The sequence below is a fragment of the Magnolia sinica genome, chromosome 10 (assembly GCF_029962835.1).
Source record: "Magnolia sinica isolate HGM2019 chromosome 10, MsV1, whole genome shotgun sequence".
NCBI lineage: Eukaryota > Viridiplantae > Streptophyta > Magnoliopsida > Magnoliales > Magnoliaceae > Magnolia > Magnolia sinica.
This window is the reverse complement of record NC_080582.1, coordinates 24166895-24238983: the sequence shown is the minus strand read 5'-3', so window position 1 is coordinate 24238983 and position 72089 is coordinate 24166895. Positions and strand designations below refer to the sequence as shown.

Sequence of the window (72089 nt, the reverse complement as noted above, 5' to 3'; positions counted from 1 at the left end):
AGGAGGGCTTAAACTAGTCGAGAATCATGTAAATTCACTTCAAATCTTTGATTTTCTTCATTCCTCACTTAGTTTTCTTAGATCTTTGGCATGTGAATTCTTCATTTTTGGTCTTCTAAGATTCAACTTTTGGCTTGGTGATTCTTGAGCATTAAATCTATGCTTTTGGCATTCTTTTCAATCCAAGCTCTCAGATTCACCTTACAACACAAACATGTATAAAATATACCATTAAGTAGTATCATGTTCATAAAATCAAGATATAAATAGGGGAGAATATGCAATATTTGACACTTAGCATCCCCACTTAAGATTGGTTCAGTTCAACTGAAAGTGCACAAAACGATCCAATAAGAAACTGTGATTTTCAGACTTAATTCGTTTGCAACCAAAATTATTTTAGTTCAAAGGTTCGGTGCGACTGAGAGAGGTTTTGGTCCAACTTGAAGAAGATAGAGACTTTAGAAGAATTTTAAGGAAATTCAACTGCAACCAAGAGACAAATTTGGTGTGACTGAAGTGATGTTCGGTGCAACCAAAGGCTATAGTTGGTGTGACCAAAGAATAACAAACATTCAAAAATCTGAAGTTAGTGTGAAGTCGTTGTAGGCTTTTCTTGTTTAAAGGGACGATTTAAGCTCTTCTAATATGATTTAGGGTTTGAGAGAGAGAAAAAGGAGTTATGGAGAGTCTACAGAGTTGTTCTTCTTTACTAATCTTTCGGTTCTAAGTTTTGTTTTTATTTTATTTTTACTTTTTATGTTTTTGTTTGAGTTTAACTCAACTATGATAATGGTTGGCTAAATCTCTTACTTAGAGCTAAGAGGTGAAGCTTTTAATGATTTTTAATATTCTAATATACTTTAATTCAAGTATTGCTTTGAATGTTGAACAATTTATTGGATTTGGTTTGAATAAAGCTTTAGTTTTAGTTTACTTTATCCATTGTTGACTCCGGACACTTTAGATGCTCAAGAAGGCGAAGATTGTGGGCTTATCTATTTTATAAGAAATTAATTTGTAAAATTCATTTATCTATTGTAAATTACGGCACAACAGATACTTTGAATTCCCTGCGATCAATACCTTAGTGCTTCATGTGAGAACTGAGTCAATTGAAGTTCAAAATCTATTTTGGTTTGGGAATGAAGAATTAACCTCTCTATTATCCGGTAGGATATGATAAGACTTCGATTCCAGTTGAGTTATCTAATTGAATCAAGTGAATTAGGCATTGAGAATGGCTAGAAGTGGATCATTGGTGTTCTAGTGTTTTCTCCTATTAATTTTCCTTTTTTACGTTACCCAATTTACATGATTACTTCTTCTACTCTAATTCTTTAGTTAGTTTAATTTTGTTCTAAAGTGTTTTAGAGAAGACAAAATATAAGTCCCTGGGGATTCAATCTTGGTCTCGCTGAGTTAAAATTACATTGTAGCCCTACACTTGGGGTTGTCATCCTTTTGGATCAATTAATAATCTTGAATCCAATAACAAGGTCATGGATATTTATACTATAAGTATATTGTACCATGCATTGGACAGTAACAAAAACTAAGATAAGAAGCTAAACTAAGGATTTTGTGCCTACTGCATTATGGTGCTGGACAGGGGTGGAGGAAAAAAAGCTAAGAAACTAATAAGCACCCATGGAGGGTGGAAGAAATAAGCAAAATGGAGCTGAAAGATTGTGTTTGTTGTGGCCCCAAGCTCACCTTCGATTGCTGATTTTATAGGCTTTTAAAAGGTGATGGTCATGCGTAAGATCTAATTACTTGCGCATGAGTCTTCTGATTCCATAGTAGTCATATCCTACTTGGATATGGAGTCCTTATGTTATGCCATTGTAGCAATTTGCTTTTATTTTCATGTGATCTTCCATTGTTCGCTCCGACTATCTTGCGACTTCTAAAAATAAGTCAGACGTTCTTTAGAAGAGTTTCCTTTAAATTAAAATCTTGGGATGGTCATGCCATGCAATTGTTAGATACAAAGAATTCAGCAATGATAGGTCTTTCTAGAAGCATTTTCTATATGCTAAGGATTGCGCGAGCCTTGTATCCGTTAGTTACATGTCATATGAGAGTTGACCGCCTTTTGGGTTATGACCATGTGTATGATTTTGAGCGCCTGGCTCTTTTGCTAGGATACATGTCTTCAGTAAATAGGCATATACAGTCCCTCCTCTTACGAGTATGTTTCTCTCTTATTTTTCGTTTGAGTGTGCCAACACGTGGTGGCTTCTTGAATATTGATCTAGGCTATGTTAGGCCATGTATAAACAATCTCATTTGGACACCACATGACCTTTCAAAAGTAGGCCCAAATTCCATCTTGCATTTGATTTTGTTTCCAAAAGTGTAGTTTTGCCATTCTATCCATTTCTTGACAAAAGACTCATCTAAGCTAAATCTTTTCATTATAAAAAAGGGGTGTTTAGAGGTATTTCTTCTCTTTTGTCTTTCTAAACAAGCTTGGAGTCTGATTTTTGAGGTGATACTCACAATGCAAGGCTTAGTGTGCCACAGTTAACTAGGATTGTATTATATATATATATATATATATATATATATATATATATATATATATATATATATATATATATATATAGATATATATATATATATATGGAACAAATTTAATCATTCCTAAACAAAAAATATAGCTATTTCAAATTTGTGATTTTGATGCAGTGAATGGTAAAAAAGATTTAACTAGAAAGTAGTAATAAAAAATAATCTAGGTATGAAAAAATAAGATAAACCAGGTTTTATTGGTAAAGGCTAAATGCATGGCATTCTTGTCCAATAAAAATTCAAAACATTGTCGAACATGTACGAAATAATGATTCCAAAAGGAGTTTTTTCCTACTATACTCCTCACTTTTAAGCCACATACCTTATTAAGCCATTCCAAACTTACCTTCCAAGACTACTCTCCTGCTGTACGAACGCACATTTACTGGACCAAAATGCCCCTGCTTTATCAAACATGTCATTTCTGAAAGCTGGGGTTCCCTATGGCTATGGATTATAACTGTAGCCATTGAAATTGACCGCAAAGTTAATGAAAATGACCACGAAGTGAAGGAAATTCACCATGAAGTTAATGGAATTGGCTACGAAGTGAAGGAAATTCACCGCGAAGTGAATGAAATTGACCGCGAAGTGAATAAAGTGAAGGAAATTCACCGCGAAGTGAAGGAAATTCACCACGAAGTAGATGAATTGAATGAAATTCACTGTGAAGTGAAGGAAAATCACTGCGAATTGAAGGGAATTGACTGCAAAGTGTAGTAAATTCACCATGAAGTAGATGAATTGAATGGAATTCATCGCGAAATGAGTGAAATTCACCGCGAAGTGAAAGAAATTCACCGCAAATTGAAGGGAATTGACAGTGAAGTGAAGGGAATTTACCGCGAAGTGAATGAAATTAACCGCGAAGTGAATAAAATTGACCGCGAAGTTTATTAGCCATCCAACATGTTGATAGGGTCACACAGACATGGATGAAGGCAAAGCACAACTATCAGCTTGACCCAAAACTTTTGTGGCCCATAAAAAGTTTTCAATGGCCATTAATCATTGTTTCCTATGGTGTGGTCCACCTAGAATTTCATTCACCTCGCGGTGAATTTCATTCACTTCGCAATGAAGTTCACTCACTTTTGGTGAATTTCATTCACTTTGTGATGAAGTTCACTCACTTCATGGTGAATTTCAGTCACTTCGTAGGAATATTGATGGACCTTAATGAGTTACATGATTAACTAGGAGCGATGTTGATATTTCATAACCAGAATCCTTCCCCTTACCTATATGTAATCTATCCCACCCTGATAAGGCCAGTGAAGGCCAATGATGGAAAGCACTACCCTGTAGCGGAATTCACCACGTAGTGAACGGAATTCACCGTGAAGTGAACGAAATTGACAGCGAAGTGAGTGAAATTAACCACGAAGTGAATGAAATTGACCACAAAGTGAATGAGTGAATGAAATTCACCACAAACTGATTGAAATTGACCGCGAAGTGATGAAATTGACCACGAATTTAATGAAATTGACCGCGAACTGATTGAAATTTACCGTGAAGTGAATGAAATTCACCACAAACTGATTGAAATTGACCGCGAAGTTAATGAAAATGACCTCAAACTGATTGAAATTGACCTCTAAGTGAATAAAATGAATGAAATTGACCGCAAACTGATTGAAATTGACCGCGAAGTGAATGAAACGGATTTTTGACCATCGACCTTATGGAATCTTAAAAAGTAACTAGGTTGGTTGGCTAAAGTAGCTTCTTCTACCCCAAAATCATATATAGTACATCAAGTAACTCATTCTAGTTTAGGAGATATGCTTGTTAAATGAATAAAAAGAAAGAAAAGTATTTTTATATGCTTATGTATACATATTTATGTAAATATGTATTAGAGAAAAATGTCTGGGGAAAAAGTTCTCCTTAAAAAAAAAATTACATAAACTGTCACGGCTGTGCATTATTTTTTTTTCTTTTTGGCTGGTGCAATCTCCCACTACTTTTGTGGGTCCCATCATGAGGTATTTATTATATCCAAACTGTCCATCTATTTAGCAAGCTCGTATTAAGGCTTGAGACGAAAAATAAGATAGATCTAACTATTAAGTGGACCACACTGTAAAAGGCGATGGGGGATTGAATGTCTACCATTGAAACCCTTTTAGGAGTCATAGAAGTTTTGGATCAATATGAAATTTGTTTTTCCTCTTCATCCCGGTCTTTGTGACCTTATAAATAGATTGGATGGAAAATAAATGTCATGGTGAGCCCTACGAAATTTTTAACGATGAAAATCAATTTTCTCGCTGCTATTTGTGGTCTGGTCCAGTTGATCTTTGGCTATGATTCTTTTTTTATATTATATATAATTCTGAAATGATCTCCAAATATGGATGAACGTTGTGGATATAATAAATACATAACTATAGGGCCTACGTAACTTTAATCTCTTTTGAACCGTTTGTACAACTTGGAGTTCAAGGAGCGTCAGCGCTCATCTTCTCACACCAGCCAATTCGCTTCCGGAAGGAACAACGGGGTATTTTGGTCCGGTGAAAAGTCACCCGTACACCAGGGTTGTAGTTCGGTACGGTAAGTTTGGTACAGTAGCAAAAATCTCTACCAAAAGCAATGCAATTTTGGCACTTACAGCAAACCTTGGTGTATCGGAGGTAAAATGCATGTCCAAAGAACAACCTATCTGAGGCTCAAACAATCCACAACGTCTTAAATTTAGAGGTTACAAGAGTAATATTACATGGCCCATTTGGACCATCAGAGCTTACCCGGTTGATCTTTGGAATGTATAGTGATTATAACGTTTATCACCTGATGGACGTAGTGGATTTCACGTATATGATTGTTGATGTAAAAAACTGGTGCGCCCTCCTCCTCCTATCACCTGCACAAGAAGGAGATAAAGGACTAAAGCTGGGCACCCTCCAATGCTAAAGTCAGGGACAGAGTCGTGTGAGAAGGCTATTTGGGATAGTTTTTGCGTACTTTACACCTTGGAGGTTTCTTGTATTTATAGGAATGGGAGGATCACGTCGTGCAAGGATTCTTCTCTTGATATCTTGGAGATTCGATATCAATCCGTTTTTAGTCTCCATTCGATCCTGAGATCTCCGGATCAAGGATCCTTTTACTAAATTTTCGGGACAATGTTCTTACTTACACCGTATTTTCCTTGCTTGGCTTGGTCCCAACCGACTCTAATGATGAGTGAGTCTCGGCCAGCTACAAGGATAAACTTGGTTGCCCTCTGTCGGATGAAATAATCGGTATCCTATCTTGATCCGATAGCCGACTCTGTAACCAACCTAAATATGGGTCGGTTTTATGGTCAGTCGGATGACTTCTTGACTTCGGGCCTTAATCGGCCTCTTTGGATGCTGCTGCCTTGTTTACCGAGTCAACTTTATGCATCTTATATACTTTGTCTTGTGACTCATGACTTTGTAAGTCTTGGTCAGGATTCATTTCCTACAATCCGAACTAAGTCTCTCCTTTAGGCATTTAGTTTACTCGCCTCAGTCTGGCTTGTTACTTCGGATTCCTGGGTGGTATCAGTAGAGTTGGTCCATTCCATAGCCGAGTCTCTGAACTTGTTCTATTTTTTCCCCAACAGTAAGCCCCCTACTCCTTACATCAACGTTGTTTATGCTATGGAGTAGAGAGTCGTTGAGTCGGCTTAAGCCGGGACCGACTTTATGATGGATCATTTAATGCTCATAAGAGTCTTACATCGTCCAGAGCATGCAACGGTTTGTTGATCGAGGCCGCACGAGCAAGCAGCCATCAGAGCGCTCTTTCCCACTTATAGGCACCAGACACATGGTGAGAGTGACGCTTGTGTCGTCCGAAACGCGCCACGTGCTGGACGGGGGAGTCGAAGCGGCCGTCGATTCGACTCCTCCTTAAATGCCCTTGCAATGTGGTAGAGCTATAAAAGGAGGAGCGGGATGCTACTCTCCCATTTTCGCGTGCGGTTTTTTTTCTTCCCCAATTTCCCTATTCACAATTTTCACTTTTTCTGCTTCCTGTTCTAATTTCTACTTCTTCATTCGCCTCTTTTCCAGTCATCTTCGCTATCTCCGATGAGTTTTTAACTCTCTCCCTCCCTTTCATTTTCAGTTTTAATATAAATGCAAGGTTCTTCGAGCCCCCGGGAGGGAGTTGTTGGTGACGAAGGTGAAGCAAGGCGTCTCTGGGATGTCTCAGAATTACCTTCATTGCTAGCGGAGATGGCCGTAGGCGCCAATGTGGCTTTCCAGCACTCTGAATGAGTGGGTGGGTTCTCGACAGAGCGCCCTATTTCTGCGGGTCTCTCTCACGGAGGGGCGTCACTGTCGACTGCCCCTGGCAGACCTAATCCTTCTGAGAAGGAAGCGGAGGAAGAGGATGAGGAGATCGAATGGGCTAGTGAATTGGTCTCCACCTGAAGACCAGTAAAGGCTGTTGAGTCGGCGGCCGAGGGAGGGGAGGCCGAAGATGAGCAAAGGGTCCGGTTCTTTCGGTTTTAATCAAGGCTGATCTGGACAAGATTAGGGCCGGGTACCATGTCCTGGACTCGGTCACTATTTGCCTTCCTCTCTTGAATGAATTTCCTGACCGTCCTCCTGCTGGGATGGTTGCCATTTTCCAAGTTGCTTTGTAGTGCGGCTTACGTTTACCCCTTCAGGGGATAGCTCGGGATCTGCTTTCCCGACTTCGGATAGCACCTGGGTAGATAGTTCTGAATGGATAGAGGAACTTGTTCGGATGCTCAGTACTGTGGGCCGAGACAGAGCAGCCCCCACTGACTATCGATGAGTTTCTCCATCTGTTTTAAGTACGGCCGAACCCGCAGTAACCCAGCTGGTACTTTTTATATGCTTAGCGGAACAAGGGCGGACCTTTGATAACCGACCCTCCTACCTCCAACAAGCATTGGATGGATAGATGGTTTTGGGCATGTGGCCGCTGGAAGACTACCGAGTCAGGGCCCATCTAATGTCATGTTCCTCGGGTGTTCTCCTAAGCAGGTGACTCAACACGTACTTTTTTCTTTATCTCTTTGCATTGTTGTGTCTTTGAGTCTAACTAAATGCATTTTGCAGATATCCCCAAGCGAAGGCCGAAACTCGGAGCCTGCACTTTAACTCGGATTAAGGATCTAAAGGCGCTGAGTATGGAGCGGTGGTCTTGGAAGAGACTTCTCCAGCTGGAGCGCCTTCTCGACTTAGGTTTGGACTCGGCCTTTACAAGTACTTTCTAGTTGTCTCATTGCATTCTCTTTAAATTTTGTCTAACTCGTCATGCTTTTGACATAGAGATGGCTGAGGCAAGGCCCTTTCTTCGTCCGCCTTCTAAGATGAAGGCCCCTTCGAGGTCAAAGCCTCAGCCTCCGAAGAGGCTGAAGATGGTTTCGAAGGCTATGGGGCAAGCCGCCCCGGCCATTCCGACCATGATAATCCTCGACCCGAAAGAAGGGGCGGAAGTGGTAGATGCGATGGCTCCCGAGCCTCAGGTGGCTCTTGAGCCAAGACCTATTACTGAACAAGTTCCAGAGCAGACGGGGGAGCAGAGGAGAGGGGAGCCCTCATGAGGGGAGATGACTCAACAGGAGACGTCGTTCTTCCAATGGGTTGTGTCGGACATGGTCCCCTGGGCAATTTCCCATGGGAGCGAAAAGGAGTTCGCTCCCTCTTCGAAGCTCCCCAGAAGTGGACTCTCTCTCTCATGCGGCGAAGATACTTCTTAAGGTAAGACTTAAACTTCGTGCTTGTCTTACCGATCCTTTCGAGCTTAATCTAACTTTACTTTTTCCCTTCGCAGTTCACTCCTTATTTACTCAGGGCTATCTCAGATCTGGCTGAAGCTAGCTCAGAAACGGGTAGCGGAAGCGGAAGCACAACTAACTGCTGCCGTGACTCGGCTTAACATAATGACTGGTGACTTAGGGCTCTCTAGGAAGGCCATCAACGAATCCAGAGCTGAGGGTGCTCGTTTGGCCTCACAATTGCAAGAGGCCTGGGAGGAGAATCGACTGAATTGTCAGGCTCTATCTTCTTTGGAAGAGAAGTTGTCTTTGCTGAAGACCGAGACTAAGGCCGTCATTGAACAGGCCAAGGTCCAGGCCGTAAAAGCCTTTCTTGAGTCCCGAGAGTATTTGGAGGAGCGGAATTCCTTGTATTAGGATGGTTACATTAAGTGTATCGAATTAATGAAGCAATCCTTCCCCGATCTTGATCTTTCGGGATTCGATGAAGGTGGCTCTGGGTCTGAAGGTCCAGAGGCCGAGGCATCTGGGTCTACTGAGGTTACAGCTGATCTCGAGGTCTCTTCTGAGGCGACTCCTAAGGCAGCGCCAGAGATTGCTCTGAGTGGCGGTGGCAATTGAGTCCAAGCCACCTCCTGAGTTAGCTCCTAATGAGCCTTGAAGCTTGATTTTGGATCTAAAGCATGTCAAGCACTTCAAGCACACCAAGCTTCAGGCACTTCAAGCACACTAAGCTTCAAGGCGGGCTCAAGAACATCTGCAATCGAGATGGTACATCTCACGTCACAGCCGACTATTTTTGTCTTTATTTTAGTTATTCCATCAATATGATTCCAAAGTAAAAACTAATGTGATGTAACACTCATACTGATGAATGAATATACTTAGTTTTCTTATTCATTTGACTCATCTTACATGTTCCTTATTCTTTACTTGAAAAAAATTTTCCAATTGCTCAACGGCCAACTTAGGGATAATATATTTTTAGATGCTCGGCATTCCAAGGATGGGGAAGTAATTGCTCGGTTAGATCCTCCAACCAATACGTTCCGGGTTGGATGGTGCTTGAGACTGCACAGGGTCCTTCCTAATTGGGTCCCAGTGTGCCCGCACCAACTTCCTTGGTATTTATGAACATTTTTTGGAAGACCATGTCTCCTACTCGGAAACATCTAACTTTGATTCGGGCATTGTAGAACCAAGTTACCTATCGTTACTGAGCCATCATCCGCAACCGAGCTCTTTCCCTCTGTTCTTCCAAGAGATCGAATCCGAGGGTTAGGAGTTCTTCATTGTCACGCTCATTAAACAAACTGACCCGAACTGAAGGTAGTCCGATCTCAATCGGAGTGACGGCTTCCGATCCATATGCAAGGGAGAAAAGAGTTTCTCCCGTGGCGGTTCGAGCGCTGGTTCGGTATGCCCATAATATTTTAGGAAGCTCTTTGGCCCATGCCCCTTTAGCTTGGTCAAGTTTGGTTCAGAGGTATTGTTTGATAATCTTGTTAACTGCTTCAACTTGTACGTTCATCTTAGGGTGATGGGGGGATGAGTAGACATTTCTTATTCTGAGATTATCGCACATCTCCTGATACTCCCTGTTGTCGAACTGTTTCCCATTGTCGGTAACGGTTATGCGAGGTATCCTGAATCAACAGACAATATTTTTCCAAACAAAGTCCGTAACCTTTTGTTCAGTTATCCTAGCCAATGGCTCGGCTTCGGCCCACTTTGTGAAATAATCCATCGCAACAACGGCGAACTTAGTGTGGCCTTTCCCTAAAGGGAGCGGTCTAATGATATCGATTCCCCATTGTACGAAGGGCCAAGGACCGGCCATGGGGGTTAACACCCCAGGGGGTTATCTCGGAACGGCCACGAATCGTTAGCATTTGTCGCAAGTCTGGACGAGCTTGCGTGCGTCGTGCTGAACAGTCGGCCAATAATATCCTTGTCGTAAGACCTTGTATACGAGTGATCGACCTCGCTAGTGATTTCTACAAATCCCTTCATGGATCTCCCACAGTACATAATCAGCCTCAACACGATTTAGGCAACGTAGCAAAGGAGCGAAAAATCCTTTCTTATATAACACCCCGTTAAGTGTGGTATAACGAGAGGCTTAGATCTTCAATCGTTGGGCCTCGATCGATCCTCGGGCAACTTTCCACTGTCGAGATATTGGACGATCGGGTCAAGCCAAGTAGGTTCCGAGTTGATTGAATGTACGGCTGAGCTAAGCGGGTCATCAATATTTGACTTAGCGACATACTCAATCGGAACAGACCTTGATATATCGTCGGCAGAGGCAAGCTTTGCCAATAAGTCGGCCTTAGCGTTTTCTGTTTGAGGGATCCGAGTGACAATGCATAGTAAAAAACCATCGATTAACTCTTTGGCTTTCTTCATGTATGCTTTCAGTTGCTCTTTACGTGTTTGATATACACTAGTGACTTGATTGACGACTAACTGCGAGTCGCTGAATATGTTGAGATGAGTGACGCCCATACTGGCTGCGAGTCGGAGACCGATCAACAAGGCTTCATATTCTGCTGTATTGTTCGAGGCTTGAAATCTAAGTCTTAAGGCATATTTCATGTAGGTTTGGTCGGGAGTTTCTAAGACGACTCCTGCCTCGCTTGCCTTAGAGTTAGATGAGCCATCGACATAAAGCTTACAGGGAGTTGGGTCGGGTGATGACTCGGGAGAAGCAGTTAGTTGTTTGGTTGGCTCATCTGTAAGCTCGGTAGGTGAATTGACTTGTGGTGTAACTTCGGCTATGAAGTTGGTCACAGCCTGTCCTTTAATTGATACCCTTGGCTTATATTGGATGTTGAATTCACTGAGTTCGATCGCCCATTTCGTTAGTCAGCCGGATGCTTCTGATTTTTGAAGGATCTAACGGAGTGGGAGGTTGGTCATAACGACGATAGTATGAGCTTGAAAATATGGCCGAAGTCGTCGGGAGGAGACAACTAAAACTAGGGTCACCTTCTCCAAGGGCAGATATCTGGTTTTTGCCGGTAATAGTGTTTTGCTGACGTAATAGACCGGCTATTGCTTTCCTTTATGTTCGCGTATCAAAGCCGAGCTGACGGCTGTGTTAGAGACCGCCAAGTATAACAACAAAGCTTCCCCAGGCTCGGGTTTTGATAAGAGAGGCGAAGATCCGAGATACAACTTCAACTGTTGGAACGCTGCTTTGCACTTTTCCATCCAATCTACCATTTGTCGTCTCTTTAGTTGTTTGAAGAATGGGAGGCACTTATCGGTAGCTCGGGAGAGGAAACAGTTGAGTGCAGTTACTCGTCCAGTCAGTCTTTGCACATCTTTGATCATTTTCGGGGATTCCATGTTGAGTAATGCTTTAATTTTTTTCGAATTCGCTTTGATCCCTCGCTGGCTAACCAAGAATCTGAGGAATTTGCCCGACCTTACCCCAAATGTGCACTTTCTCGGGTTCATCTTCATCTGGTATTTGTGAATTATGAGAAACATCTCTTCTAAGTTGGCAATATGATCGGCCGCATGTATTCTTTTGACGAGCATGTCATCAATGTATACTTCCATGGTTCGGCCAATCTGTCGAGCAAACATTTTGTTTACCAATCGTTAGTAGGTTGCTCCTGCATTCTTTAGACCAAATGACATCACACGGTAACAATAAAGTCCTTTGTCAGTGATAAAGGTAGTCTTAGATTTATCTGATTAATGCATTACAATTTGATTGTATACAAAATAAGCATCCATAAAACCAAGAAGTTCATGTCCTGTCATGCTATCCACTAACTGATCGATCCTCGAAAGAGGGAAGCTGTCCTTCGGGTAAGCTTTGTTTAAGTCATTATAGTTAATACAGACTCGCCACTTCCCATTGGCTTTCTTAACGAATACGATATTAGCTATCCATTCCGGATAGTATATCTCCTCGATGAATTTAGCTTTGAGGAGCTTACTAACCTCTTCTTTAATGATGGCATACCTTTCGAGGCCGAGCAGTCGTCGCTTCTGTCGGATCGGTCGATAGGTCGAATCGATGTTGAGGCGATGAGTCATCACCGAGGGATTGATTCCAGGCATATCTCATGGCTCCATGCAAATATATCAGCATATCGTCGGAGTAGGGATATCAGCTTGTCTTTCAAGGGCGACTGTAGAGACGAGCCAATTCGAACTATTTTAGACTCGTCTGTGTCGACCAGAGGTACCGAGATAAGGTCTTCTACTAGTTGTCCTCGCTCATGAGTCCCGGCCCGAGGATCTAATGATTCAATCATGGTTACCTCGGCTGGAGCCTTTATGGCCATCGCATAGCAGCGCCTTGACTCCTGTTGGTCACCTTTGATGACTCCTACTCTCGACTCGGTCGAAAATTTCATGGAGAGGTGATACGTCGATACCACAGCTTAGAGAAGACATAGAGAAGGTCGGCCTAGAATAGCGTTGTAAACTGATGGTTGGTCGACTATTAGAAAGTCGACCATTACTGTTGCCTTGTGTGAAGAGTTACCAGCAGTGAGTGACAATGAGATGACTCCTTCGGGGAGTGTTTGTCTACCAGAGAATCCGATCAATGAGGTGTGAACCGGCCGTAACGCCGATCGTTCGACACCCATTTTGTCAAACGCTTGAGTGAACAATACGTCTGTAGACGACCCTGTGTCAATAAGAATACGGAATACCTTGCGGTTCGCTATCGTGAGGGTGACGACTAATGCGTCATCATGTGGATGATGGATGCCCCGATCGTCTTCATCAGTGAATGATATACAGTACTTTTCCCTTTTCTTTTCTTTCAAAGGTTGATCTAAAATCAGGATTTCGAACTCAAGGCAGCTGATGCTCCTGGCATGATTTTTTCGAGCATTGTTTGAGTCGCCCCCACCTCGGGGACCACCGATGGTCCGGATTTCCTCCGTGGGTCGGTTGTCACCCGAATGTTCTTCCATTGTCCCGGTTCTTTCAATGTGCTCTCTAAGACGGCCTTCTCGGATGAGTCTCTCGATTTCTTCTTTTAAGTGATAACAATCACTCGTATTATGCCTATGACCGCGATGGTAATGGCAGTACTTGTTCTTGCTCCGTCGGTTTGGATTGCTTTGGAGTCTATCTGGCCAATTGACAAACCCTTCGCCCGTAATTTCCATCAAAACCTACTCTTGTGGTTTATTTAACGGGGTATACGTCAAAAATTTGAGGTTAGGTCGCTTACTCGACCAGCGCTCATCATGTGCCCGATCATCTTTACGCTTCTTTCCACTAGCCAAGTCAACTTCTTTCTTTGCTCACTCTTTGGCCGGGACTTTTGAGTTCTGAGCGGCTTCGTGCATGATCTGGGTTTCTTCGACATCTCCATACTTATTTGACCGGTCCATGAATTCAACCAGAATAATAGGCGGGTTCTTGTCCAGGGATGCTAGAAACGGTTTGTCTCTGATGCCTTGCATGATCGAGTTGAGTGCTGTTTCGTTTGAATGTTTCCGGACTCGGAGTAACTCGAAGTTGAAGCATTTGATATAATCTTTTAGCAGCTCTCCCTCTTTTTGAACTATATTGTTCAGGTGCACATGTGGCTTCAACTTTTTCTTCCCACTAATGAAATTGGTGAGGAAGGCATCGCTGAGCTCTACGAACGAGCTAATAGACTTTAGTTTCAACTGTTTGAACCAAAGTCGAGCTACATCGGCTAAAGTGAGGGAGAAAGCTCGGCGCATTACAGCGTCCGAGGCATCGTGCAGCTCCATATACATCCAAAAGGATTCGACGTGCTCGATTGGATCGGTTTTACCGGTGAAGGGTGTAATCTGCGGAAGACGGAATCACTCGGATAGCTAAGCTTGCATTATCTCTTCAATGAATGGGGATGCTTTTGCCTTGGGCCTTGTCTGATGTACATCACCGCCTTGCTTCATGTCCGCGATCTCTTCCCACACTTCCCTTCTGAAGTCCTGGAGGTCGGCTTTCCAGGGCTCGTCACTATCTGCCATCCCTTCAACCAGAGGTCGGCTGCACCTTCTTCGATCTATTTCATGTCGAAGATCAGTGGCAGGCAACGGGACGGTCATGGAATGAGCGGGCATAGGCTCAGCCGGACCCTAATGCTCACCGTATTGAGGGACAGATCGCAGAGTGACAGGCTGAGGGTCAGCGAATTGTTGTGAGGCGTTCGTTGCCTAGCCATCGTCGCACTGAGGCAATTGAACTTGCTGACGATGAATCTATTCCAGCATTTGCTTCATGAAGTTTATATTGGTTCTAAGTTCCTTGACCTCCTTATCTAGCCAGCCATTCCCTCAGTTCCGCTGAGTATGTTTAGTTGAAACAAAGGTTGCCGGATGGGCCGTAGAACCTTGTCAGTTGTCAGGTAGATTTTAGGCTTCGTTCGTACCTGGCGGGCCTTCGGTTGCTGGTGGTCCAGTGACAACGATCTCATTAGGCTTGTTTTGAGCAGTTCTTCTAGTTCTCGCCATTGAACCTTTTCGATAGAGCTTAGAAAATGACCTTTCGTATCGTTTCCCTCAAACGGCGTTAATCTGATGCAAAAAACTGGTGCGTCCTCCTCCTCCTATCACCTGCACAAGAAGGAGACAAAGGAGACCCTGGCTAGAGCCGGGGACCCTCCGATGCTAAAGTCAGGGACAGAGTCGTGTGAGAAGGCTGTTTGGGATAGTTTTTGCGTACCTTACACCTTGGAGGTTTCCTATATTTATAGGAATAAGAGGATCCCGTCGTGCAGGGATTCCTCTCCTAATATCTCAGAGATTCGGTTTTTGGTCTCCATCTGATCCCAAGATCTCCAAGATCGAGGATCCTTTTATTAGATTTTTGGGAGAATGTTCTTACTTACACTGTCTTGTCCTTACTTGGCTCGATCTCAACTGACTCTAATGATGAGTGAGTCTCGGCTAGCTACAAGGATAAACTTGTTTGCCCTCTGCTGGATGAAATGGAACTGATTTGTAATCGGTATCCTCTCTTGATCCGATAGCCGATTCTGTAACCGACCTACATATGGGTCGGTTTTATGGTCGGTCGGATAGCTTCTTAGCTTCGGGCCTTAATCGGCCTCTTTAGATGTTGCTGCCTCATTTACCGAGTCAACTTTATACATCTTATATACTTTGCCTTGTGGCTCATGACTTTGTAAGTCTCGGTCGGGATTCATTTCCTACAATTTGAGCTAATTCACTCCTTTAGGCATTTAGTTTACTCGTCTCGGTCTGGCTTGTTGCCTTGGATTCCCGGGGCAGTATAGTATCAGTATAGTTGGTCCAATCCATAGTCGAGTCTCTAGACTTGTTTTTTTTTTTTTTTCCCTAACTATGACAATGACAAGTGGGTCCAAAACAGCTAAGGTGTTGTAGATGAGAGCGGATTAGGTGAGACCCTGGCCCCACGTAAGACGGTGCGGCCCTTACCGTGGGGCCCACCTTGATGTATGTGTTATGTATCCACTCTGTCCATCAGTTTTTTCAAATTATTTTAGTGTATTATTCCAAATATAAAGCAAATACAACTATCAGGTCGACTATACAATAAGAAACAGTGGTGATTGGCCATTAAGGGCTATGAGGTTTTGGATCAAGTTGATATTTGTTTTGTCCTTCATTGGAGCTTCGCTTATGTGACCTTATTAACAGATTGGATGGTAAATAAACATCATGTAAACATTAATGTGCGCCCTGAGAAGTTTTTAATGATAGGATGGTCAGTCACCACTGTTCTGTACGGTAAGGTCCACCTGATAATTGGATCTGCTTCATTTTTGGAAAGATATGCTAAAATGATCTTTAAAAAACGGATGGACGGAGTGGATTTCCTGCAAAAGCCTTTTGTAGGAAGTTCCCATGCTGGAATGCATGGTGGAGTCCACAATGATGTTTATGAGAAATCCAACCCGTCCATTCATTTTTCGAGCTCATTTCAGGACATGTGGCAAAAAATGAGGAGTATCCAAAACTCAAATGGGCCATACAAGATGAAACAGTGAGGAAAGGAATTCCTACCGTCGAAACCTTCCTAGGCTCCACCTTGATGCTTATATGCCATCCAAACCGTTTATAAGGTCATTTTCACTGGGATGAAGTGAAAGCACAAAAAACTTGGACGAATACAAAACTTCTGTGGCCATATAACTATTTCAACGGTGGTCACTAAATCACCACTGTTTCCTCTCGTGTGGCTCATTTGGGTTTTGGATCCACATTATCTTTGTCGCAAGTTATAAGATGAGCTCAAAAGCGGATGGGCGGTTTAGATTTCTCACAAACATCACATTTGGCCCCACCCAGAATCCTTGCACAGGAAATCCGCGTCCGGACCGCACCGTGTTGGGTGAGGCCGGGATCTCACCAAACCCGCTCTCGTTGTAGATGATTCCAGTGCAATAACTGCCACGATTCCAAATTTCCACACATGCATGCAAGCGTAGCCCGGCTAGGGTAGTTTCGTAATTTCTCGAGTGGAGAGGGGTATTCGTACTGACGGAAGGAAATGGAGATTATAAAAGCGAGACGGACATGCATTGGAACCGTTGGTCTTCTCATTTCTTACTGTGTTTCTTCTTCTGTAATCAGTTCCATACCATTCCCCAACTCTGATTGATATCTACACCCATCCTTTCTCCACTTTTGGTTCTACAATAGTATATAATTTTTCTATTGTCTTACCAATAGTGGAAAGCAAGGGTGTATATATCATCAGGGTGGGTGTCCATATCAAAATTGCATACGATCTCTATTTTTACAGATTCGCTATCAATTTGAACCCGTTCTTTTTTCTTTTCCTCCCTTATTTTTTTTCGTATTCTTCTTTAGAAGCGGAAGCGAAAATGGAGGAGTATTTGCAGAATATGAAGAACTTGCGGTCTCAGATGAACGGTCGAGATCCCTCAGTCTCTCCTTGTGAAGATTGCCGGAAGTTTCTAGAAATGGGAGATATTGAAGCGTTTTGTTTTGGGGGATTTTTGCAGATTTCGAGAACGAAGCAGCGAATGTCTCTGTTGAAGAAGAGAAGCTGAAAACGGAGATTCAAGCAATGGAAAATGACATCCTCTCTGGTTCTCTCTCTCTCTCTCTCTCTCTCTCTCTCTCTCTCTCGTTTGCTTTTTGGAGGGAATTCTATCGTGCGCCTGTTGAGTCAAGCTATACTTGCTTCCCCGTTTTTGTTTTTGGAGAAAAGTCTAACATGCGCCGGTAGCGTCCCGTTCTCTCTCCTTTTCGGCTTCCTCTTTTTTTAATTTCCAAACGTGCGCCGGTACTGTCAGGCGCTTTCTCTCTAACGCGCGCCGGTAGCGTCAGGCGCGAAATAGAGATGAGCACGTGAGCCCTGCCTATCCAAACGCAGGCACACGTGCTAACATTGAACACACATGCGAGATCTGAGATTTCCATTAAGGGACTCGTTCGTTTAAATCTTCTGGCCTAAAAACGAGGACATTTTGCGATTTAGGTGGGCCACATCGTATCGAAGTACAACAACAGACGGTTAAGAAGAATTTTTCTGGTCGTCCATTTGTTTTGTACACTGCGGCCCACTTAGACGTGATAAAATGGTCTGATTTTTAAGCCAGAAGATTTAAACAGTGTAACCTCAGCTGATGGAAAGCTCAGATCTTGCACTCTTGTCTCATGCTGATACATGCTGCCGTTTCCTGTTTTATGTGCACTCGGGCCCACCACTATTTTGTTGCATTGGAAGTTCGGATTCCTGACTGGTTTATCCGTCCAGGGCACTCGAATCGTCTGCAACATCTGTTTCACCCAAATATGTGGGGCCCACCACGTTGTATATGCACCTCTGGTTCGTGGGACACGTTTTGGCTAGTGACGCTGCCACCAGCCAGGTGGCTAGTGGTTGGTGCTTTGTGGACCCCACTATGATGTATGTGTTTTATCCAGGCCGTCCATCCATTTTGAAAGATAATTTTATGGCTTGATCCCCAAAATTAGGTAGATCTATACCTCCGGTGGATCACACCATGCGAAAACAGTAGTGATTGAATGTTCACCATTAAAAACCTTCTAGGGCCCACAGTAATGGTTATTTAGCATCTAACCTATTGATTAGATCCTAGAGACTCGGATGAAGGGGAAAAACATATATCAGCTTTATCCAAAACTTTTGTGGCCCCCAAGGGGTTTTTAATGGTGGGTGTTCAATCAACACTGTGTGGTCCACTTGAGATTTGGATCAACCTCATTTTTGGGTTCATACCATAAAATGATCTGGAAGAATGGGTGGACGGCATGGATGGAACACATACATTATGGTGGGGCCCCACAGAGCCCACTAGCCTTGGCTAGTGGCAGGTAAGTAGCCAATCCGTTTCCCGGTTGGTGGGCTTGTTTGTGAAAATAGGACCACTGGAAATTTTCATTTTTAACGGTCCAACCATCCCATAAATGTCCATTGATCTGTTGGCTAGATGATCAAATAAGATTTAATTTTGGTTCATGACACATGTACGTTGGATACCATAATTTGGATGGTTTAATTTGACTACCTGTATGCTACATGTGCAATTTCTATGTAATTTCTGAATTCTTGTGTATCATCCATCACACTTTGCTACAGTATCAAAGTTTTCCGTTATAAAAGAGTATACATATGGTATGTGGCCATTGAATATATGTGTACTCTCACAATCAAATATGCCTACATCCGAGATTATTTATTTGAAAACTTCCCCTCAAACTAGAACATGTATGTCATGCATGCCCAGCTTGTCAATGAGTCCAAGAGCTGTGGGAGAGGCTGACTGCACTTTCAATACTCTTAGAAAGAACTCGGCTTGTGTACCGAGTAAACTCCATGGGGCTGACATGTGATGTATGTGTCTTATCCACACCGTCCATCCATTTTTCCAGCTCATTTTAGGGCATAAGCCCAAAATTGGAGAATATCCAAAGCTCAAGGGGACCACACCACTTGAAGTTGAGGATAATGATATCCACCCTTGAAACCTTCCTAGGGCCCACAATGATGTTTATTTGTCATCCAACCTGTTCATAAGGTCACACAGACATGGATGAAGGCAAAACAAAAATATCAGCTTGATCCAAAACTTCCGTGGCCCCCAAGAAGTTTTCACGGGTAGGCATTCAATTCCCATGGTTTTCTGTAGTGTGGTCCACTTGAGCTTTGGAAATGCTTCAATTTTGAGCTGAAAAACGTATGAGCGGTGTGGATAAGAAAAAAAATATCATGGTGGGCCCCACATAGTTCACTTAGCCCTCTATAGCATGCTGAGTTACTCAGCACCCAATCTTAAAATGTGAAACATTGGCATGTCTGGTGGCTGCGAAAGATCTAAGAGCATTGCCAGTTGAATCTTTGGTTCTTCTGGTGGTGGAAACATGAATTGATGGCTCTTCTAGTGGTTCGATAATGATCCAACAGCAAATCAGTGATGACAGTAATGATGGTATTGATGTAATGATGAGTAGCAAACTACTAAAAGGACCCATCAATGACTGGTACCCAAATAGGGAAGACAACAGGAATCCAGCCTTGGAGAGCGGATTTGGAAATCTAGTCATAGACAGGAGAATGGATGGGCTTGGGGTGACAGGGAATCTGGATGTGTAAGAAGAGAGAGGGATGGACAATACACTCTAAAAATAGAAAAATAAAATCAGCCAAGAGGCTCTAATTCCATGTAGAACTAAGTAAAAGAAGAAAACTATTTTGTTCCTCCTCTGGAATCCTTTATTTATAATGATATTCAGCTACGAAGGTAACTCCTTATTTAATAAAATAAAATTAGAAAAGATACACTATTATCTCCAAGGATATGGTGAACTAGATGACCATTGAATATATTTGCACTCTCACACTCAAGTATCTTGCAACACATACATCAAAGATTGTATACTCTGACACTTACGAATTACAATGGTGAGACTTTTTGAAGGGCTCTCATCACATGCCCGTTTAGATTTGGATGAGTGGCAGGATTGGTTTGTCTATAAGATTTTCTAAGGGCTCCAGCCACACACCTATTGTATTTTGTTCAATGCTAAATTTTGCAAGGGCTCCTATCATATTGAAAGTTTGTAAAGGCTCCTTCCACATATACATTGATTGTGCTCAATGGTAAGATATGGGGATGTTTTGTGAGGACTCCTCCCATATACCCACTCAAAACATCAATTTGTATTGGATTTTGATTAGGGTTCCTGCTACATATCCACTCGAAATATCAGTTATGGTTGAACTTTCCATTGGGGCTCCTACCGCATACCCACTCAAAACATTCGTCTTGGTTGGACTTTGGATAGAGCTTCTCATAGATACTCGAAATATGGGTTTTGTTGGACTTTGGATGGGACTCTTCTCAGATACCCACTCTAAATATCAGTTTCAGTTGGATTCGTGATACAGTTCCTCTGAGATACCCACTTGAAATATTGGTTTGGTTGGACTTTACATAAGGCTCCTCCTAGATATCCACTTGAAATTTCAGTATTGGTTGGACTTTGGATAGGGCTCCTCCTAGATGTAACAGTTGAAATACTTAGATGAAAGAAAAAGAAAACTAGTCCTAGGAGAGAAGAAGACAAATGAGAAGAGACAAAGGGGGAGAGGAAGAATAAGTTGGAGCAAATAATGTGTTGTAGTTACTGTTCTTCTTGACTTTTGGCCAATCTGTCCTGAAATATAGTTGTAATTGGCTAGTGGGGAATACCGACTCCTAAAAACTGTCTCTACCCTTCAGTAGAGTTGCCATTCCGTTGACAACACTCATCGTGAGAACCAAAGATGTATGTTAAATTTGGACCTTGGTCCAGGGCTTTTTCACTATGTAGTATGTACATTCCCGGATTGCTTACATGTGTTCTCCCCAACCAAAAAAAAATTCTCTTGTTTACATGCACGTCATCCAACATTAGGAAATTGCTTACATGCAGGCCATCTTAGCTTGCATATTTTTGTTTTGAACTGGCCTTAAGTGTAGCGACAAAGTCCTGTGAATGTTTTTTGATTTTTTTTTTTTTTTGAATGAATCTAGGAAGTTCCTGGGGATGTCAAAGAGACTTCAATTTTTCTGTTAAAAGGATTGTCTCATGACTCATTTTGGTGCATACCCTCTGTTTTGCAACGTGCTTCCTATTGTAGAACAACAATTTGGGTGATAATGTGTCTGTTGTAATAGAAATTTAGCAACAATGTTATGTGACGCAACGAGTGCTGTGCGTCAGGCAGAGTACTGCTCCATAGAACCTAATTGGATGGATAACATGATTTTTGCATGACACTGTGTGCAGTAGGCATAGAGCTGTGCAGGCACATCTCTACAGCGGGACGAATCAAGTGCAGCAGGAAAGAGCCATGCTATATTATGCAGTGACTGGTAGTATTCTGGGTTGTTTTTTAGGCAAATTTCTAGGCCGTTTAGACCTCCTTTGTGGCCTTAAACTTCTTCAGGCCCTTTGCAATGACAAACTCTTCAAACTTCCATTGGTTTAATAGAACCACCGACTTCGTGGATGCAATTGCTGCATGACAGCATGTGATCTTGAGCCTGAACTGTGTTGCTAGAGAGGAGATTTAGCATAGACAGCGCTGGAAACATTTTTGCTTAAAATAGTCTCAGGGTTTTGATGTCCTCTGATTCCTTTCCTAACTTGATTGTAATACAAAATAAAAGAAGAAAGTAAATAGAGAAACCCCATTTTATACGTGGGTTACAATGATACTCAAGTAAGACATCTAGCTTTGATCAACAACTGGATTTGCTGTTTTGTACCATGAAGTCTCCTAGATGCTTTAAGTCTAAGCTGCTACTTACAATGAAAATTAAAGTGAAAAATTTTCACACTTTGTCACCCAAGTCTTGTCCCCTGAAGATTTGATCTTCGATTTGACAGAGTTTCAGCCTCTTTTTCAATTTTCTGATGATTTTCAATTTATTATTATTACCCCTATTTATAGGCTTATGAGTTGGATGTTGCAAGGGAAGTTAATTTTGCATGTTCCCAAGTTTTATAGTCTATTATAATTGTCCATGGCATGACACCAGCTATTGTTGCACAGACAATGTGCAAATGCACGGGGTGCTATGGCCGACAGTGAATTGCATGAAAACTTTCTACCACACCAATTATTTTATTGCTATAGTGTCTTGAAAGGCCTCTTTCTACTTCTTGGTCCTTTTTCACTCGTGCTCTTGTTGTGAGGATATCCTTGGTGTTCTTTTGAACCATTGGATTGAGCCATTTTGCAGCGAAGGATGGCTGGAAGGCCGATTTAGTACCGCAGAGATGGTTAATATCCAGAAGATGATCGGATGCACTTTTGATGCTTCAAACTCATGTTCAACTTATGCTCTATGCTGTTGTAGTCCTTGGTGTACTATCGAACTATCAGAGTGACCATCCAAGTGCCACAAAGTTTGGGGTAGCTTGTAGCAGTGCTGTAAATATCAATTTATATAAATTTTGTACCAGGAGGCAGCTTAATGTGTCTTGGACATTTGGAATGGTCCAGACCACTAATTTTGTAATTTTCCACCACCACCAACCACCATTTTTGAAATGGTGAACTATCATAGGAGTTTAGCCTTCTGATTGGTAGCATCCTCGGCATGATTTTAAATCTATGAAGTTCACTAGAGCATTAGGGTTGTATATTATGCAACATGCATTAATTAGAGTACTAATCTTGTTTTTGCAGCACAATCTGAAACAAAGCGTCTGAAACAGGAGACTGATGAGATGGTGAAAACAAAGGGCGAGATATGCTGTCGGATACTTGAAAAGCAAAAGAAAATTGCCAGTCTAGAAACAGAGTCATCTACCCTTTCTCAGGTAGCATTCTCGTATACCCTTTTGCCTATTCTTGGGCATGAATTTCAGTACTCAGTTATAGTTTTTATGCATGGAAATGAAACAGGTCATGAAATTTAGTTTTTTTTCCTCATAGTTGATGGCAAGAGCTATGCATTTGCATGCATATGAGAAATGCATAGTATATGAGGAATGATGAGTGAACTTGCGCAAGTGCACTTTGTGAGTCAACTTGCCCCATACATGGCAACAATGTTGGGAATTTTCAGAATCAGGCAGTTCTGAGGTTCTCTATTAAAAACAAGGGTGTCATTTTCAAATAAGCATAAAAGGCTTTGCTTTCTTTTAAACAAAAATTTAAAATTTCTTGCAAATCTTTCCAACTATGAGAATAAGAGTTTAGTCCCACGTCAGAAATGGAAGGGACAGAAATCACCCATATAAAGCCTTCAATTTTTCACGCCATGTTCTAAGCTCACCAACAACAAGATCTAGCATTTGGGTAGTGGTGGAGTTATGCCCTAGAAAAACCAATGTGAACCTTATCCACTGCTGATGTGGATGTGATATTGATGATCTTAGCTATAGAATCACATATCATGATGACTACGGGTCCTAGGTGGACACGTGACCATGACATAATTAATATGCGGGAGTATCTTAAAACATACATGAACATGCGTTAAAGGAGAGGCACTCCTCTGATTGTCCATGGAAACTTGAGATTGGACAAAATGGTCACTGACCAAGGGATAGTTGTGGTCCATGGATCTCAGAACCTTGTCATTCCATGATCACCTAGCAGGTTGTGGGGTAAACCCGTGGTTGTTGTCCTCATTATGATGATGGATGCGATCATCCCATGTGAGGGGGCTGATCATGGAAGGTCACTACCAACAGGCATAACGATGGGTAAGTGTGCCTTTGCCTTACTTCACATAGGAGTGTGAGTGCGCCGTGGATAAAGGCTCCTGTGTGGGCCTATTGGGCACTTGCATTGGTGGATCAAGGTCAAGTCTTTAGATCGGGAGGCCCATTGTGCCTAGATTATGATAAACTTGAAGATATACTAGATCTGATTAATCCTTAGACCTGAGGATGTGTGAGGGTTCAAGGTCTTAATTATATGTGCTTTGGCTCGATTTACGAGTTCATCATGTGGCCAATAAAAGTGGGTGAAGCTGAGCACATCCGACAACGTTCATTGGGGCTCACATGGGCCCAATGTTCAGAATATTGGTATCATTACATGTGTCAATGATCGAGGATACAAGAACATGTATCAGCATCACTGATACTCAAAAAAATGTTGTGCCTAAGGGAAACATTGAGGAAGCATTGGCCTTCAGGTCGAGCCACCATCCCTTCAATAATGTCGAAGGATCACAAGAGTTGTGATCCGCCTTTCTCCTAACATCATTCCCAAATAAAGTATGGATTGGGTGGGTTCATTCTATCTCCCGGAGGGAGGGGATAGTCAGTGTTGGAAAAGGTAGAATTATTTGGTGAAATTTCAAGAGATGTTAAAAGACACTTTTACACCTGTAGGAATCAAAATATTGTAATAAACAACTATATATAATAAATTTTCATTTTATAGGGGCCAACCATGTGTGGTCAAAAAATTACTATAAAATAAATATGTAAAATTTGTATCCAATCAATAGATCGACCAACACATTACTATATAAAAATTTCACATTAATTAACAGTGAAAAACACATTTCCCAATATAAAAATGGAAAAAATAGGATTTCACCGATTTTCCTACTTTTTACTTATATGTTAATTTTTTCACCACAAATCCATATCGGTACATGGGAATAATGTATAGACATGGATTTGCAATCCATGTTAACATTAAAAATAATAATAATAATAATAATAATAATAATAACTCAAGTTTCTATGAATTTTTCATCACCTCTGAGTCCTGGTCCGTCTTTGCTTCGATTCGAGATTTCTCCCAAAATCTAAACTTTGATTCAATAAAAAAAAAGATCAATCGAAATCACCTAAGGAACAAAATCCAAAAAAAAAAAAAAAAACACTCAAAATAGGAAATATTTTGGGTTTTTTGAATTTTCCTAAATTTCTGTTAATTTTGCCAATTTATGGATGTTTCCCTCATATCGGGGATATTATTGATGGTATCATCGATGCTAAGAAACTTTTATAAGGGATTCTTTTCAAAATATCATTAATATCGAGCTACAAAATATTGTTGATATTCTTGAAAATATCAACACCATTTAAAAACATGCTAGTAGTTTCGGTATCGCTGACCTGACAATACCAATAATATCGACGATATTATTGATAATATTGCCAATATTTGGAACACTGCATGGCCAACAAGGGATCCACTAGTTTCCTAAGACTTAAGGCTCATATCGGGGATATTATTGATGGTATCATCGATGCTAAGAAACTTTTATAAGGGATTCTTTTCAAAATATCATTAATATCGAGCTACAAAATATTGTTGATATTCTTGAAAATATCAACACCATTTAAAAACATGCTAGTAGTTTCGGTATCGCTGACCTGACAATACCAATAATATCGACGATATTATTGATAATATTGCCAATATTTGGAACACTGCATGGCCAACAAGGGATCCACTAGTTTCCGAAGACTTAAGGCTCAGATTTGGAAATCATATATTCATTAATTGGTTTTTGTACTGGCCTAGCACTACAAAGGTTTTGCAAATGTTTTCAACAGTTAAACTTTTGTTTTGTCCTTGGTGGATGGCCATGACATTGGAAGACTTGGATTAGATATAGCCTATATGTGCATGGGATAAGGCAGGATCACAAAGTTCCAAAGCAGTGGGCATATGGAAGACTATAGGGTTTTTGAGTACCATAATTGGTTCTTCCTGAAACCCTAGCTCCTGATAAATAGATCCCATCTCATGGGGAGAGGAATCTAAGAATAGAGAGAGCCTTGGACACCCCCCATCTTGGGCATCACTGAGAGAGAGAGAGAGAGAGAGAGAGAGAGAGAGAGAATCTCATCTCTCCTTGCCTCCTTCCTTTCCATCACACATTCTACACGTGTAGGTCCACCTATGTGGATGGCTCTTGCATCCACTTGGCCCTACTCCAAGGGCTGGCATGTTTGGCTCTCACCTCTCTTCATTTGGGATAGATGTGGGAGAGACTTCTTAGGTAGGATGATCGGCATTGTCAAAATGATGGGTTTTTTTCAGCAGCATTGATCAGGTAAATCCTAATTGTAGAATTTAAGTATTTCTTTTCTATAAACTTGGATATATTGAAACAGGGATCCCTAGGAGTTAATCACATGATCTGAGGTTTTGAAAACTTTTAAATTCCTCTGCATTTTGAAAAACCCAACAAGTCGATGGTTGACCAAGTTGACAATTGCATGACATGGTGCACTTGGGTGGCATGGACTGTTGGGTGATGAGGCGTTGCAAGGTGGAGCCGTGGAGGTTATGTGAACCTTGAGGTATGGAAGTGATAGGGAGATTAGATCATTTGACCAACAGTCAAAGTAGTTGGGTGGGTAAAAGGATGCCTTGAATGGTCACGTGTCTATTCAGGAAAAGACAAACCCACACTAAAACATGTACAAATAGAGGGCCCATGAGGAGAGTTTTACATAATTCCTATTTCCCAAATTATCTTTGCATATTTTGATTTCAGAAATTAGTTTTTTACTCTTGCTTTTCACCATCATTTTCCATTGTTCTCTATGTTGTTATTTTATCACTGTATAGAAAACAATGGTTATGTTTTTGAATTAGTTTGTTGCTAAAGGTGTTTGGGGTCAATCAACAAACATTGCTTGTTGAAAATCAATGACAGAGATCTAGGTTTCATTGTATTATGGGGACTGATTGTCGATGACTCAGATTGCTGATTCTGATATCATATGTAGTGCTCATGAAGCCATCTCCACTATGTTGATGCCTCGTCTAAAAAATCAGGCCAGCATGTGTGCATGAAATGTGGTGCATTGGTCGATTTCCTTTTCGTCATTTATTTGTAAACATGTGGCCTACCTTTGAGACAAGACGAGTATACAAGGCGGAGATTACTTGATAGTTGATAAGCGGATCCAATCTTGCACTCATATGCCTTGTTGCCATGTGTGAGGTGAGTTCACATACAAAATGTATTCATGATGGTTCACAACGTCCTTTCTCATGTGTATATATGCATATGCTTGCATGTTGTGTGTATAGGGATATGATTGATAGTCCTCTGGACAATCTAGAACTGCAGGCCATGCGATGTACATCCTGTATGAGCTTTGCCTTCAACAATTGGAACAATACAGTCCTGCTTTGTATAGTGTGATGTGAAGACCATCAACTAGACAATCTAGCGTGCCCACTTTGGCTTACGAAGGGATGGTTAAAATGGGAAGGCTAGCTATTCACATGCATAAAGCAAAATTCTGTTGATTGAATGGTTAGAATCGTTAAGTTAGTGTGGTTTCTCTCCATCGGCTGTCTATTTCAGGGCCAACTAAACTTACTTTATGGTTCCAACTACTGAGGGTGAACCCCCAAATACAGTAGAGGTCTTGGGAACCAACTTTAGGAAGTCCCATGGTCCTTGGTTCAATAAACTGTGAGGTCCTGTTTGGTGGTTCGTGGAAGTACCACTGAAGTAGTCAATCCCCAGGCCTATGGCCCTAATGAGTCTTATATTTGGTTTAGCAGCCGCACTATACAAAAGTAGTACCATAATTTCCCTTACCAATTACTTTGGTTGAAATGATGAGAGGCATTGGATTGGATCTCTACTGATCAGAGCATATGCTTGCTGAGTTGACTTAACTTTATCAAGTGAAAGTGAAGACTTAAGGGATTAACTTGGTTTTCTTGAAACCTGAGTTCAATCAACTCAAGAAGTTCAACAAAATACTTCAGAAGTTCAATCAGAGAATTATCTTGATTAAACAGTGAGAGCTCAAATAACAGCTTATTTATATGCTTTCAACTTGCTTAATTGAGTCCTTCATTTATTGGGACTCCAACCACACAAGGTCAATGTATCTCAAGATTCTGAAATGCGTAATTGGCCAAATGCCAAAAACGCTGCTCACTATTTTCATCCTTCTATGGTAGTTCAAAATTATTCTGTGATTTGTTTAATTTACAGACACTGGAGCTTCTTCAACAAGAAAAAGTCAACTTATCTGCCAAAATCAAAGAGAAAAGGTAATTGTGATGCATGAACCAACAACAAAGTTGGCGATGACAATCTTAGTTTGGTACTCTTCAATCTTCAAAAAAGAAATGGTTTTCTGTTTCATCATCATCGCATTGTCCCAGCTATTTGGGGTTGGCTAAACAGTTTGCTGTTTGTTATCTTTATAACTGCTAAAAAGACATGGGCCGGTATTATTGAAACAGGACTTTTTATGGCAAAGTCATGGAGGAGATGAGTGTTCAACTACAAGAGCGACAGGTTAAACTCGTATATGTATGTACTTGAGTTTGTATGTTCTCTTATCAATCAGTAGATGAGTGTGGCTTTTCCTGCATTTGGTAGGACTGGTTCAACTCACACATGCCCAACAGAGAGGTGAGAGAGCTCTTTTAGTTGTTAATTTCATATCTGGATATGCTTTTATGTAAACTGTTTCATAGAAATCATCTATTTCAGCTGATTTAATAGACTGAAGCGGAATTGCCATTGACAAGGCTAATCAATAATTCACAACCTTTACATTTATTTTATTTCTTTGGTTAGTAGCACATTATGGAGCTATACAATGTTTGATCAATTATTTGCTCCGCCCAAACAGCCATGCATGTAGAACCTGCCTTGTGATCCAAATCAGTCATAGGGTGGACCCCATGGTCGATAGTAGACACCTCAAAAGGCTCCCTCATCTGATGGTCCTAATCATCCAACTTGGCCTCTTTAATATTAACTATTGATTTTAGCTGTCCATTTCATCGGGTTGTCCAGGAATAGGATGATCTGAATATCTAATAGGGGAAATATTTTGGCATAGGACATCCTTGAAGGAACTATCAGGTCAATGCTTATAGATTACAGAAAGGTAGGCCTCGCTTGTATCATTGTTGGATTGAAACATAAAAGGCCATTTCTTTCAATCAAGCATCATACAATACCATGTATATTAGTTAAGCGAGACTGATTAGTTCACTCATGTTACTTTTGTGTACCATCTTTCAAGATTCTCTTTGATTTTTTTACAGGGCTTACAAAACTCTTTATACAATACCACTAATTAAAATTTGTAATTCATGCAGGGTGAGGAAATAATTGATGGAGAAACGGGTACGACCTTTGATGGTTTAATTGTAATTTAGGCCCTGTTAGTGTTTGGTAGACACCTAAAATGTGTTTCATCTCATTTAGTAGAAATTGCTTGTTGAGTGTTTGATTTCTAAAATATAATGAGTTCATGTTAACCGTGATTAGTAATTCATGTAGGTAGAGGAAATAATTGATGGAGAAACTGGTACAACTTTTGAAGGTTTAATTGTAATTATCTTATGCTCAGTTTAGTAGACGCCTAAAATTGAGTTCATCTCATTTTTGTTAATAGTAATTAAGTAGTAGAGATCTTACTAATATGTAATCGCCGTTAACATGAACTCATCATCGATCATTATCATCATTATTATTTGAGAGGTGATGATTTTATTAATAGAAGCCGAAGCCAAAACAATTACAAATCAGATCAAGAAAGAGGAAAAGAAGAGCTATTTCCCACTACTTGTGATGCTGGAGTTTGTTGCATAACATGACATTTAGCCCTACTAAAAACATCTATTGCCCTCTGGTGATGGTTCCTAAAAACAACGATTGTTCATCTCCCGTCAAATTAACCAAATTCCAGCTAATTGCGAGAGCCATCAGATTGCCCCCCAGCCTTTCCCACTCCACCCCCAGGCCACGCTAGCTACAAATTCTCAATTGAGCCCACCATATCCCATGCCACACCAAATAAATGAAAAGTTTTCTCAATTTTCTTTACCAAATGAGCAATGAATGAAGATATGGTTGACCAATTCCTCATTCTTGAAGCACATAACACAAACATTCGGAAGCACCAACCTCGTTCGAAGTTTATCAATGGTAAGCACCTTGTTCCAACTTCCAACCCACAAGCCAAGTGAGAGCAGGGCCCCATAATGCCGCACTTGGGTGGTACACTGCTTTGTCCCTTCAAACCAAAGGCCAACGATCAATTTGTGCATGGAACTGACAGAAAACCAAACAAACTTTTGTCCCCCACATCATAGCATCCATTTCATCGACCAAAGCAGATACATCGTGCAACTGCCCCAATAACCTCGTGAACTCTTCCAACTCCTTGTTTGATAGACTCCTATGACAAGGAGGAGCCTGAATCACCTCCCTACTTGACAGGGAGAAACACCGACAACTGAGATGTCTGCCTCCACAGCTACCTAGCAAGCCTTAGGAATTCTTCTCTCAGTGCTTTATCACCTAACCAAATGTCTTCCCAAAACCTTATCTTCTTGCCACCCCCTCTAAAAAATTTGCTCTCAAGCTGACCACAATTTTCTATAAAAATGAGGCCCTATGTAGAGAACAGAGATGAGTTCCTTGTCCACCATCCTCCTAATTGCACTCCATACTTCCTTGGAATAACCTCCCTCTAAAACTACTATCTTCTGAAGTGAACCTCTAGAACCATTTTTTGAGCAGAGCATAATTCACACCCTCCAAGACTCTTAGCCTAGCCCCCTCTTCCACCCAACAAAAGATGCCAACTTTTCCATTCACATCATATCATCCATAGTAAAGATGTCCCTCCCTAAGTCCTTTACCACTGCCTTTATTTCTTCTTTAGAAAATGGCTTTTCCACCAAATCTGCCTTCTTCAAAATTCTGTGTAATATAGATCAAACACTAATACATAATTTCTGTTGACAAAAAAGAGATGAACTCATTTTTAGCCATCTATCAAACAAAGCCTTAGCGTTTCTGATAATCCACCTTTAAAGTCTAATTATCATGATTAAAATGGTTAAGATAAATGGGAATATATGAGCTTCTCTCCCTTTTACAAAGTAGATAAGTTACTGTTAAAACTTTTAGCAAGTGAATAAACTGGTAATTTTTCTTTTTATATTTGTGAATTTGAGAACCAAAGAAGAAAATTCCATTGCAATATGCATTGAAGCATTGAATTAGCTGACCCTTGTATATAAAGAATTATATCCTCCTCATATATTGAAATTTTATGTGCAGGGACGCCTAACACTGAGATGCACCCAATTAAAGGGAACTTGGACAGTCTGGTACGAAGATTTCAGCGAATTATTAGGTTTCCATGATTATGATATGTTAATTTATTGTGATAATAACAGGCATATGAAACAAATGAGAAATATAAGGATCTAATTGCACAATCAGAGTCTGCAAAATATAAGCTCAAAGAAACAATAGCGAAGAAGTCCAAATATCAGCTTGAGAACAGCGAGGTATGCTTGTCATAAAAATCAAGTAGTAACTGCTTTAAACTAGTGAATTTCTTTGTGTATTTGTGTGCGTGTGCATGCTCGCGTGTGTTTTGGATGGATTACTGAATTTCTTTATGTTCTTATTGTCAAACAACCATTTACTCTAAAAGCTTAAGCTGTTAGAGTGTGCTGTATCAATGTATATCAAGGGAATTTATCACTTCAACACCCCCACCCCCCCGCGCACGTGCGGGGTGGGAACTCCACACGGGAACATACTAACCGGGGTGGAGGGACACTCACACCATAAATGGCCAGGCTTGATTTCTCAATCCCTGGGCCAGATCTGATTTTTCCTGACCCCCCGTGGGAGAATGATATATTAGCGAGGCATATTTGCTGCTCTCGATATTCGAACACAGGACCTTGCTCTTTGATACCATGTTCCTGCAATGTACTATATGCTCTATTATAATAAAATATTGTGTGTTAGGGCAAGCAAGCCTAACACAACATCTTTCCCAAACTCTCTTCCTTCTTCTCTCTCAATCTTCTCCTCTTTTCTTCACATTATTATCATCAAATAATTCTCTACTCTTATAATGCTTCCTATCATCATTTTCACCATCATTGTCATCATCATTATATTAACTTTATCCCAACTAATTGGGGCTGGCTACACAGATCCTGTTACGCCATTCCACTATTAAAATAAAATTCTATGAATGTAAAAAGAATATAAAAGAATAGATTTTAAGTTGATGTTTACAGTTTATAAATGCCAATACCATTGGGCGTGGCCATTATTATGGGCTGTTGGCAAGAAATAATTCACATATCATTCTAGTAACTGCAGAAAATTGTAAAGAAATTCATAAAAACTCTCAAATCTATGAAATCCTCGTGAAGTTGGAAACAGAAATTCTCGAGAAACTTTCTTGCATTGTTTCTGTTGGGAGTTTGAAACTACTCAATGTTTGAATACTAGTTGCTCGCAATTACAATCATACCCACAGATCATAATATTTCACTCATGTGTGCTTCAATAGAAAAGCTACTAAATTTAAACCTACTCGCGAATAAAAAATAAAAAAAATTCATATTTACTAGACCTAGAAATGATGACACTTGGCAATTCATTCCATCTAAAACTTGTTTTGATCTTTGAAATTTTGTACACTTGACAATTCATTCCGTCTAAAACTTATTTTGATCTTTGAAATTTCGTATTTATTACTGTTAAGGTTTTAGGACTACATTTTGGAGAATGTATTTTACCTATTCCATTGATAATGATGGGAACATATAGAAGAGGTGGGGGATCTATAGAGATTTGCAGGCTTTACAAATATACATGAATCCATCCGTATAGCTATCAATGGTATATAAAGTTATACATGTACAACTAGAGCTGTACACGAGTCGAGTTAGCTCGGTCAGCTCGTTCGACTCAACTCGCCTCGGCTCAAAATTGGATTCAAATCGAGTCGAGCTGGTTTTTGGAGCTCGAAAAAATTTTGAGTCGAGTTTGAGCTTGCCCGAGCTCGACTTGACTTGACTTGACTCGGATCGAATCGAATCGGCTCAATGACTCTGTTATTTTGATATTGATGTTGCTCACCGAGTGTTTGATGAAATGACTCAACGAAGTGTTGTTTCGGGTGGATACATTCTCCGCGGGATCGGCTGGTGGTGAGGAAGGAATGGATACGAAAAAAATCACTAAAAAAAAAAAAACTTTACATTATAAAACTGCCCTTAAATCTTGATTTTGATGCTGCTCATCGAGTGTTTGATGAAATACTTGTAAACTGTTGTTACTATTTTGTATTCTATGAGAAATTGAAGATGCACTCAGTGCTTTAAATATCGACTATATCGGCCAATATATCTTGTATCCCACCTGTGCGATACGAAATGCCCAAATAATGCCATATATCCCACATGTTTGATCATGTGAGCATTTTCAATTTTCAATCATTTTTTCTGTAAATCATTTTAAATCAATATCAAATTGTTATAAATCCATGACTTTTTCATATATTTGTATGAAAAATCATAGATTTGGAGCTTTGATTTCGAGATTTGGAGGAGATTGCCCAAGTTGCGGAAAATTGAAAAAATAAAAACAAAATTTCTCAATTTCTCGCAAATCAGTTGCAATCTTTGTGTCCAAAGCAGTGTTTTAAATAGCAACACTACGTAGCATATAGCTCACACTACGTAGAGTAGCATAGCCTTAACGCTACGTAGCTCATGAAAATAGCTTAAGTCACATGTAGCCTACGCTACATCATAATTTGCATATGTTGCACGCTATGTAGCTTACATGATGTTTTCAATGATTTGTTACATTTTTCCATTTCCAATAAAAATTAGTTAATCTTTTTTAATGCTTTCAGTAAAATAATCAAAATAACAATATTAAATTAGTTTCATTGCTCTTTCTTTACCTTTATACTTAATCATTTCCCTTTCTTATTACTTTAGGTTGCATTTTATTACACCAAATATCATGAAATTTTGTTATATTTCATTATTAATCAGTCTAATCTGGTATAGAATATCATGACATTGGTGCGACCAAGCACCTTGATTAAAAATCCAGAAGTTGTGTGTAGCTTACGCTACGCACCATGTAGCTTACACCTCACACTTCGAAAGGGTGAACACTAAGCTACACGCTATTCACTATTTAAAACACTGGTCCAAACATAAATTCAAACATGTATGTAACCTAATCTAGTGATTCTTCTTTCATTTTTGAATGTATTGCTTGTGTTTTCACACATTTTCTTACATTTATAGATTATATGAATAGACTTTGAATATACTTACATCAATTCAGTTACACGACGTATATGTTAGGACTCCATATAAAGAAAACCTATTATGTGCACTTGTACATATATATATACATACATACATACATACACATATATATATATATATATATATATATATATATATATATATTGATTTACAAGTGTAGTGATGTCTTTTTTTTTAACAATCACTGAAGTTTCATTGAAAAATTCAACCAATTTCCCAATGTTTCCGACAACATCAATGCATTACGCGATACAACCGATTTATCCCATGCAATAATCGATACGTATCCATATCCCAAGAATGTGATACGTAACACGATACTGATATTTCAAACACTGGATGCACTCTATGTTTGAGAAAATGTCGCACATGCTCGAACTCGGCCGAGCTAGCCAATTAGGCTCGAGGACTGGCAAACAACTTGAATTTGAAAAGCAAGGAGAACACTTATTCAAAAAATAAAAGAAAACTTCAACAGTGACATGACGCAAATATCTAAGTAGATAGCAACGATGAGTAGCATGAGACAAGCAAACACTTTCAATGACTTCTGGGATTTTAACCGTTGGTACATCAATGACCAAGGAATGATCTAGCGGCACTTCCAGTGGCTAGGATTTCAACTATTGCTCTTCCGGTGAATACATCACTTCCTATGGCTAGGATTTTAATGTACTTTCTGGTGGATACATCACTTCCATTGGCTAAGATTTCAACCATTGCTCTTCTAGTGGTGCTAGAATGTTTCGACTTCAAACCGGTGATAGCACTAGTTCCAATTAAAAGTGCAAAAAAGAATAGGTCCAGTTAGAAGCTTACAGAGAAGATGGACACAAAGGATGCACGGATAAGAGAGCTAGCAAAAATCGTGAAAAATCCATGGGTAAACTCCAAAGCAGATGCGGACAATAGAGATGGCCCCGATGATGCATAATGAGGACACTTCATATGATGGTTCAAAAAGAGCTAAAAAATGTGATGAAAGTGCATAAAGTTGCATGCACTCAAGGAACGCAGGATTCAATAAAAGCTCAAAAGTAGGGTTTTACAAGCCCTCAACGAATCATAAGGCATGCCCAATAGGACCAAAAAGGCTATAGTGGTGGTGAATGATGGTGGATCTGGTGGCAGCTTGATGGTTAACAACAACAGTGCAAAGCTATGAATGATGGCAGCAAGATCAGGGAGATCTGGTAGGAGAAGAACATACACTACTTCTTGGTGTAGAATCCTTTGTTGAATGCAAGAGCAAAGGCCTATAGAATGCATGCAAGAAAACCAATTCGGTTGGCCTTTAGGCAACGAGTTCAGGAAGCTAATTCGACCGGTTGTGCAAACAATTGAACGGAGACACAATTGATCAATCATTACAGCAAATGATGTCGAAGATCTGGCAAGTGCGGCGTGCTCGATGATTGAAGAATGAGACAAATAGTGGCAATCAAGGGTGTAGATTTAGACTCTAGCTTCAGTTGGATTCAACGGTTGATGATGATGCCTAACAGAGATGCAAATCGCCAATGTGGATTAGGGAGGATGAACGAACGTTGGGCCCTAGATTTGACAGCTCGATATGGACCACAATTCGAGAGTTTGAGCTTCAACGGGTAGTGATGGAGTTTCAGATGAGTGTAGATTCGCACAGATGATGACGTCAAAGACAGACGGGGTATTTCATAATGGTAACAATGGCTGTAATAGCCACCGCCATTATTGTTACGATATGGGACATAATTGCTATTATGGAATTAAAAAGGAAAAAAAAAAAAATCAAGTCTATAACGCACCATTATGGGGCCATTAAAGCCATTACAAGGCTTTTTTTTCCTTGCAAGGGCCACCATTACATAACTATTTTGGAATACCCTGGAGACATAAGAGGGATTCTTGTGGGTATGGGGTGGTGTTTTTTATCTAAGGTGCAGACGGAAGTCGTCAATGGAAAGGAGTTCAAAGATCAGTAGTGGCAAAGCAAATGGGTTGGAGAAGATGGGTTTCTGGTTTGGGATAGTGTGGAGATACCTTCAAAAATTAGGTGGAATAGGTGTAGATTCATGCTGGAAGTATCAGATCCAGCGGCCCATTCCTACCGCACGAACCCAAAAACCTCCAGATCTGCATCAGATCGCACCAACCCATCTCCAGATTGCTCAACCCATCTCTAGATTGCTCTACCTCTCCATTGATGATTTGGTCCTGCTCGTCAGATTTGGTCCTGCTCTTCAAATCCGGTCCTACTCGCCCAGAAATCATTGGTACATTTCTTCATCGTGGTTTTTCTTTCTTATGGCGTCCATGAATCCCTCCGATAAGATCGAAACTATCCATGTTAGATTGGATGGGAAAAATTTTCCCTGTGGCAGTTTCAATTCAAGCATTTTTAGCAGGAAAGAGCCTCTACAGCTATGTGGATGGTTCGATGGGCAAGCCAAATGATGAAAAAGAACTATCTTGGACTACAAATAATTCGAAGGTGGTCACATGGATCCGTAACAGTGTTGAGAGCAACATTGCAATTAACCTCACGTCATTCGAGACTGCATCCAAAATATGGGCTTACTTGAATATGTGTTATCAACAATCGAATCATGCCCGTCACTATCAAGTAGAGTATTAGCTAAGTAAATTGATGCAATTTCTGTATAAACTCTGTCCGGAGTTTGATCCAACCCGAGCCGCTCTGATGAACCGACCTCAACTTCCATCTCTTAAGGCAACTCTATCTGATTTGATGGCAGAAGAAACACGTTTGAAAACCCTTGCTTCCATGAGAGGTTGTTCCTGATGCTGCCTTCATTACTTACAATTTTTCAGGAAAGTCACGAGACATGTCGAAAGTTAAATGTTTTGAGTGTAATGGATTTGGTCATGTGGCTACTCGTTGTCCCAACAAGAAAGCAAATATGAATTCCTCTAGACCAAGTACCATGTTTTGTCGATACTGCAAACAAGAAGGACATGATATAGCCAATTGCCCAACTTGCTCTCCTCTACCTCCTCACCACCAGCGATGTGGACGTGCATTTCTGGCTTCCTCTACTGAGAAGCCTAACTCATCATCTATGGCCCCATCGGTGCAGCCTAATGTACTTTCCCCATAACAAATTCAACAAATCCTTGAAGCGATGGGTTCTTCAGGTTCGTTAGGTAATATTAATCCTAGAAATCTTTGGTATATTGACTCAGGGGCATCTAATCATATGACTGGGGATCTTTCTTGTCTAACTGATTGTGTCCCATATAGAGGAGGTTCCATCTGCACTGCGGATGGGAACCATTTACCTATCTCTCATATCAGGTCTCACCTTCATCATCTCGCAATTTCTTCCTTCACAAAGTGTTTTATGTTCCTAAATTATCTGCCAACTTGATTTCGGTTGCTCAACTAATGGAAAATAACTGTTTGGTTTTGTTTTCCCAGTCTGTTTGTTTCATACAGGATCTGGAAATAAGGAAGCTGATTAGGAAGGGTCATTAGAGAGGAAGGTTATTTACTTTAGAGTTCGATCCCGGAGTTGTCTCATCGCGTTGTTTTTTTCTTCCATCTTCTCATAATATTTATTTTGCTAATAAATGTTGTAAACTTTGGCATAGTCGTTTAGGGCATCCAAATTCTAAAAACATGCTTTTCTTATTTAGATCTGGTCTTTCAAATGATGAAATCAATATTAGTCCTATTTCCATTGATATGAACTGCGTTAGTTGCAAAGTATGTAAATCTACTGCATTGCCCTTTTCATTGAGTAACACTCGTACTCAGAATCTGTTTGATCTCGTTCATACTGATGTTTGGGGTCCATCTCCCATCATGGCTCCTGGTGGTTCGTTGTATTACATCATCTTTGCGAATGACTTTTCAAGACACACTTGGATTTATTTCATGAAACACAAGTCTGAAGCATTTTCATGTTACAGACAGTTTTCATCATATGCGGAGACTCAATTTGCAAAGAAAATTAAAGTTTTACGGTCTAACTCTGGGGGAGAATACATGTCTTCTGAGTTTGAGACTTTTCTAAGTTCAAATGGAACTATACATCAGCGAACGTATCTTCATACACCGGAGCAAAATGGAGTAGCAGAATGAAAGAATCGGCACATTACTGAGGTAGCAACCACCATAAGCAAAATCAACAGTTGTGTATCTGATCAATCGATTACCTTCTAGTGTTTTGACCAACCGGAAAACTCTCACGTTCTTCTTTCATGATAAAGATCCAGAATATAGTCGGTTACGACTGTTTGGATGCATTGCTTTTGTTCATCTTCCAGAACAAGAACGGGATAAACTCAATCCCAGGGCAGCTAAATGTGTTTTTCTTGGATATAGGGAGTATCAGAAAGGATATCGCTGTTATGATCCATGTCCTCATCGTGTTCGTGTGTCTAGACATGTCACATTCTTTGAAAATTTACTATACTATAAAGTTGTCCATGCATTTCCTTTAGTTACCATTGTTCCATCTTCCATTTCTCATATGTCCTCTTTTGAAGAAAATCATTCTATGCTTCCTTCTCCCACTCCTCCTTTGCAGGTCTACCAACCTCGTGTGAAGCCTATCTCTCTTATGTCCTCTCCCTCAGCTGCTCGTGCTTTCGATCAAGTGTCTTCTTCTCCTATAACGCAGGTAACTGTCCCATCTTCTGCTGAGATCCAATTACGTCGTTCCAGTCGTCCATCTGTTCCTTCCTGTCGATTAAATCTTTTTGTCTCTCATCATGCCTTATTTTCTAAATTAGATTCTTTGGTTGTCCCTACTTCTTATTCTCAGGCATATACACAACCGTGTTGGGTAAAGGCCATGGATGATGAGATTCAGGCACTCGAGGAGAATGCTACTTGGACGCTAGTTCCATTACCTAAGGGGAAGCAAGTGATAGGAAGCAAATGGGTATATACTGTGAAATTAAAATCTGATGAGAGCTTAAATCGATACAAAGCTCGGCTAGTGGCCCAGGGCTATAAACAAGAGTATGGAGTTGATTATGATGAGACATTCACTCCAATGGGAAAAATGAAAACGGTCCATTCCTTGATCGCTATAAGTGCTTCTAAAGGTTGGCAACTCGGTCAACTCGATGTCAAGAATGCTTTCCTCTGTGAAAATCTCAAAGAAGAAGTTTACTTGAAGCAACTTCTCGGTTATAAATCCAAGGATCCACGCTTAGTTTGCAACCTATCTAAAGCTTTATATGGACTCAAACAAGCACCAAGAGCCTGGTTTGAAATATTCCATGGGGTGTTAACCACAGCGGGCTATTCTCAAAGCCAATATAACTCCTCACTATTTATTCTTAAGTCTAATTCAAGTCTTGTTGCTTTATTAGTCTATGCTAATGATATTCTCATCACAGGAAGTGATGCTCAAGGAATTGCCGATCTCAAATCATTACTTCACTCCTCATTTCATATGAAGGATATGGGGCCATTAACATACTTTTTGGGTCTTGAAATTTCTCGTAATACTCAAGGTTACCTCATGAGTCAACGGAAGTATACCTGTGATTTGACCAAGCTAGCAAACCTTACAGATAACAAGATCCATGAGACTCCTCTGGAATTGAATGTCAAGTATGGGAAAGATGATGGAGACCTTCTCTCCGATGTTACATCCTATAGGCAGCTGGTGGGGAGATTAGTCTATCTCACTGTGTCTCGTCCTGATATCTCATATGCAATTCATGTTGTTAGCCGGTTTGTTAAGGCACCTTGCACATTGCATATGACGGCAGTTTATCGCATTATTCAATACCTTCGAGATACCATCAACCAGGCGTTTCTCTTTCCATCATCACATAATCTACAATTATCTGCTTACTCTGATGCAGACTAGGCAACTTGTCCCATTTCACGACAGTCCACCGCTGGCTATTGTGTTTTCTTGGGACAATCATTGGTTAGCTGGAAGTGTAAGAAGCAAACCACGGTATCTAGATGCAGCACAGAAGCCGAATATCGTGCAATGGCAGAGGCGTGTAGTGAAATTACTTGGTTCCGAGGATTGTTGATAGAACTTGGGATCCATTTGTCTGTGGTGACTCCATTATATGCCTACAATCTTAGTGCAATTCAGTTGGCTTCGAATCCAGTATTTCACGAGCGTACTAAACACATTGAAGTTGACTGCCACTTTGTGAGAGAAAAATACATAGTTGGAATCATTTCCCTTTCTCATGTGACATCAAAGCTGCAACTTGCTGATTTATTTACCAAAACTATGACCTCATCCCATCATAGGTTTCTTCGTAGCAAACTAATGTTGGTTCATTATCACACATCAGTTTGAGGGGGGATGTGCTGATGCAGGACATGGAAAATTAAATATGGTATGCAAGATTGCAGGCTTAGATCACACCAATTCAGAAGCAATCACACAAATTCCACATCCCACATGAAAATCCAAACATTCAATTAAAGGGGAATCTATGCGGGTCCAAGCCGACACAGGCTAGGACTGGACCAATAAAATTATAAACCAAACAATGTCAAAGGGAAATAAAATCAACTACTCATGCATAAAAATCAGTCCCTAATCCAAGGGATTCCCTGATTTCAATTCAAGGAACCCTAAGGTGATAAAAAGGGGCAAATCAATTAGGGATCATGTAATATAGGGTTAGGATTCATGAAAAAATGGCTATGAGAGGATAAAAGAGGATAAAAACCTGAGCCAAAAGATGATCCCGCGTGTGGATAGCAACAATGGCCCAGACGGACGTGCGTGTGATCCCGGCCGCACGTGTGTGGGGCCCACTATTCAGAAAAAGGCCACCTTGGCCCTGGTCGGCCAGGGATGGACTCCAAAACCTCCAAATTTCAGCTTGATCCGATATACGGTTTGTGCGTGGTGCTCCGCCGAAGTTTTAGCTCGCCTGCGGGCCGAAATCTGGAAACCTGCTTCAATGAAGAAATCTGATACAACAAAAGGATAAATTCGAAGTACGGATGGTGGGGGAAGATGGAAAAAAAAGATGATGGAAGATGGCGGTGAATTGGGATCGATGTGGCTTCGCACCACGGTAGTTAGCCCTTCGAAAAGGGAGGGCTTCGCACCCACTTTTGAATTCTTCCACAACTCACGAAGAGAGCAGAAAAATAAAGTAGGAATTTTTTTATTAACTTCAATGAATGAAAAGAACTACAAGGGGTGCCTATTTACAGGGAGAACCCTATACCCAAAAACTCACACATGTGCGACACCTATTACTTGGCGATGAAGTAAACTAAAATAAAAACCAAACAAGGAAATCTAAAGCGTTCACGATGTTCTAAATAATAACAATAAGCAAAACCTAAAATATAAAACCAATCCGACGAGTGGGCCACGATCATGAGATCCCATGGTGGGCTTTTCTTGACTATCGGGCCACTTTCCTGAACCAAAACTTAACTTTTAACTAGGAGGCCCTCCCTGGACGTCATCATTGAGCCAGATCGATGGTGGGGTACTCCTTCTACATACGTACGTGCGTAGGGGGCGGCATGAGTGCACGTGTGCATGTGATGTCCCCATCAATTCTCCCCGGCTGCAAAGATTTTTCCACTGGCGAAATAAAACTCCTGAACCGCTCCAGGATGTCATGATCAAGTTTCTGAATCTCCTCCTCAGTGAGCCACGTGCTGTCTAAAGCTGGGCGTGACTTCCATTTAACCACGTACTTCTAAAACCTGCCGTCCGACGTTGAAACTATCTGATGGTTCAGGATATCCTCTATTTCCTTTTTGGGTGTGTGAAGGTTAGGTATGGGAGATAGAGGCTGAGAAAATGAGCCGGGAAGGATAGGTATTGGAGGTAGAGGCTGGGAAGATGGGTTGGGACGAGTAGGTATGGGAGGTAGAGGCTGGGAACATGGGTCGGGACGGGTAGGTATAGGACGTAGAGGCTGGAAAAATGGGTTGGGAAGGGTAGATATGGGAGGTAGAGGCTGAGAAAATGGGTCGGGACGGGTAGGTATGGGACCTAGAGGCTGGAAAAATGGGTCGGGAAGGGTAGGTATGGGAGGTAGAGGCTGGGAAGAAAGGTTAGGAAAAGTAGATATGAGAGGTAGAGGCTGGGAAAATGGGTTGGGAAGGGGTCATGGTTCAAGGGATAAATATGGGGAATCAGGATGGGTGGGCGAAGGGTCGGACAAAGTATCAGTGGTCTCCTGAAAAGTAACTAGATCCTCCACATCGAATGTGAAACTAATTCCCATGGAAGGTGGAAGACTTATCTCATACACATTGAGACCATTTCGTTTTATAATTTTGAAGGGTCCAACGCTACGCGCGTGTAACTTACGAACGGCCCTCGGAGGGTACTGCTCAGGGTTAATGCGGACCATCACGGAGTCTCCAATATTGAATCCTTTGAAACGTTTATGCTGGTCTGAAGAAAATGTGCAATGTTCATTGCTAGTCATGATCTTCTGCCTGATTTCTTGATGCCATGAATGAATGTGATACGCAAAAGACTCTGTAGACTCTGACAACCTATGGGACAGTGACATAAGGACAAGATCAATAGGTTTCCTAGGTTTATAACCAGTAACAACTTCACGATGACTTAGACCTGTGGACTTATCGACGGAACTATTCAACGCAAACTCGGATGTAGGTATTACGGTGTCCCATGTTTTGGTGTGCTCTATATCCCTCCTAGGGGGAGACTCATCCGGTAGATCATCAGGAAAGATATCACGTAACTCATCCATTACTAGAATGGCCTCAGTGAGTAACTCTACACTAGCCGCTAGTACACTTTCTTCAGCCACAAGGCCGCACATGTTGTACCTCTCAAAATAGTGGTCTTGATGTCTCTCATGGGGTGGGTGCACGGGTGCACGCCCATAATTGATTCCTTGACCAACTCCATTCATCGGTCTATCCTTCAGGCCACCTGCTTGAGATTGGACATCTACCCCAATGGTGGGATTTGTCCTAGCGATGGTCTTTAGTCGGGTAATGCGTACATCAAGCTGTTCACAGCATTGGTCCATTTCCAAGCGCTTAATCATAGACTCCAACGTCTGAAATATCTTGTTTAGTGACTCTTGCAATTGTTCCATGTTTAGTGTAGGGTGCCAACCAAAATTCAACAATATAGTTGTCAAAATATAAGATTTTATTATTATTATTATTATTATTATTATATTTTTTTTAAGAAACAACCTAGTTTCAAAAAACAAAAAAGGAAAGTTTCTAAGAAAAACAAATTAGGAAAGTTTCTAAAAAAAAAAAAAAAAGAAAAAAAAGAAGAAAGTTTCTAAAAAGACAAATTAGGAAAGTTTCTAAAGAAAAACAACTTAGTTTCTAAAAACGAAAAAGGAAAGTTCCTAAAAACAAATTAGGTAAGTTTCTAAAGAAACAAATTAGGAAAGCTTATAAAAAAAACAAATTAGAAAAGTTTCTAAAAAAAACAACCTAGTTTCTAAAAAAAGAAAAAGGAAAGTTTCTAAAAATAGAAAGTAAGTTAGTTTCTAAAAAGAAAAAGGAAAGGAAATTAGTTTCTAAAAACAGATTAAGAAAGTTTCTAAAAAATTAGTTTCTAAAAAAATAAAAATAAAAAAAAAAAACAGAAAAGGAAAGTTTCTAAACCTAGAAATAGAAAGCTAAGTTAATTTCTAAAATAATTCAAATAAGGGTATAACAAAAAATTTCAACAGCTTATGTTAGGGTTTATGGACCTCTAAACAACCATATATGATGAGAATTGATGCGTAATGGACATAAACAACCAAACCCTAGACATGTAATAAATTCCCCTACAAGAACCCTAGGCTTTGATACTAAATTTGATGCAGGACATGGAAAATTAAATATGATATGCAAGATTGCAAGCTTAGATCACACCAATTCAGAAACAATTACACAAATTCCACATCCCACATGAAAATCCAAACATTCAATTAAAGGGGAATCTATGCGGGTCCAAGCCGACACAGGCTAGGACTGGACCAATAAAATTATAAACCAAACAATGTCAAAGGGAAATAAAATCAACTACTCATGCATAAAAATCAGTCCCTAATCCAAGGGATTCCCTAATTTCAATTCAAGGAACCCTAAGGTGATAAAAAGGGGCAAATCAATTAGGGATCATGTAATATAGGGTTAGGATTCATGAAAAAATGGCTATGAGAGGATAAAAGAGGATAAAAACCTGAGCCAAAAGATGATCCCACGTGTGGACAGTAACAATGGCCCAGACGGACGTGCGTGTGATCCCGGCCGCACGTGTGTGGGGCCCACTATTCAGAAAAAGGCCACCTTGGCCCTGGTCGGCCAGGGATGGACTCCAAAACCTCCAAATTTCAGCTCGATCCGATATACGGTTTGTGCGTGGTGCTCCGCCGAAGTTTCAGCTCGCCTGCGGGCCGAAATCTGGAAACCTGCTTCAATGAAGAAATCTGATACAACAAAAGGATAAATTCGAAGTACGGATGGTGGGGGAAGATGGAAAAAAAAGATGATGGAAGATGGGGGTGAATTGGGATCGATGTGGCTTCGCACCACGGTAGTTAGCCCTTCGAAAAGGGAGGGCTTCGCACCCACTTTTGAATTCTTCCACAACTCACGAAGAGAGTAGAAAAATAAAGTAGGAATTTTTTTATTAACTTCAATGAATGAAAAGAACTACAAGGGGTGCCTATTTACAGGGAGAACCCTATACCCAAAAACTCGCACATGTGCGACACCTATTACTTGGCGATGAAGTAAACTAAAATAAAAACCAAACAAGGAAATCTAAAGCGTTCACGATGTTCTAAATAATAAAAATAAGCAAAACCTAAAATATAAAATCAATCCGACGAGTGGGCCACGATCATGAGATCCCATGGTGGGCTTTTCTTGACTATCGGGCCACTTTTCTGAACCAAAACTTAACTTTTAGCTAGGAGGCCCTCCCTGGACGTCGTCATTGAGCCAGATCAATGGTAGGGTCCTCCTTCTACGTACGTACGTGCGTAGGGGGCGGCGTGAGTGCGCGTGTGCACGTGATGTCCCCATCATGTGCGAATATCATGTCTATGAGTTACTAGAATATCGTGTATATGGGTTGTTAGTTGTAAAATACTATGGATAGAGAAGCTCAGATTCTTGAATTATCATTTTGGGGTCATGCTGGAGGTGACAACTTTGTAGCATATATGGTGATGGTTTCTGGCAAGCCAATCTGAAGGAGCACAATGGTAGCGCAACAGCGATATTGAACCAGTGATGGGCAGAGTTCTCTTGTAGGTGGTGGTAATTGACCAGCAACATCATATGCCAAATTTGATGAAGAGACGGAAAGGAGGCAGTTGCAGCAGCGAGAGGCAATGGCAAGTTTGGCGGTCGCCGGGGTCTTCCAGCAACAACAGTGGTGCGGCGGTGCTAGAGATGGTGGGTGTTGGAGATGACAAAAAGAGGACCAGTTAACAACTTTGGTACCATGTTAAGGTTTTAGGGAGTACATTTTGGGCAATGTATTGTACCTATTTCATTGATAATGCCAGGAATATATGGAAGAGGTGGGAACTCTGTAGAGATCTGTTGGAAATATTAACTAATATACATGAATCCATCTGTATAGCTATCTATAGTATGTACAGCTGTACATACGTATCCTATACTTTAACAATTATGTCACTGAATTGTTTGGCTGAAATCAACAGCTAGCCTAGTTATTTCAAATATTGGATAATAATTATTATTTCTCTGCTTGGTGGTGTGCAATGCTGATAACTATATTAATAATGAAAGAAAATGTTATGCTAGAGGACCCGAAAAGGGATGAAGCTATTACACATTTTCACAGCATAATCTGGTATTTAGCTCCTGAGATCTATACTTATACTTAAATCTTTAAGTATTTGAGACTTGCTTCTGTACATTGTCTTGTTGGATTAATGGTTCCTTTGCTTATAAATTTGTGCAAAATCTCAGCTGTTGAAGAGAAGCACCATTTGTGTCTTTCTGCCAATTTTATGGAATTTTCATGAAAAACTCACATCAAACTTTCTAATTTTTAACCAGACGAAGCATATTACTGAGCAACTGAAGCGTAGACTCAATGAGTTTCCGGTCAGTTCAAATCTTATAAATTCTGATAGAATCAATATATCATGGAAGTGTTATACATTTTTAAGATTAAATCAGATGGTCTTGGGCACTTCCTTTTATTTATTTATTTTTTAAAAAAAATACAAAACTGTCAGCAAGTCTACTCTGGTATACATGCCACACCTGTGAGATGCAAACTATTCCTTCTGAAGGTCACACGACAAATATACCTCTGGCTGAGGAGACATTGGTCAGACAATCCTAACCTTCCACTAGGGGGCTTTTGTGGAAAGAAAAGGACATATAATGGAATATTGGTCTACCTTATCTTTTGAACAACATATTTCTTAGTTCTTACCATAACCGAAGAATTTTACAATCGTCATGATAGAGCTTCCAGATGAAAAGATATTGAATTCATGCATTAGTGCCATGTGTATGGGAATAGATCGCTGCTAACTGCAAGAAAAAGTGCTTGAGACTCCAGCCTTTCCCATTTTTATTTAGGTACGAGGACCGAACTCCCCTGGACATATATTTTGGAGACGAGCTACCCCATCTTTCTGTTTTCATTCCAATCCACACCCCAAGTTTAATAAGTTTCCTTACTGCGCTCAGCGTTTTTTTTTTTATTATTATTATAAATTCTTTTGGATTTCAGTACTCTTTCTTGAAGTCTGATTCCTTTTGAATTTCACAACGAACCTGAAGCACTTGGCATAGTCACATGGGGTGTGCCTAGAGCTAACTGAGCACCGTGTGGGGAAGAACTTGCATGACATCAATCTATCAGGTTCAGTGCCTCATGTTCTCCTTGCAATCCAAAAATTGGGTCAGTCCAAAACTCAGGTAGGCCACACCATAAGAAAGAGTTGGGGTAAGGCGCCCACTGTTAGTTGTGTATGGGGACTGCTGTGGTTTATATATGCCATCCAATCCATTCATACGACTCTTCCAACCAAGATGAAGGTATAATCCAAAAATATGCTATTCTAAAACTCCGATGGACCACACCATGTGAATGTTGAGGTTTTAAGAAGATTTTACACAGTTTCCTATGGCAAAGCCTACCTGAATTTTGGATTAGTGTGATGTTCAGGATGAAAACCTAATGTGGGTGGCGCAACTTATGGACAGGGTGGATCTCATCTGCATGAACTTGTCCATCAATGTCGACAAATAGTCATGCACGAGCATGCCTACACTTGGTCACCCACGTGTTTTCGATTCTCAAAAGACTAAGAGGTTTGCTTGAATACATCATATTACAATAAGATATGTTGGGACTATAGTCATTGGATTTGGATCTTTTTTCAGTGACACAAACCATTAATTTGATATGGCTACCCTTGGATGGGGAATGCCCAAAAAGACTCAGGCTGAACATTTCAACTCATTGATTATACAAAAGAGGTATGGTGACTGTTCATGTTCAATAATAAAGGGTTTAATTACCAAAGAGATGAAACAATGTAATTGAGAGCTTTAGTTTGTTGTCTTTCCAACGCAAAGCGAGACATCATATAAATGGTTTGGATCATTGGAGGATGACCCATATTCAAAGGATAAAGTCCCAACGTATCACCGTATTGCAGTACGTCGTAATGTATTTGAGCAGAGCTCAAAGAGTAATGCTATGGGGATGGGATTGGCTCGAACAATTTGCCTTCTACAGCCAAAAGTTTGGTGCCCACCATGATGTATGTGTGATATCCATTCCATCCATCAGTTGCACCAGCTCATTTTAGGACATGATCACAAAACTAGGTCGATAAATGAATCCAGTGGACCCAACCACAGTGAGCAGTGGAATGAGAACACTCACCATTGAAAGCTTTATTGGCCCATTGTGATGTCTATATGCCGTCCAACCCGTTAATAAAGGAGTACGACCTGTATGAAATGAAAAGCCAAATACCAGCATTATCCAAACTTTGGTGGGACCCAGTAAGTTTTCATTGGTGAGCATCTCCATCCCTGATGTTCCCTGTGGTGTGGCTCACTTGAGTTTTGGATTAACCTGAATTCTGGGCTTAATTCCTGACATGATTTTTTTTTTCTCAAATGATGGATGGAGTGGATGTTGCACTAACATCACAATGGCCTCACAGAGCACATAGACAATGAATAGCCTGATGGAATGGCCAATGCATGGTACTCCCACTCATCTTCATTGGAAGTTGAAAACTTAATGTTGTCATGCTATTTCCTTTAAAGAAGGGGGTAGACAAGGTTACTTATTAAAAGTGGGGACTAGGTTTGAATGACAATAGAAGGATTGGTCGGTTGTTCTAAGAAGTATAACTGAGGGAGTATTTAGTTATTATCCCTTCTATTTATTTACCTATTTGTCTGTTTTTAATTTTTATTTTTCATGGTTTTAATAGCCAGAGTTAAAGGCAATGGACATAGAGGCTTTGGAAGAGGAACACAAAGCTCTCTTGTCTGACAAAGCTGGAGAAGTGGAGTATTTGCAGTCTCTACAGGAACGAATTGAACAAATTAAGGTAAATGAACCTCATTTTCTCACATAAACATGCTTTACAGGTAAGAGGAACTATGAAGTCTTGAGCCCCAGCAAATGCATCATCTGCTGACCTGCAGGGTTCAGTACATTTGCGGTTCATGATTTGGTGATCCAGATTATTCATCCAGTGAGCCCCACCGTGGATGCGGTATGCTGCAAAACTGTTCAGATTGGAAGATCATATGACAAAATGCAATGGCTCACAAGATGATGGTTGAATTAAAAATACAGCAATGGTCACATTCAACAGATAATAGCCAAAGGTTGAAGTATTTGGATCTTCCAACTTGAGAGTTTGGGCAATCCCATCCATGTCGGGACCATTATATAAACAGCCTGGGTAACCTGGCCAAGGACTTCACACATGTCTAGAAACCTGTTCCTCAGCAAGCCATATAGTTCCTCTATAGTTATTATATTTGCTCCTTTCTAGAAAACATACCTTTTCATGTTAACTATCACATTAACCCTGCATTTTACTAGAACCAACCAAAGGTGGATCAACCAGGTTTTGATCTACGCCCCCCCATTCCCCCCCCCCCCCCAAAAAAAAAAAGAAGGTGTCTGCTTCTCCGATCATTTCCTAATCATGGTTCGGATCGTGATGATGTAGCAGAGAAAATAGAAATAGCTGCCCATGATCCCGGCCTTTTCCAAATTCAAGAACCAAGCATGGAACTTCTAAAATATTAATGAAATCTGCAAAGCCAAAATTAGTTCTTCAGATTTAAAGAACCATGAGTATGATGATCTAACTCCAAGGAAAAGTTTCAATTGAATTTCCATTAACACATTTGAGTTTAGAAAGAACCAATAACTTAAATAAGAGAGGATTCTATAAACTTCTCGAGAGTAGCTGTTACATAGCATAAAAGAATAGAGTTCCATGTTCTTTCCATGATGATTGAGCTTGATGAAAGTAGGAGTGGCAATGAGTAGGGCTGACCTGCCATCCAACCAACCCAACCTGCTTAAAAGCCAGGCTCGACCTGAGTTTATTGGGTTTTGGGACAGGCTCAGATTGGACCCAGCCCAACCTGAACTGACTCGACTGTACATCTATTAGATTTACATACAGAAAAATAAACATTGTAAAACAGTTGTATGTTTTCTTCATTGGTTGAGAGGCGTGGATGAGAAGGTCTCAATTTCAAGCCTTTCCTTGGCTTTTTCAAGTTTTCAACTACAAGATCTTGTCTGCACTCCATTTTAAGTTTCCATGAGCAGAGATTTTTGTCATTTGGTCTTTTGGCAGGGCATTTCCCAAGCAGTTAAATGTCGTTGTGGACAGGAGTACACGGTCGAGATGAGTTGATATGTTAGTTCGCCAACTGAAAAGGCTGTTTTTCCCTCTTGTGTTTCATGGAAGTGAAAATTTCAACACTAAGGATGGCTTAGTTTACAAAATAAGGCATGTACAGCACAGCTGCGTATGATGCAATCATGCAAATATCTATTAACCCCAAAAATAGAATATTACAGTTGATGCCATTCAACAGGTTCTCATCTCTTTTGCCATGCATATTTTGTTTTTCAAAGCCATGGTGTTCTAATGTGTTTGGATTTGTGGAATTTTCAAAAGCAGAAAGAAACTCATTTCCTCTGATGTGACATTTCCTCTTGTTTGTAAAAGCCAAGAGGGGTAAGGAAATTGGTTTTCATTTCCTTATATTTCCTCAGAAAAGGTAATTTTCTGTTCATCTCTAAAACCAAGTAATGGAGATTTCCATCCTTTTTGATAGTCAGGTCTTACCTTCTGACCCTTGATCATACCACATTCCCTTTGAAATCATGTATGCTAAACCAAACATGTTATATAAGGATTCTTTTACACAGATGTCCTTTTCCATAGTTTTCCTCAAATGTGACGCTTTCCAGTTCTCGTCTAGCTTTTGGTTTCCACCAATCCAAACAAGTTTGTGCATAATGAAGGATGTACATGGCATGCGTACATGCATGAATTTTGTGCAAATGCATGTTGTCATCTTTATCGCGCATGCTCATGTTTTGCGTGTGTAAGCCTTGGGTTTATATATATATATATATATATATATATATATATATATATATACACAATTCAGTTGTACCAAGACTTGGAAATCAAGTTTACTTGACTTCTAATAGCCTCCCTTAAACTTGACTCTCTTGTTCCTATGATAGTCTTTAACCAGAGGAAATTTTCAGCCTTTAATGCCTTCTTAAAAATATCTACCATCTGATCTTTGGATCTGCAAAATTTGAGTTCTATCTCTTTCGCTTTCACGAGATTTCGTATACAGTGATGCTTGATGTCAACTTGTTTGCTTCTACCATGAAAGACTAGATTCTTTGTCAATGTAATTGCCAACTTGTTGTCATACATGATTTCCATAGGATACTCCTACTTGTGATTCAGTTCACTAAGGGGGCGTTTGGATATTAAGTTACTTTAGATAAGCTACTTATGCTATAAGTAGCTTATTTTGGTTTCTACTTAATCACCAGATAAGTACATTTGGTAAACAATATACTTATCACACAAAAAGTAGAAAAGCATATTTGATCTCCAATATTATAAGTAATTATTCCGAAAGTCTATTTGGTACCCCTATCATGTGGGGCCAACCTTTGATGTAGATTATTCATTAAGTAACTTATCTTGGTTCTACTTAATCAGCAGATAAGTATATTTGATAAACAACAAGCTTGTCACCCAAAAGTAGAAAAGCATATTTGGTCTCCAACATTATAAGTAATTACTCGAAAGTCTGTTTGGTCCCCCTCACATCCACTGTCCATCACGTGGGGCCAACCTTTAACGTAGATCATTCATTGTGTGGGCCCCACCTTTGATGTGGGCCATCCATCTTGCAGGGCCCACCTTGATGTGAGCCATTCATTATTAGGGGCAAACCTTTAATATGCATAGTTCGTTAAATAGGGCCCACCTTTGATGTTAGTCATCCATCATGTGGGCCCACCATCAATGTTATTATCCATCATGTGGGGCCCATCTGCAATATCAACGGCCCATCATGTGGAGCCCACCTTTGATGTGGACTGTCCATCATGTGGGCCTACCTCCAATGTGGGCCGTCCGTCATGTGGGACCCGCCTTGGATATGGGCCACTCATCATTAGGCCAACCTTTGATGTGGATTGTTCATCATGTGGGGCTCACCTTGATGTGGATCATCCATCGTGTGGGGCCTACCATTATTAATTGCCATCATGTGGAGCCCACCTTTGACATGGGTTGCTCATCATGTGGGTCCCACCTTCAATGTGGGTTGCCCATCATGCAAGGCTTGCCATGGATGTGGGTCATTCATCATTAGGGATGCCTTTGATGTGATTGTCCATCATGTGAGGCCACCTTGATATGGGTCATCATCATGTGGGGCCCACTAGATCATGTATCCATTTATTGGATGATTTTCTAATCTCATGAACTTATACGGAGTTCATGGCCACATAAAGCATATTCCCCTAAATAATTTCCTAAGTTGTTGCGTGGCTAATGAAAATGAAGAAAATAAGTTATTTTTGAAAGTTGAAAAATAATATTTAAAAAAATAAAAATAAAAACACTACTTATTTAAGTTTAATAATTAAATTAATTTTTATTTTTATTTTTAAGTAACTTATCAACTTACATAACTTAAAAAAGCTACTTATTTGGTAGTATCCAAACGGGCCTTAAGTATCCCTCTTTGCTTCTACAGTTGAGAATGCAACCACTTTTTTTTTTCTTTTCTTTTTTTTAACGACTATGAAAACACACCCGAGCTACGAGGAAACGCTAACTTGGAACCACTCTTCTTCTCAATGTCACATGCCTCAAAATTCTCACGGCCGAGTGCAAGTTTAACTTGTTCGACATTTCCTTGAATCTAATAGTAAGTCCCACACCGTACATAATATTAGGTCTAGTAGAAGTCAAAGTGGCAAAAGACTACGTACTAAACTCTTAGGGGGTGTTTGTTTTTGCATTTACATATGTAATTACGCGACATGGACAGTGAGCTTGGTTGAAAAGTTCGCAATTCCATAGAATTGAATTCGTACAATTCCCATATATAACTTGCTATAGTAGCATTAACCGTACTTCAGTTGGAGTATAAATCAGTTTCGAAGATTACATTTTGAACTTTAAGATGTTCTTGGCATACTTTCTCCGCCTTCTTAATTTCTTGGTTAGAAATCTGAGCCGGAAATGGATTTGAATCTGGATCATGATTCTAATGAGACAGTTTTTATAGTTGAAAGACAACATACAGCTCTTCCATTGAATTAACTCTTTCTTAATTTGGCTATCTGCTTCGGACGTGAGTGGTCACCTTGATAATTAATGGGTTGTATTTTGGCATCCCATAGAGGTAGATCTTATGAAATATTTGCATGGATAAAAATCGATGAAAAAGAAATTCACATTCAACTAAATAAACAAGGATAATGCTATTTACAATTGATGAATAATCCCAGGCATGAGATGAATGTGGTATCCTTCTTTAAATTTTAAAAATAAAAAAATGAAAAATTTTCAGAAATGGTATTGTTGCTGCCATGTGAGATTAATCTTCCTTCGGCTTTTCTTGTCCTTCTTGATTTTCTTCAAATAAAACGATAAAACCCAGGTTTAGATTTTGAGGCCCATGACGGAAAGTCCTAACTTGGACGGTATGGAAACCGGCACGCAATCCATTTCCTTTGACGAAACAACTCCACTTGCCGTTCAAGGTATATCCCCCTGATGATTTCCAGTAGCTGAAGCGTGTGATCCAATCCTGACCCTTGTGATCGAGAGTAATGCATTCAATCCCAACACCTCTTTCGAGATTGTATCTTTCATAGGGTGTTAGTGCAGGAAGGAGGGTGTGGCCGATGAGAGATGTAGGGAAGAGGAGACGATTTTGATGAGGATCGGTGTCACTGGATGTCAGCATTTTATCCATGGCCCATATGAGACTTGTAGCTTTTAAGCGAAGGTAGGCCTCAATCCAGCCGCGAGGAGAAGGGTTTTTAACGGTGAGCTTCTTGCAAGGCATGTTGTAGTCAACAGGCTTCTTCATCTTCTTGTTATTGTTGTTGTTGTTGGAGTCATTCGGCTTCCTTTTCTTGTTGTGGTTATTGTTGTTTGGTGGGGTGGTGATGGAGTTGGAGAGAAGAGGCGAAGCAGAAGCTGCTACTTCTGCAAACATCAACAAATTGCTGAAGTCGGCATCCATTCTTCTTTAAATTTTCGTTGCAACGAACTTAATGCAAGAGAGAGGCACGCTTGAGAGAGAGATTTGAGAGGAAGAGAGATGTCTGAGAGAGAGAGAGAGAGAGAGAGAGAGAGAGAGAGAAGTTTGGGAGAGACGCCTGAGAAAAATAGAGAGACGTTGGAAAGTGGGATGAATGAAAGGAATGGAGAAATGGTTTTATAGAGAAATGAGAGTAGTTTCCTTTTGTATGTTGATTGATTTTTAGAAAGAAATCTTAGTTTCTAATTGCATATTGTTGATGACGTGTTGAGAGTAGCGGCTTGTGGGAGTTCAATGGTTACCTTTTTTTTTTTTATGGTGTGGTGCACCTGAGATTTGAATCAGCCTCATTTTTGGGCTCTAGTCCTAAAATTAGCTAAAACAATGGATGGATGGGATGGATAAAACATATACATCACGGTGGGGCCTCCAGAGGACCGTTCGGCAGTAATGCAGCTACACGCCGTGTCAGTTCGCAATCGGCGTCCGTAACTTCGGGTCGCGGATTTCCTGCGAAAGGCTTTCGCAGGAAGTTCCTGCGCTGGGAACCCAGGTGGGGCCCAGTGTGATGTTTGTGAGAAATCCTCCCCTTCCATCCGTTTTTTGAGTTGATTTCAGTACATGATGCCAAAAACGAATCGTATCCAAAGCTCAAGTAGGCCGTACTAAAGGAAAATGTAGTTAGGGAAATTCTTACCCTTAAAATCTACCTAGGTTCGACGGTCATGTTTACAAGCCATCCATACCGTTAATAACTTCATTCTTACTGGGATGAAGTGAAATCACAAATATTAGCAAGATTCAAAACTTCTGTGGCCCACGAATATTTCAACTGTGGACGTTCAATTATCATGTTTTCGGCCCACTTGAGCTCTGGAAACGGTTCATTTTTTGCTTCATATACTGAATTGAACTCAAAAAACAGATGGACGGGTAGGATTTTTCACAAACATCACAGTGGGCCCCGCCTGGGTTCCTAGTGCAGGAACTTCCTGCGAAAGTCTTTTGCGGGAAATCCGCGTTCCTGCGCAAGGATGCTGGGTGGGCCCACCGATATGACCCCGTCCGTCCGTTTTGAGAGATCATTTTAGAATGTGTTTCTAAAATTGAGGTGGATATAGGTCACACGGAAGGGAAATTTTGGGAAAGTAATTCCCACCGTTGAAATCTTCCTGAGCTCCACCTTGATGTTTATATGCTATCCAAACCCTTTATAAGGTCATTCCCAATGGGATGTGAAAATACTAAAACGATAGCCTGATACAAAACTTTTATAGCCATAAGAATGCTTCAACGGTTCTCACTGAATTGCCACTGTTTCCTCTCCCGTGTCCCATTTGAGTGTTGTATCCAACTCACTTTTGGACCTACGTCCTAAAATGAGCTCGAAAAACGGACGGACGGTATGGATTTCTCACAAACATCTCGGAGGGACCCGCCTAGCATTCTTGCGGGCCTAGCATCCTTGCGGAAGAACTCCCTGCAAAAGGCTTTCGCAGGAAATCCGCGTCCGTAACTTCGTAGTTCAAAGCACGACACGTGTCAGGCGATTGAAAGGAAAGGCTTGAATAGTCCTACGTGGGGATTGATCATTCGCTTATGGAGGTGTACGACCTATGATGATTGATGATTGGATCCAAACCGTCCATCAAGTGAGCCACCTCATGGTTGACCTTGATCCTCAACGTCATGCTGATCCAAAACCCATGTGGGCCTCACCGTAGGAAAACAATGTGAAATGTGCCTACTACCTCTAAATTCACGTAATATCGTTGTCCACCTCAGCTTCAGATTATTGTGATGTTTGCAAAGTATTTCTTGATGAAAAAAGTCATCATGTGAATAGATTGGATGGCTCGTCTAAATGAAGATAGGATCATAAACATTTTCGGCTTCTCATGTAAAAATGGAGCCGATCATATGATGGACGGTATGGATATCACGCACGTTCATCCTCATGTGGTGCTAGGTCAATTATGCATACGCCTAGTCATTCTACAGCGATTCTTGGAAACTAGCCGTTACATGCTGACCTTGACGGTGGCTACGTCCCTACTGAACAGTACATTGTGGGCCCCACAATGATGTATATGTTTTATCCATGCCGTCCACCATTTTTGGATCATTATTTAAGGGGGAGATCACAAAAATGAGGCATATCTAAGTCTCAGATGGACCACATCACAGGAAAACAGTGGTGATTGAACACCCACCATTAAAGTCTTCCTACGGCCCACCGTGATGTTTATTTGTCATCCAACCTGTTTATTAAGTCACACGAACCTGGATGAATGGAAGATACAAATATCAGTTTGATCCAAAACTTTTTGTGGCCCTTGCAAGAAGTTTTTAATGGTAGGCGTTCAATCACCACTATTTCCTGCGGTGTGATCCACCTGGGACTTGGATCGATCTCATTTTTGGTTTATAGTCTAAAATTATATAGAAAAGTGTATGGACGGCATGGATTAAACACATGTTATTTTGTGGCCCACAGGTCACATTCCGCATAGACAGTTTGGGTGATCTCGTAGTCCCTACGGAGAGAGTTTTCCATCCCCTGCCAGGAGAGTGTTAGATTTGGAAGTTTCGGGCCCTTTCCGCCGAAGTAATTTTTTAAATGCTTAATCTCAACTTCCATCTTAATAGCGTGACACGTGTCAGGCATATGGCTTCAATTAGGCATCCTTTGCCATAGCTGTTGTGCCAAACGTGTATGAGGCCGGACCTCTGTGGGGCAAAATGTTACATGTATTGCATTACATCCTCACCGTCAACAAGGTGAGCCTTGTCATAGTAGCCTATTAGATCTCAATCGTTAACAAGTTTTTGTTCTCTACGGTTATTATGGAAAGCCACTGATCAGATGAGATTGTTTGGCAATCCCGACATACAGCTCAAATGTCTCGAATGAGCACGTGTGGTGCTCTGTAAAGGTGCGCGTGAATTTGGCAATCCTCATCCGAAACAAGAGGCTGAAAAACTGGGAATCGAATTGCATACAATACTTGTTTTACACGGGGTGTAAAACAGGCAAACCTGTAGGATCTTCCATGTGGTATATGTAATCAATTCCGTCCATAAGGTGAAAACACTCATTTGAACCGTACATATCAAATAGTGGGGTATGAAAACGCCCACAGTTAATGCTTGATGGGGCCACCAAGATGCCTTTATTATATCCACTCCATCCATCAGTTTCTCCCAGTTGCGGTAGGCTGGGAGACAAAAGATAACCAAAACTCAAGTGGGCTACCCTCTGATGGAGATTTTCTCCTCATTGCTGGGTTTGATGAAATCGAACCAGCTTCGATCTCATCGAATATTTTCGGGATTTTTCACCCTTGGTCGCTGGACAATTTTGGTCCGTTTTCAATATCATCGAAGGACCTTAAATAATATCGAAGGTTGTCATTGAAGGTCGTCAATGACATCGACGGTCTATGCAGATTCGTTTACGGAAACGCAGATTCTGTAATTTTTATTTCTTATTCCTATTCTACTTCTTTCTAAATTTATTTAAAGGGATGTATGGGGAATCGGAGTGTATTCAAGGGTATTCTAAGGTTCCCTAAATGTATTCTAAAAGGGTTTAGGGCTATCAAAGGTGTGTGTATGTGAGTGAGTGAGAGAGAGAGAGAGAGAGAGGAAGCTTGTGGAAGGGAGATTTTGCTCGTAGAGGTGATCTACTTCGCAGTCCACGTCTCAGCGCTTCTACGTCCTCGTGATCGGTGAGATCTCTGTGTTTTGCTTTTGTTCTCTTATTGTTTATCCACTCCTGCGTTAGTGAAGAAGGTTTGATCCAAGCGGTGTGTGTTTGTAATCGATTGTAACGTTCTACTTCATAGTGGATTGTTATTCTGGACTGGTCCCTTGGTTTTTTCCTCTTTAAGGGTTTTCCATGTAAAAATTCCTTGTGTCGTGTGGTTTGTGCTTTGATTTATTTCATTGCTTTATTATCATATAATTCTATTAATTTGGGAGGCTAGATCCTAAGGTTTTCTACAACGCCCCTAACACCCTCATGGAAACTATGGATGAAGGAAACACCCACCGTTGATACTTTAATGGGACCACCGTGATGTATTTATCACATCCATTCCATCTATTGGTTTCACCCACTCATTGTAGATCGCGACTCCAAAAAGGAACTAGAACAGAGCGTGGGATGGAATGCCCACGTCCACTCCATCTATTGGTTAGTCATGATAAGCCATGACCCCCAAAAACGAGCTACAACATAAACTCAGGTGGGCTGGAATGCCCAATGTTGACACCTTCATGGGGCCATATCATCATCTCTACATTCCATTCAACCCCTACGTAAGGAGATATACCCAAAAGTATCCCACAAAGTTTCAGTAGTACTTGCTCAATCGTTTTTTCTTTGGTGTGGCCCACATGAACTTTGGATTTGCATACTTTTTGGGCTTGCATCCCTCCATATGCTCATGAAGCTAATCAATGGACTAGATGTCACAAGTACATACCAATGGCTCTCAATAAACTAAGGCATCCCTCCAGATTTTCATTAAATTTTTGTTTTATGGTCCATCCAAATGCTTTTAAGTTTTATTCCTCCTATACGATCTCATAGTTATTCTGCCATGGTATCACTCTACTTGTACATGTCCCATAGATATTTATGCATATAGCGTTAGAGCTATACACCTAGCATTGGTCCAAGAAGTTTATAATGAACTAAAACCCGGAGGTGGATTCCAAGTGATTCTTCTCAAACAATACTAGCCACCAGCTCTGTTTTTCGCTAGGTCTCTGTTTTCCTACATCTTTCATACATGGATAGGGTGGGTGTAGGGTTTACTGAATTTTTCGGCAAGAACTCTGATGATTTGGGTGTTGGCAGACTCATGGGCTCTTCTTTGAGAGTTGACATGGTTGCTTGAGATCTAGTGTAGATGGGACTGCAGTGTGAAGTAATAGCAACTTTAAGAAGTTGTCTGGCTCAGGAAGTGCTAGCAGGCACAAAGATTCTGTCTCAACTTTCTTCTTCTCTCTTCTTTCTCTTTTCACTCATTCTTTTCAATCTTTTTTTTCTTTTCTTTTTCTTTTTTTCCTCTCTTTACTGTTTTTTGGGTATTGGAAGTATGATTGAAGATATTTAGGAAGCTAGAGTTAGAATCTCCTAAAATTCATTGAATTCCACATTTTGAATTGGGTTGCATTCAGTGAAGCTAGTAAATTTCCAAAGGAGTCATCATTCCGTGAACGTTGAACGTTAGGGTTATGTGGTTGCACTTAGGATATTTCATTTGACTTGCAACTGGCTAATAACTCAGAATTTCATAGTTAGCTAAACTCTGCAAATTTTTTAGACATCAAAGGATTCAAAGATCTATTTTGTAATGACACATTATCTATGACCTTGGATTCTGAGTAAGAGACCTCAGTGACCAAGAAGGAAAGCATTAGGTACTCTTTGCCCACAGGTGAGTATGGTCTATACTTTATAAAATTTATTATTTCAAGGGATTGATTAATCAGACATTTATGTATATACCAGGAAATGAAATGATTGATGTCCGACTCAAAATTAGGATTGAGAGATCGAACACATGCAATTTGCCAATACTTGTTTACTTAAGAGAGATGAGACAAAAAGAAAATTAAAATGAATGAATGATAAATGATGTGTGTCCAACTCAAGATGGTGAGGGACTAAACATAGGCGATCCATCATCACCCAATTGTTTACCGGATAGAAACAAGAAATAAAAGAAAAAATGAATGTGTTAGTCTCGAATTTGGCCACAAGGAATGGTGTGTGGATTGCGGGCGTGCTAGAACCAGTTGGGTCCGATTTAAACCATGACCACCAACCCCTGGAGTCGAGATAGAGCGAGGTTCGGTTGTTGGCTCGACTATTTATTTATTCAGTGATCAACTGTCGCATGCTCGTTACTCAAGCGATTACCAAAGGTTGGGGCTCTTCCTCTAATGGAATCTTTTTTGCCTTGAAAATTTAAGAACTTTCAAAGGTGCTACAATTGTATGGTTGAAACAGAAAAATTAGATAGAAATGGATGCTGAAAAATGCATATGATTACCACTACAATGGAATCACCAATCTAACTAAGAGTAGCAAGGTGCTTCCAAGAGCAGTGTGCCGATGAGCAAGACAAAGGTAATGCTATAGATTACAAGTAAGGTCGGCCCATCATATGAGCATAGGCAGACATGTTCCTAAGCTAAGGTCTTCCTTCAGATCTATCACGCATGTACAAATGGAAAGGAATTACAGCTATTTATTATGACCATGAGTTAGTCCGACGTATGTGTAGGGATAAACTGAGACTAGATCTACACCAAGAGTCTGTTGCGACTAAGCAGGGAGAACTAAACCTAGATATACAACATTGCATTAGATCTATAATTAGGTTTTAAATTCAAAGAGGGGTCCTTTGCTCTAGTTCTGCTTTCGCTATTTATAGCTTTCTCAAAGAGATAGAAGAACAATTGCCCATCCATGTGGCACCTTCGCATGCAACCGACTGGGAAAATAGCAATTACATTTCATCGATCAAGATCTTATCCTCATTGTAAGCTTAGAAAGTGTTTTAAAGCTAACATGGTTGGAACAATTGCTCTTCTTTATTCGAAGAAAACTAAAATGCCGAAACGCCCTTAAAAAGATGTGCCAATCGCCAAATCCCTAACGCATACTTCTTAAATATCTTTTGTGCCATGTGATTTAATTTACACCATTTATCGAGATCGTAAGAATTTTAGTACAAACATTGTCCCTTCACATTTCTGACTATTCAACAAAGAATGGCTAGAAATGTGGTCTTGCATTAATGGACTGGTCATGCATTAATCTCTCTACTTCTTAGATAACAAACAACATTGTTATCCCTTTTATTCTTTCTATCATGAAATATTACATGTCACATAGAGAATACGTTTCCGTATCTCTAAAATAAATGTTGCCTTGGAATTCATTATAATAATCATGGAGCAATTAATGCAACGCATGTGGTGGCATTATATTCGCTATCTCGTATTCCTTATTCATCTCTACTTTGTCCTTCTTTCTCTTTAAACCCTAATTTTCCTCTTCACTACCTGTTGTCATGGCTCCAAAGAAATCAAAGCTTTCTAAAATTTGAACATCACTAACTTCTTCTTTCATTACTTCTCCCTCTTGCTTTCACGGATGTAATATTCTAATTTGATTCTGATTCTACCTTATACCTCAGTCCTCTTTTAATCCTAACTCTTCTCCCAATCTTTCTGATATTGTCGATTCTTTCCATTCAATAAGAAAGAATGATTTTTAATTTCTTATGAGTCCTTTAATTGGAAATACTGGGAAGTGGATAAAATTCATCAATTATGGTCAAAACATGTTGAGGAGTGGGTACATGGTACCAACGCGTCTAAGAAAATTTTCTCATTCAATGGATTGAGATTAGCATAGCCAAATGCATTCATTTGTTGACCTACAAAATTAAGCTCAATCCTACTCTTAATCTTGCGATATCTTGCTTTTAGAGTAGTTCGACCAACTCTTTTCACTTCCGATGTGGCCCTATGAGTCTGACCATCATGGATGTCTTGCTTTAACATCTCTTCTCCCATCATGCTACCAATTCTATCCACGATATGTCCCTGACAAACCTTCATTCGATGTTGGCGGTATGCGTTCATCGTATACCATATTCATGGAATGGGACTGTAAAACTAAGGGAGAGGTTAGCCATCAGGAGTACTGTGCTTTCCTCCTAATGTGGGTTTGTCAGTCACTTTTACGTGTCAAAGCTAACAAAATAATCAAATAGTATGCCAGTCTAGTCGACCTTCTAACTGTTAGTGCACTGATTTGTGCATCTTATTTGTCAATTACATGAATCCATGTGTCATGTACTTGGTTGAGCCCTTGAAAGCTAAAGATCAAAAACACAAGAGGACATGAGCATCAACGAGCAAAGAATAGGTAAACGATGTGTCATGGTGACCTTAACCCTTGAACCTCTAAATGATCATAACCCTATAAATAAACATTGTTGATCATCCCTTAGCCTTAAAAGTTTAATTTGAATTTGATAAGGGCAAAAAAAGTGTAAAGTTGTTGTGCAATTATATGCCCAAAATAACAGTTTTTCGAGTGGTGCTTAATTTCTTCGAGTAGTCCTCAACGGTCTTCGATGGCATCGAAGATCCCTTTGATGGTATCGAGTTGGTAACTCAAATCTATCTAGCAGATAGTGATTTTTTATTGAAGTTTCTCAATGGCATCGAGGACCCATTGAATGGTCCCTTTGATGCTATCAAAGACCACTCGACGGCATCGGATAGAAGTGTGTAAACGATCCAACAACATTTTAACTAGAAACTTGATTTTCTCGATGACATAGAAGGCTTACTCGATTCCATCGACATAGCCATTTTTTGCCCATTTTATTATCGTTGGAGCTTGAACTTTATATATAGGGCATTCAGTTCAATGACATCGGGATGAGTTTTTGGTGTAATTGAAGTTTAGGTGATTTCATGATCAAATCCTTAATTCTAAACCTCTATGTCAAATTGCGGCTTTACCACTACAAGTGAAGCTTGAAGATATGTCTAATCTCTTAGAGGGGGTGAATAGGACTTTTCAAATTTTATTTAAACTATACTTCTAAATCCACAAGTAAAGAATTCTAAGTGAGAAGAAGTGCATAAATAAAGTCTAATCAGTGAAACACATCATTCATGAATTTTGACAAACATGTTTGCTACAGAAAATAAATATAGTATAGTGTTTAGCCAAACATCACAAATAAGAAATTAAATCATTCACCACAATGCACACAATATATAGTGGTTCGGCTACGTACCTACTCCATTCCCGACTGACCCTCTCTCTCCTAGAGTATGTCAGATTACACTATTCAAATATTTTTAAATGAGGTTCATCATAAACCTTCACAACCTACGTACACAAGGTCAATGTTTTCCATCCCTCGATGGCCTATACAAGATCTTATTAAGCCCTACACAAGAACTTGAGAAGTCCTATATAGGGACAACAAAACGTACTTTCCGTCGAAGGCCTACACAAGGATTCGTCGAGTTTGGAAGTTCAAACTCGTAAATCCAAATCTATATAAGGAATGGTTTTCAGACACAAATGGACTATTTGTACTTACTCTTCGTACTTACTTAAAAGTGAGTGAGCCCCATTAAGCACTTCATGAAGATCTTCTTGAATGATGAAGGACTTCATCTCCATTGTACCACAACCATAGGATGATGCTACGTTATATATGTTGAGGTTAATGGGTCAAGGGTTTGGTGAATCCTAACTAGGTATTGATGGGTCTTTAAGAATTAGTAAGATCCCCGTGGTTGGGCATTTAATGCTTCCTAGCATACAAATTTTTCAATTAAAAAGGTTGCTAGAGCATTAATAAATGTTGGAGTTAATTATTCAATCCAAGCTTTGAATGTATCAATGATTGCCTTTAAGATAAAGATTGAATGATGAACTTCATAAAGAAAGAGATCTTGAGAAAATGGGTATTAACTCTCACGAAGCTCTCTCAATAACTCACTAAATTATTAAGAAAAACCTCACACAAATATATAGAAAAGATTTCCAACGGTCAAAAAATGAGCAGAAAACTGTCAGGTTCGATGTCATCAAACCCTTCAATGTCATCACTAAAATCAGCATAATATTCAAATTGTTGCTGGACAGTTTTTGTTGATGTCATCAAGTGGCCTTCAATGTCATTAAAGAAGTCGTTCGATGTCATTGAAGGCTGGCTCGATATCATCATAAAAATCTGATTTTCTGACCTGAGGTTGTTGGACAATTTGGGGTCCAATTTCGATGCCATCAAAGTTACCTTCGATGTCATCAAAAATTCCTTCAATGTCATTGAAAGCTAGTTTGATGCCATCGTAAAAATCTAGAATTTATATGATTTCTTGCTGGATAGTTTGAGCACATCTTTGATGTCATCGAAATTAAGTTTAATGTTATCGAAGTTTAAGTTCGATGCCATCAAACTGGCTTCGATGCCATCATAAAAATTCAGATTTTTCTTAGTTGCTTTGCTGGACAAATGATGCTCTTTTTCAATGTCATAGAAGTTATGTTCAATGTCATCGAAGATTTCTTCGATGCCATTGTAAAAATCCAGTTTAATCTTGATTTCTTGCTGGACAATTAGACATTTAAGCTTGATCCCATCGAGCTGCCTTTGATGTCATCGAAGGCAGTTCGATGACATCGAAAATGTCTATTTTTAGAGTTTGATTTTTAACTCAAACATCAACCCTCATACGTTTTTTAGCATACTTGAAGATAGTTTTTCCTAGGTGATATTGGCTAGGTATATATGCTATGATTGAGGGTTTTGGTATAGGGTTTGATGAGGTCTTGTGACTTTCTTACCTTGTCTTGAATCAAATGACTTCAACCCTTTAAGTCTTCAATCTTTATTTTTCTCGGGGTTCACTCGAGTCTAAGACTGTTAATTCACACTAATTAATAAACTAGGGCACTTTTAATCTCCCCCTTTGCCAATTAAGTGACAAAACCTAAAAAATCCTATACAACTTGATTTACATATCTTTGAAATAAATTTTACACTGATTTACATTCAACACAAGATATGACTGACTTGACTTCTTTGATACTCCCCTTAACTTCCTGTAACACCATTATTTCCAAAAAGATAAACGAAACATATGGTGGGAGTATGTTTCTCCCCCATTTTTGTTAATGATTGGCAAAGGATGTTAGTTCAAATATAAATGATCACTGATAGTTGAAAATATAATCATGATATAACATTCAGAGGGAAGAAACAATAATCATAAAACCAATTATGGAGAAGGCATGAATAACCATCACAAGATCATCCATCGAAGATAGCCAAAGATGACCAATATAAAATATCCAAAGAGTATACCAATATCGCAACAACCATAACATCCATTCATGTAAACAAATATAACTATATTGTCAAATACATGCAATCCCATCTCAGTGCATCCAAATAAATACTCATGACCGAGATGGTCAAACCGAAACTAAGCACGCCCTAAACTGATAATAACTAACTATCTGGTCCGGACCCTGGTGGAATGGCATCGTCCCAGAGACAAGATAGGAGGGCAACGATGTCTTGGGTAGTGCGCTGGAGTGACTAGACCATCTGCTCCAACCAGGAGAGTCACCCCCCTTCCATGTCTGATCAACGATGGGGCATGTATCGTTGTGTTGCCACAGATTCCATTGTGGGTTGAACCGATAGCTCGCCCTGTTGATCGCACCATCATTGGTCTGTCCAACCTCTATAGTGGCCACATCTAGACCGTCAGTCACCGATGGAGCTAGGGGTAGTGGCGGCAACTATATCTTCCTAACATTATGCTAAGTGACCCGTGGCGTTTGTACAGGTGTATCGGAGGTAGGTAGAAAACCTCACTCCCGTGTGAGCAAATAAATAAGGTGACTGAATGAAAGACGTGTAACATGACTCCCCCTAATCAGTAATGCTATCTGATAGAGAATGACATATTGGAGACAGAGATAGATACCAGTCACGACATTATAAATAATGTCTACCATAAATGAGGTGAGATCTACCCTGTTTGTGACCATAGGGTAAACATTAGTGGAGATGATAAAGTGGAGGACACAATATTGAATGCTTATGTGTGGGGAATGCAGCGTGTTGCCATAAACCCATGGCTCATCTCTCCCGTTACAAAGGCATTTGGTCATCGTGGCCCGAACGACAAGAGAAGCTAAGTCATGGCTAGGCAGCACACCATTGGACAAAGAGACTCCAAGGAGGGTTGCAATGCGACTGGGTGTAATCTTTACAATTAATTGTCTGACCTTGACTTCTATGAAAGGGGGTCAATTCGGGGATTACAACAATGAGACAAAAATTCATATACTTGGTTGGACCATGTCATTCTCCCAAATTTCAGAAAAATTTTCCCACCCTATGGTTGCTAGCATCGAATCGATGCCAAAGGGTTGGACACATGATAGCTCCACACTTCTCTCTAAAATCACTTTATGACCCTTATATTTGTCTAACATTTGTTTATGGGTCGCGGTGGAGTAATCGAGAGATTCTCACTCCGTGATGGTATTCGAGACGGCGAGAGTGACGAAGTTTGTCACCTCGCCCATTTAGCCCACCGTGGGGCAAGTTTCTTGACCCGTGTGGGTCTAGATGACTCCCCTATGGTTGGAGCCTTACCCTTGTCCTTGGGCATGATAGAACAGTGAGAATTCAAAGAAAAAATAAGACACACTAAATAGAAAATACATAACGAATAGATGGAATCGATAGGAAATTAAAAGATATGACAAAATACTAACATACAACTGTCTTACCACCGAAGAATGAGCAAAATCTAGGATACCCGAGCGATTTCTTTACCAAATCAATGATATGAAGGAAAGGAGAGGCGTGGGAGAAACGAACAGCGCAGGAGAAGAGAAAATAAAAAATGAAAGTGAAAAATACTCTGAGCACGCGCCCTTTTATCGATGTCATCGATACTTCGATGACATCAAATGTAATGCCCCGAAATTTTCGCAACCAGAATACATACTTGTGCTCGAGAACTCCAGATGTTATTAATGTAAAAATTAGATGCTTCAAAATTGCACCTTATTTTTTTATGTAAATTACATCCGGTTACATTTACGAAGGTACCCAATCACAAGAATAAAACCGATTGTACTTCTTATTCCATCAAGGCATAAAATTTAAGTTAACTATCTAATGCCCTCTCGAATGTGAGTTTATTACATTATCATTGTGTGCAACAGAAAATAAATCTAAATATAATGTTATCCTTCTCATTTATTCTGAATAATCTTCCATAGAATGATCAATGTCCGCATCTTTGGTTTGTGCTTCACTTACAATGTTTGTATGGTTAGAGAGGGTCAATGCCCAACTCATAGTGGTGGTTATCCTTTAAAGTTTACAATGATTCAAGTGATTCATAAGAATAATAAAAGTGTCCTGATATGTCTCATACTCCACAAATACAAGCGGTATCAGTATGCGCAAACATTCTATAAGAGACACATGCCTAGCAAAGTATATGCGGTCCATCACACTCAGCGATCATGATCATAATGTGAAAAGTAGTTTAAAGATATCCAGCTCACCCCGCATCCCATACTACGGGGATTCGTCGGCATATCTAATGTTAACATGGATTTATGCGAACGTCTCAAGGTAACACAACAATATTATTGGAATATTTACATAACACGATGTGTTCATAGAGAGACTATTTACGACATCCGATCTCGAGAAGTGATGTAACACGCAAAGCGATTTACTTACATCGATTGTGCACTACTTACCAACCCACAGGATTATGTGCGACCAAGAGGGCCGCTACCTGAAACGCATTGCATCCATGACATTATACCGATCGCTAGAAGTGGGATTTTTAAAATTATACTTACGTGACAAGTAATAATGTGATAATTTAAATTGTGCAACAGTCATTAATAAGGTGATGTCATAATGATAAAAGTCGAAGCATGTAAGAATAATCAAATCAAATTATCACAAATTTTAAAGAAAAAATCCTCACCTCTCAAGATAAATCGCCTTCAAATTGCTAGGTTTAGTGTATTTGTACTTTATGATCGAGATCTAATCATGATCAACATACTTTGTGTGGTTAGATCATAATAACACATGATTCGTATAGTTAAGATAAATTGCAAGGGTTAAGCTTGTGATGTAGGTCTAGGGTAATATAATTTAATGATTTAATTTGAAAGCTTGCACTAGGTTATTACACGTGTGAACAACTTACCTCATTCAGCCCCTAGATGTCAGTCCGACAACTCGAATCTAGCGACGTTGAGTCGACTCAATCCAACTCGTCATAGAGAATCTAGAGTTACATCGATTTGAACATGTGAACTCAGCAATTTTTTTTCGTTAAGTCAACTCTGCACGACCCGAACTCTATCATTCTCTTATTTTTTCTTCTTCTCTTTATGGAGGGTCTGATAGAGGATCTGGACAAACTAGAACCCCATCTCAACCGAGTTAACTCAGTTCGGTAGAAGCAGTTCCCTTTCCCATTTTCTTTCTCTCTCTCATTCTTGGTCTCTTTCTCTGATTCTCTTAGTGTTGGATGACTATTGTGGAAAGTTCTCTTTATATAGTTTTAAAGGGTATTCCAGTCCTATTTCTCGTTGTAACGGAGACGTGTGCATGGTTTTGAATCAGTTTATTATCCTCATTAGTTAGTCTGATTTTGGTCAGATTGCTTTGATCACATGTCGATCCTAACAACCCACTAAATGGTCATTTTGGATCCTGAAGGTGATGGGCAACAAGGATTGTATGGTTGGCTTTTAAACAGGGAAGATGATAATGGTGAATCTTCCATCATTGCACCTTTTATTGATCTGACGGTTGCGGGTGGTTAGGAAGGTCTACAAGAAGCTGTGAGGTCTTTAGATATAGAGTCCATGTTGTTTCTTTGATGGGTCTAATGAAAAATGTGCGGCTTCCCATCCCTTACGCGATTTCACAACTGAGATTGTATCTTTTAGAATTCCCGGTGTTGCGGGGACTCACCAGAATTTCCTAGAGTTTGGGTCATGGTCGGATTCTTCTTTGATGAGGATTGAATAGTTTAGATCCCGTTAGAAAGTAAAGCTAGTGCTTTCGGACAGGGAGGGTTTCGTGCGCCAACTATTTTCGAATGTTGTAACAGCGTCTGAGTCTGCTTGTTTTAATAGTGGGTGGGAGTTTATCTGTTGTGGTATGATCCATCCCGTCCACCAACTCTATCATGTCCAGCTAAGTCATGGGCTAAAATTTGAGGTGGATCCGATGATTGGATGGCCCACATTAGACGCATGAAGATGGGATGAACCCTTTTGTTGCACTGCTTTCACCACCCACTGTTACTACGCGCGTGCGGGTGATTACCTCTTTTGTTAGTTATTTACAATAGGTGGGGTCCGCTTATGATGTCCGTCCAAGAAATCCTCTCTCCATTGGCTCTCTCGTGTCGTGTTGGTCTATAAGTCAAAATAAGGATCAAATTTGAGTTTTAGGTGGCCCACACGATCGAGGCGAATGCTTTCCGTTAGAAGGATTTCATTCTTCTTACATTGGTGCCATGCATAGGGCAGCCCATATTTACAAATTCGTCATTCTTTCCTCATTCATCTTCCAACGTTGGTTACGTTGGAATGCACCATCCAGATGTTTTGAACTTAGGCGAGCATCCCTCATTTTTTGTGCTCTTTTCATTGGTCAAGTTTGGGGTCCGATTGCTCAAAGATGACCAAGATGCTATTTTAAATGACTGACACACTCTATGCTTTAGAACCTAGTTTGGACATATACCCTATGATCTTCGTAATAACTGATTTATCCTAATATTCAAATGGCCTGTTTAGTGGATCCAAACATGATGGATGGTTAGATGACATGTTTAAAAGGGGAGGACTTGATGGTTGGTACTATAATCCTACTTATAGGTGGATGCACGCTCGATTTTGTAAATAGATGAACACAAGTGGGTTTTTAGAGTGGTCAAGAGGTAGATCATGTATATCGTTAGATTCAAGTGACTTGTTCACATGTGTAGGTTCTTCATACTGTAGTTCTGATAGTGGGTTAAGCATATTCATAGCAGATCAACATCTCGATTCGATACATGTATGAGCGGATGTAGAGATCATGTAGTTAGTTTACTATGATCGGGTGGTCCAAATTTAAGATGTACGGTCAAATATCTTTACCTAGCGGTGAATAGTTGATTGAATGGTTAGTTATGTTGGATGAGTGGGAAAACTTGGACATATGATGATCTTGTCTTAAAAATCAACAGTCGGATGACTTGATCTATGGATGAAGATTATTCTTAACGGTCAGATTCAGGTTAGAGAATAGATGCAAGGTCAGGATATGCTAAATTGGTATCATACACATGTACATTCTAAGTTAAATTCCATGCTAATACTCGAAAACTTTCAATACTTGGGTATTGAAAAGTATGGGGTGTTATATCAAACCTCCTTTGATGGTGTCGAAATTTGAACTTCGATGTTGTCGAAGCTTCTTCGATGGCATCAAGTGTCCCATCAAAGCCAGACAGATAGCTAAGTAATGTCAATTTTTTCATACTCCAACTCCAAATATGAGATGTACACAAATATTGATCTTTAATACTAAAATCTATACACTCTATTAAGGATAGCAAATAAAATATAACTACCAAAAATAAAATAAATAAACAAATTTATACAAAAAATTTTCAATGAGGCTATAATTCCTCGGATATGACATTGATTCCCTTCAAGCCGATAATTACCTATGTCGCACATACCCCAATGGACTTTTGAATATCTCCAAATCTACTAGCGTCCAAGGGCTTTGTTAATATATCGACAAGTTATTTTTAAATGGGCACATAGTCCAGAGATATGACATGTTCTTTAAAAAGTTCTCGGATAAAATGATGCTGGATATAAATGTGTTTAGTTCTTGAATGTTGCACTAGATTCTTGGAAATATTTATGGCATTAGTATTATCACAAAACAATGTCATTGTATTTTGCTCGATTCCGTAATCCGTCAATATTTTCTTCATCCAAAGAATCTGGGCGAAACAGGTACCTACAATTATATATTTGGCCTCAGCGATTGATAAAGAGATGAATTTTTATTTTTTTTGTTGTACCAAGACACTAAGCAATTCCCGATATAGAATTATCCACCACTGGTCGATTTTTTTTATCATCCATAATTCCAGCCCAATCAGCGTCTGAATACTCGGTATTAGTAGTTGACCAATCAGCCCAATGCGATACTCCATTGAGGTGACTAAGGTGATGGGAGGTTGGGTAAATCTCTTACAACTCATGAGAATGTCGTAACGCCTAGAGGATTTACCTAAATGGGTATCCTAGAGGATTTGGATAAGGATTTTACTATGGATTTAAGTCTCTCTAGAATAATGTTCATCTTTTTCATTGAGGTTGGAATATTCCTTTAAGGGATGAATCACAAGTAAGATGACTTAATTCTCATGTAATTAGAGGCTAGGAATGTGTGATATAAGTGGAGAATCTCATAAGCTTTTATTGTACTAAAAACCCATAATTTTTTCTAAGAACCGAATGTCCTTTAAAAATAAATCGATTTGCAATGGCTATAAAATGGCTAGTTAACGACTCCATTGATGAGATCAAAGCAGTCTTCAATTGGATCAAGAGGCATTTCGATAAAATCGAGTAGGATGTCAATCCCATCAAGAAACCAAAACAAAATAGATCAATACTTACTGGACATATCTGGGATTCTTAATCGATTCCATCGAGTGGATCTTCGATTCAAAAGATACCCATCGGCAGCTTGTCGAGGGGATTGAGAATCATTAGAAAACTACTATTTTGGGCATACCATTTCACAGCAGCTTTGCACATATTCTAGCCTTACTTATCATATTCTAATTAGGCTCCTAAGGTTAAAGGATAATCAAACAATATTTATGTATTAAGCCATGATCATGTATGGCTTTAGGGTTATTTTGGGTCAAGATTAGGGTAATTAAGGCACCTCATATACATATTATTTGCTCCTTGATGCTTCACGTCCTCTTGTGTCTTCGGTCTCAGCTTCTAAGTACTCAATCGACTACATGACATATGAACTCACATGATTGTCAAACAAGGTGCACAAATTAGTGCACTAACAATTTGGTAATGGTCCAAATGGTGAGGTTTGACCATTGGAGGTGGTTCAAGGCCTACTAGGTATTGTTCCCCATTATAAGGTTGATTTCTAGGAAAAGGCTGCCCCCAGGCATCCCCTGATTCCCAACCTCTAAAATGAAATTCATCTTCTCCCGCTCAAATCGTTTGATCTGAGTAAGAGGCGG

General features: G+C 40.1%; 2 protein-coding genes across 9 annotated transcripts; one reads left to right on the top strand and one right to left on the bottom strand.

Moving 5' to 3' along the window:
* Positions 1-16873: 16873 nt before the first annotated feature.
* Positions 16874-50480, top strand: LOC131258198 (MAR-binding filament-like protein 1). 8 transcript variants are annotated; one of them, XM_058259325.1, is made up of 14 exons: positions 16877-17015; positions 17128-17190; positions 17283-17369; positions 22988-23121; positions 28248-28306; positions 28502-28556; positions 28641-28673; positions 29110-29157; positions 29372-29399; positions 31347-31396; positions 31466-31579; positions 46389-46436; positions 48803-48922; positions 50198-50480. In XM_058259325.1, exons 2-14 carry the CDS (start codon positions 17142-17144, stop codon positions 50255-50257), a joined length of 885 nt encoding a protein of 294 aa, XP_058115308.1. In that variant the 5' UTR covers positions 16877-17015; positions 17128-17141; the 3' UTR covers positions 50258-50480. The 8 variants fall into 8 exon arrangements, with proteins under 8 accessions (XP_058115313.1, XP_058115311.1, XP_058115315.1 ...); XM_058259330.1 differs by lacking the exon at positions 31466-31579 and having other exon boundaries at positions 16874-17015; XM_058259328.1 differs by lacking the exon at positions 46389-46436 and having other exon boundaries at positions 16875-17015.
* A 3015-nt stretch (positions 50481-53495) lies between these two features.
* On the bottom strand, positions 53496-54149 carry LOC131217441 (putative B3 domain-containing protein At3g49610). The gene has a single exon (XM_058212361.1). It carries the CDS (start codon positions 54147-54149, stop codon positions 53496-53498), a length of 654 nt encoding a protein of 217 aa, XP_058068344.1.
* Positions 54150-72089: the final 17940 nt, after the last annotated feature.

Bases quoted from the DNA above. Each gene is read 5' to 3' on its own strand.
- LOC131258198 (XM_058259325.1), top strand. From the start codon at position 17,142: ATGGAGGAGTATTTGCAGAATATGAAGAACTTGCGGTCTCAGATGAAC. The intron at 23,122-28,247 runs GTAGCATTCTCG...TTTAATTTACAG, and splicing joins AGTCATCTACCCTTTCTCAG to ACACTGGAGCTTCTTCAACA. The intron at 31,580-46,388 runs GTATGCTTGTCA...ATTTTTAACCAG, and splicing joins ATCAGCTTGAGAACAGCGAG to ACGAAGCATATTACTGAGCA.
- LOC131217441 (XM_058212361.1), bottom strand. From the start codon at position 54,149: ATGGATGCCGACTTCAGCAATTTGTTGATGTTTGCAGAAGTAGCAGCT.